Source organism: Miniopterus natalensis, chromosome 13 (assembly GCF_054644295.1).
Source record: "Miniopterus natalensis isolate mMinNat1 chromosome 13, mMinNat1.hap1, whole genome shotgun sequence".
NCBI classification, from domain to species: Eukaryota; Metazoa; Chordata; class Mammalia; order Chiroptera; family Miniopteridae; genus Miniopterus; species Miniopterus natalensis.
In genome coordinates, this window is record NC_142093.1 from 55,956,556 (window position 1) to 56,011,441 (window position 54,886).

General features: G+C 51.2%; 2 protein-coding genes across 2 annotated transcripts; one reads left to right on the top strand and one right to left on the bottom strand.

Moving 5' to 3' along the window:
- The first annotated feature begins 4,657 nt into the window (after window positions 1-4,657).
- On the top strand, window positions 4,658-33,088 carry FHL2 (four and a half LIM domains 2). Its single transcript, XM_016199472.2, has 5 exons — window positions 4,658-4,828; window positions 15,733-15,907; window positions 22,803-22,972; window positions 27,154-27,340; window positions 32,531-33,088. The coding sequence occupies exons 1-5, from the start codon at window positions 4,673-4,675 to the stop codon at window positions 32,680-32,682; spliced, it is 840 nt and encodes a 279-aa protein (XP_016054958.1). The 5' UTR covers window positions 4,658-4,672; the 3' UTR covers window positions 32,683-33,088.
- A 5,920-nt stretch (window positions 33,089-39,008) lies between these two features.
- On the bottom strand, window positions 39,009-49,507 carry TSLIG2 (tRNA splicing ligase complex subunit 2). Its single transcript, XM_016199473.2, has 4 exons — window positions 49,408-49,507; window positions 47,589-47,755; window positions 44,304-44,679; window positions 39,009-42,152 (listed from the first exon to the last, which is right to left on the bottom strand). The coding sequence occupies exons 1-4, from the start codon at window positions 49,504-49,506 to the stop codon at window positions 42,096-42,098; spliced, it is 699 nt and encodes a 232-aa protein (XP_016054959.2). The 5' UTR covers window position 49,507; the 3' UTR covers window positions 39,009-42,095.
- Window positions 49,508-54,886: the final 5,379 nt, after the last annotated feature.

Consider the following 54,886-nt stretch of genomic DNA (forward strand, 5'->3'; position numbering starts at 1 on the left):
CGCCCTGGCTCTCCATGTCCTTGCCTCTTCCTTCTTCCCTGGCTCTCTCCTTCCCTTTTTGTCTTTTTAAGTCCCTTCTCCCTTCTCTTCATGTTTCTCCTCTCTCTTCCTAACCCTGACACTCCCTCTCAAACTTGGTTTTACAGTTTTTGAATCTGAGAAGATAAAAACTGCCCCCTTTTATATAGAAGTTATTCCTCAGGAGGTGAGCGCAGTGTGTCTTGGCCCCGGTGCTCTCTGAACCTTGATTCTTGCATCTGCCTGAGCGCTGGGCTGGCAAGACTCGGAGATCAAAGCACTCGCTCCCCAGGCCCTGGGCCCTGCCAGCTGCACCTGGGACGTGCCTCCCGGAGCCACTGCAGTTTAGCTTGGCCAGGAGCCAAGCCTGTTTCCTAAGATCCAACTTTTTCAAAAACCCTGGCTGTAGAGCCCAAGGGGGAGTGACGCCAGAGAATGATTTAACGTGTAACTGATGAGGACTCCAGGACACTGTAATTTGGACATGAGTCAATGAAATAACCAGTCAGCAGTCACACCGTATGTGTGGGGGCTCCTTGCTTGCTGTTGCTTACTCCTGCCGGCACTGCTGTGTGCGAGGTCAGGAGCAACAGACGTATAACTTGTCAAGGGGGTCCTGAGGTTCAGAGAGGGTCAGCGATTGTACACAGCTCGGTTAAAACAGCCCTTGCAGAGCCAAGCTGTCTTGTTTTATTTGAAGAAACAATTCAGAAGTGGACTCGGACACCCTGGAAACATTTGTAAAGTCTTTGCCCCTCAGCTTTGTCTCCCCCAACCCTGCATAGCAGTGTGGGGCTTCCACACAGTGGCGCTTTCCTGTGTCCCCTCCACACTCACTGCAGGCTTTTGGGAGCTAACATGCTAAACCCCATTACCCTCAGCACGACCTTGTTCATGATCAAGGCCACAGGCCCTCCCTTCCCTATCTTTTCAGCTTCATCTTTGCCGTTCCTGAAGCAGTCCCACTCACTCCCATCTTCCTGGAGTGTCCCCCTACCCTTCCCAGTTTCTCAGCTCCATGCCTCTGCTCACTCTGCCCCTTGGCCTGCAGTATCAGCTGGCTAACCTTTCCCAGCACAGGTGCTGTCCCCCACAGGAGGCCTGCCCTGCCTTCCCAGGAAGGGTGGCTCAGGACTCCACCCCTGGGTGTGCACTGTCCCGAGCAGGGAGCCTTAGGGCTGACGTGTGTCTGTTTCCTTCGCTAGACTGCAGGCTCCTTCCGGGAGGGCCTGTATCTCACTCATCTGTGTATTGCCAGCACTTTGCATAACTTCTGACACCCAGTTCCAGCTCAACCGATGCTTCTTGAATGAATGAGCAGGTGCTTTACGGGATTTAGAAGTGGAAAGTTACAGGGGGCTTCTCCTGTAGGGCTGTAGATAAATTATTCCTATTCACAAGAAGCTTAAGATTGATAGTGTAACTTCAAATATACAAAAGAATATTTGATTCGGTAGCATTTGATTAAGGGAGAACTGGTTTTAAACACTTTTGTGATAGAAGGGAAGCTTGTAGTTTTCTCATTAGCTTATGAGCTGCTTACTTTTGACTCTCAGGGTTTGTGCCTCGTAGAGTTCTTTGGAAATCTGTAAGAAGACCTTCTCAGATAAGGTGTATCCTGCTCTGTTCCTAATTAGTGATGGGTGCTCACCTTACACCTCACTGGTTGGTTTAAACAGAAGGGTTCTTCTAATCATTGAAATCATAGTAACTGTTTAGAGAAGGTAATGAGCCAGGAGGGAGAGAGACCCACCTTCATCAGAAAAAAAAACCTACAGAAAGGGGACCTGAACCACTGGGCCAAGTGCCTCATCCCAGCTGGACCTTCTGGGCAGGTTGCAGCCCCACTGTTCCTGCGGGAGTCAGCGTCAGTGGTGACAGCGTGGTCTCGGGATAGCCTGTCACACTTTGAGCAGACATGGAGCCCCTCCTGTGCTCAGAGTTGACTCCCTTCGGTTATTTCTGACCCAGTCTTGTGCAGTGGGAGGAGGTAATGCGCGGATACTGGGTGCATGAGCATCACGGCCGTTACCTTAGGGAAGGACGGCTCAGCCTTCACTGGCTTGAGAGCATAAACTTGGTTCTCTAGAGAGATGGTTGGTGCCTACTGTAGACCATTTCTTTTCCCCAGCAGGGCCCATGCTTGTCCACACCCACATGGAACCACCTTGCGATTGAGATTGGGAGTTTGTTTTTTCAAATTTAGATGGCTAACTCATGTGAAAATTCACGTGAATCCTCTTTTTTCATTAGATTCCTGGGCTTCAACCCTGGCCGGTGTGGGCTAAGTGGTTAAGAGTGTCAGTCCCCACACCCAAGGGTCAGGGGCTTGATTCCCAGTCAAGGGCGTGTACCTAGGTTGCAGGTTCAATCCCTGGCCCCGGTCAAGGCGTGTTCAGGAGGCAACCAATCGATGCCTCTCTCTCACATCAATGTTTCTTTCTTACTCTTGCTCTCCCCCCCCTTCCACTCTCTGTAAAAATCAATGGAAAAATAGCCTTGGGGGAGGATTAACAACAACCGAAAAAAAAAAAAGTTTCTGGGCTCCAGTTTTTCCTCCATAAAATGAAACTAGAAAATCTTGGGAGTTGTTTACAGCTTTTAAAATTCCATGATTTATTGTTCTGTCTCCTTTTGTTGTTTTTATTTCAGATTCTCAAGTCATTATTCTTATATTTGTGTGAACAAAATGGGCCATGAACCTCTGGTTGCACAGATGAAGGGCAGCCTTTATTGGAAATATATGTATGTTGGAAGGTTCAATTGTGATGAAATAAACGATAGCCACTTTCAAGGCCAGTAACTGAAAACTGAAGAATTACAGGAAAACATCAGGTTTTCTGCGAGCATAGCTGCTGCAACCCATGATGGCTTTTAGCACCTCTGTCTCTCTCTCTCTTTTTCTCTCTCTCCTCCCCCCCTGCGTGGGCGCGCACAGACACACACCCCTGCGCCTTTCCCCACCCCCTTCTTTCCCCAGGCACCTTGCCTCTGCTTTCCTTCTCCTGAGCTCCAAGGGCCCTTCTTTTGCTTCTGTAACTTGTTTCTTGGGCCCATGCAGCCCAACTGGCTCACTTCTTCCAGGGCTTACTTCTACCTCGGTGTCTTTCTAAATAAACTTTTGCTAGTAAAAATAAAACCAAAGCATATTTATATGTTGGGTCTCAGAATAACAATTCAAATACTTAGGGGCCTCATTTTGTGATGTTCTCACAGGAGTGTCCACACAGTGTTTCCTGTAACTCCAGGAAGAAAGACTCAGAGGCTGGATCTTGCCACATGTGTCCAGCTGCATGTTTAATACTCCTGGAAAAAATTGTTCTGTAAACGTGGAAATAACCAAGTCTGGATGCTTAAACGATGTTCTTTTCTTTGCTTACAGTTGTCAAGACCTTGTATACACAAGAGCACAAAATTAATAAACACTGTCATATTTGCTGTTGTTATAAACCAGGCAGCAATATTTTATTTGCATCATAGGGGATTATTCTGGAATTTCACCCTTAAACGGTTTGAAATGACGGAAAACTGAACCAAGTTTAATTAGAATTCACAAAACATTGCTCAGAGTTACACAGCCAGTCAACATATTTAACAATTTATAAAACTTTTTACTTTTCATAAATTAAATATTGCCCTTGAGAGTATATTCCTGCACAATACCGACTCTGTGTTTTGATGCCCTGGGGGTGATCCTCCATACCTAGCGTTTCCACAGCAGGCTCTCTTTCTGGAAGGGTTCTGATGCGTATGTGGGAACCACACATGAGGATGAGGCGAGGCGAAAACCTGTCCCCCTCTCCGCCCCCATCCCCTTCTGCTCATGCACATGCCGTGCTCACCCTGGAAAAATGCAGAGTGACTGGCATGGAGACGCATTCCTGTTCTCTTTGGAAAGCTGGGGGCACTGCCCGGAGTGGCTTTGCCTGCAGTCTGTGTGCTAATCCCTGTTTCTGGAAGCCGTCCTCTCCCTGGGTCCCGCTCTGGAGACCCGGGCAGCAGAAGGGTGATCTTTTCATTTGGGAACGATGACTCGCCCGAGGAACGTAAAGCTCTTTTCTTGTGCAAGGGCTGGTTGTGCTTCCCAGTGCAATGTCAAGGTCATGGGTAATGTTCTCTAGTTGGCATCTAACCTTAGGGTTACCAACTCCAAACCCCTCCCTGTGCCACTGCGGTTCTTTGCCACGCACAGTGAGGAGTCCCTAAAGGGGAGCTCATGGAAACTTTTTCTGTAGAAATGAGCGCGTTGGTGGTATCCCTGCCTTTCTGTTCTGGGGGCAGGGAGATGGAAGATGCAAGGCCTGGTCACACATTTGAAGCCCATGCACAAGGGCTGTAATGCAAACTCTTTCTCCAAAACTGAGGTGGCTTTTTCTGACCCAGTCAACAGCAGCCGGCACTTTTTAAGCTGTGGAATGCATTCAAACACGAGACTGCCTCCAACTAATTTTTTTTTTTAAGTGTTGAAAATAATGACCCTTTTGAGGGTGAGTTTCAGTTACTCACCCAGAGGAGAAGGCCACCCCCTGTTTGGAGGGGACACTGATGGCAGCGGGACGGTTAAGGCTGCAGCAGGCAGGGCATTTGCAGGGTGCTTACGGAAACACCTGTGTTCTCTCCTCCTTGACAGGTCATTGAAGAGCCAGGTGTCAAAATGACCGAGCGCTTTGACTGCCACCATTGTGAAGAATCTCTCTATGGCAAGAAGTACATCCTGAGGGAGGAGAGCCCCTACTGCGTGGCCTGCTTCGAGGAGCTCTATGCCAGCACGTGCGAGGAGTGCAGGAAGCCCATCGGCTGCGACTGCAAGGTACCCCCGGCCCCCTGGGCAGTGCCCCGTCACTCCTGAACCCCACCCCCACTCTTCAGGAACCATGGGCCTCTCTGTGTGGCTGTGCTAAAGTCCTGATCCGCACCCCCGTTGAAATTTCATCTTTTGGAGCCCCTGCCCCCCCCACACACTCTGATGGTCTTGGGACCTTCCAGTAGCCTTCTCAAGCCTCTTCCCTGCCCTGGTTGGTCTCTGCCCACTCCGGCTTTCCCAGGACGTTTGTGCCGAGCGTCCCAAGTACATTGCAGGTATCCGTGACCTTATCTCACAGCCAGCCCAGCGCCCAGCCCTGCAGCTTCAGGGTTCTTACTCCTGTTTGCTCGGTGCTGACTCATGGGAGCAGGTGCTGCTCAGTAAATATTTGAGGGATGACTGTGTGCGTGAGCGAGCGGAGCTGATGGCCGGATGGATGGGCTGTAAATGCAGGAAGTCCACTGGAATATGAGGGGCTCTTCTCTAGTGGCAGAAGGTTAGGGTTTGCGTTGTTCCGTTTTCAAGGGGCAAGTCGCACACGTGGGAATGCCCAGCTCCCCTGTGGTGATGGTGCAGCCGGTCCAGCCGAGGCCCTGGTCCTTCGTGCCGACGGCTGGGGTCCGATGTTGGGAACCCTGCCTGTACGTCTCAGCATGTCTTTGGTCCACACTGGAGCACTGAAGGATGCCCTGGGGTCTGTCTGTGTCTCTGAGACCGCTGCCATCTTCCCTGCAGGACAGCCCGCTGACACCCGGGGCAGCTCTGTACGTGATTGTCATCCGAGAGCCACAGATTGGGTACAGAGTGGGGTCGGTGGGATCTCTAAAGGAATTCCCATGTTTTAAGGCAGTTGGTGGCATTTCACCGTTTTCTGCTCTCGTTCCTTTGTACTCTTTTAGGATTTAGTCACTCGGCTCCGTTGTTATAAACAGCAATACGTAACTGCCGACTGGCAGGCACGCTGTGTGCAGATGGACAGTCCTGACACACCTGATGCACGCTGCTTACGTTCTTTATCACGTCCTTCCTAGGACAGGCCGTAAGCTGCCGGCTGCACCCTCAGTTTCTGCTGCTGGAATTTAGTGGCACTTGAGGAGTGATTCCCATCTTGTGCAGAAAGGGGCTCATTGTCCGTGCACTGGGCCACTGCAGGCCACACCGGGCCGTGTAGCTTTGGCTTCAGAACACGAGTGGCGTGCAGGTGTCACAGAAATGTAACTCAGGTCGTCCTGTGGAAACTGGAGAAGGTTAGCAGTCCGGCCACCGTGAGCAACACGGAGCTGATCTTGCGAGTCTAGAAGTTGAATACCTGTATCTCCAGCTTGTCCTGAGGATGTGTCCCTGACCCTCATGGCGTTCTCAGTCCCTCTCCATTCATTGACTGGGCCGAGCACAGACCTCAGATGCTGGGCTGCCCGGTTCTGGTCCTGGCTGTGGCTCACTGACCATGTGAACGTGGGCTGAACTTGACCGCTGTACCCTCTTCACATTTCCCAGATGGAGGTGAGACAAGGTGCCCTCTTTACAGGGCAATTATATGGGGACATGAAGCCCTGGGCACCAGAAATGAAGCCGTGGTGTCACCGTAAACTCCAAACTGCCACTCTCTTGCCCGCTACTTCCCTGTTCTTTCCATGATGTGTCCCTCCACACACCTCTCGGAAGCTTTGCCCTCTCTCTTTACCAGTTTGCATTATAAAAACCTCAATAAAAACGTCTGGTTTGAGGAAGAACTAATAGGCAGGGAAAACATTATTATTTTATAAAAGCTTTACCTGGGAAAGAGTTCAGTGGGTGGAGGTTCGGCCGTTATTCCGACAAGGAACAACTGTAGTTTAAAGGAAATATTGTGGATGTTTGGGGCTAGTCATCCTTGACCGGTGACTAATGTAAAAACAAAACAAACACCACATATCATTTCTCCAATACGACTTAGTAGAAAGACCCTTAAACCTCGCAGTCCTTTAGCACAAACTTTACGAGCAAACACCGGATCTTCCAGATGGGGCCAAAGTCAACATGACCGCTGCGAAGTCGAGAGCTAATCACGCTGAACTCTTCAACCCAGATTAACGGTCTGCTGTGCGTGGAGTTGCGCCCTGGGATTTTCCACATTTTGGAAGAAAGAGAGATGTTGACCTGAAGTTAGATTTTGCCACTGGGTGCTTTTGAATATTTGGAACGGCTCTCTCGACTCAGAAGTAATGATGTGGTTGCCTTTGTGGAGGAAGCAGTGGTGGAAAATGTTTGCTAGGTGGGAAGTGAAGTCAAGGGAGCAGCTGAGCGGCAGGCCTGGGCCCTCCTAGACGAGCGACTGGCACAGGCACCGAGAGCCGCACGCGACTCCCCTCGGAAGGACGTGGGGGTGGGCGTCGGTTCAAAATATCGGTAAGCCTGTGGGAGTCAGGCTAATCTTATGGGTACTGACTGCCTGTTAAATGAGATAGATAAGACTTCAGGCCCTATTACTGTAGTTGGATTACATGTTTGAATATCATTTCGATGCAGTCACTCAATTATGTCTTTTCTATTTAGTTACTCTGAGGAAATGCTGTGATCTCAAAGGGTAAAAGCCACTTGTTTTTGTGGCTAGTGGAATAGTTGAGAACAGGTGACACAAACTGTAGACATGATCCTTTGCCTTGGCTGGTGTGGCTCAGTGGTTGGAGCACCAGTCTGTGTACCAAAGGGTCGCAGGTTCGATTCCGGGTCAGGGGCACGTGCCTGGGTTGCCGGCTCCCTCCCCGCCCCAGGTCGGGGCGTGTGCAGGGGGTGACCAGTTGTTGTGTCTCTTTCACATCGATGTTTTTCTCTCTTTCTCTCGCTTGCCCTCCTTCCCTTCTACTCTCTCAGAAAAACAGTGGAAAAAGTATCCTCATGTGAGGATTAACAAGAAGAAATTGTCCCTGAAAGTAGTGTTAAGAGAGAACAGGTAACACAAATAAAATTTCTTAATCCTCTCACATTACGCTGTTCCTGTGGACACTAGTAAAAGGCAGTTTTTTAGCCTGACTACAGGTTTTTTTGTGAGTGGATTTATCTCCCTAAGATCTGGGCTTCAAAAATTCTAGAAAGTAAAGAAGAGATGGGCTGGCCAGGAGCTCCAGAGACGGCTGTAAATATCATGCATGTATCAAACCAGTGACTTTAGCAAACTCCAGGCCACATGCCCAGCTCAGACTTTGATTTTCCATGTCTCTGTGAGCAGGGTCATGAAGTCAGATAGGCTACCGGACCCTCACATGTGCCCTAGAAGGTTCTGGGAAGAAGACATAGCAATGAATGAAAATCCACCTGTGGGTCTAAGACTAGCATTCGGGGATAGCTTGCAATAGTTGTCCTAAAAGTGCCACGCACTGAGTGATTTCTTTGCTCCGGACACTGGGAAAATGCGTTAATTGCACCATCTCAACTTCTCATAACAGCCCATACGGAAGGGCTTTTTCATTCCATTTTATAGAGAAGCAGCCACTGAGGCTGAGAGGCGGGGGTCTTGCTGGGTTACAGGGTTGAGAGGCACTTGAGTGAGAATTAAAGCCCAGGTGGGGTGGTTCCTGACCCAAGTGCTGCCACCAGCCTTGGGCAACCTCAGGCGGGATGCTGTCTGTGGGACTCGGGTCTGTCCTGTGGGTCAGAGCCGCCACCCTCTGTCAGGGACCTCAGCAAAGGGCTCCTGCCTTCTGCTGGCCCTTCAGGTGGCAGTGACTGTGCTGCAGAAGTGATACTCAACTCGTTTCTAGAACGCTCTTTCCCGTTTCCTAATTAATTAAATGGGAAACATTGAATGGATGATCACAGTGGCCCGAGTCTACCCATCAAGCTATAAAAGTTTCTCATTTAACGTTTGGAAAGTTCTGAAAGGACAGAAGATGTCTGAGGCCTTTGGGCAGAAAGTCCCCAAGGGAATGAAACAGGAGACTGAGGTGCTTGCACGTCCAGGTTAAATCTCGAGGTCCCCGGTACGCTCTCAGAGGATTCCTGACCCAAGCTGGGGACAGAAGCACAGGCTTCGACCCCTTCCTCTTGCCTCCGGGGGGACACAGGCTGCCTGCCCTCGGGCCGTTCTCCGAGAGGAGCAACTGTTCAGACACGTTCACAGTCCAGCTCGCCACCCTGACTCCTTTTATTTGTTGCAGTGATTTTTAACTGCTTAATGAGCAAATCACCTTTCTAGAGTTTCCATGTAATTTACCCACAGAGTTTGCGACGAGCACTAAAAATATCTTTATGTATTTAACATCTTCCTGTAAGGGAAACATCTGAAGGGAGCTGAGTAAAGCAGGAGTCTCAGAATTGGGAACAAAGATGACCTGATGGGTAACGTAAGGACCTCTCAGTCCTTGAAAACCAAAGGGTCACCTACAAGGCACACCCGCCGTTCAGCAGGACATTGTGCCCACCGAGGCGGGACTTGAGCCAGACTTGAGCCTTGGTTCTCAGGTCTGGACACAGGGCTGCCCAGCCCAGGGGAGGTAACTGCGCTGACACAGACGGACAGTGCGCCACAGAGGAGGGGCCCTCACCTCTGCCCTCACCTGCCCTTCCCGACCTTTGTTTCAGGACCTGGAAGAACATGCCTTTGAAAACCCATAACCTGACCATCAAAAGCACAGATCATCTTTGCAGAGGCTGAGCACGGCCGACGCTGGGAATCCACTTACAGAGCGGGACCCTGTGTGTGTGAGGAGGGTCGCTTTGGGAGACAGCAGCTGAGCCCCCGTCAGCCCAGGGGGCACACGTGCGAAGGGCGAGCGGTGTCAGTGCCCAGCCAGCTTCAGCCTGCAGCCCATGCCACCTGCAGTGAGCTGGGGTCTGGGGGGTGCGGGGGGTCCCTCCAGGACACTTGCTCCACCCCATGGCTCAGCTAAAGTCTCCAGAGGGCACATTCAAGGCCAAGCAGAACCATATTAGGAATGGTTCTCGGATGGAAAAATAGAAAATCTAACAGGAAGCGTTAGGCCTAATCTCACATTGTTTATCAACGTTTTACTGCGATTTATGACATTTCTGTGAGCACAAGATTACTGCTGCTGCTTTTCCTGGGCTGTACAAAAGGCCCTTTCCTCTTTTTTTTTCCTTCCTCCCTCTCTCTCCAGAAGACTTTAGTACCAGGGTGTTTAGGACATTTTAAAGTTCTCGAAGGTCCGTCAGGGAACCTGTGCGGCGCCTCTGGCCCCTGAGAGCGTCCCTGACACTCACCTCCCCGCACGGTGTGTGCCGTATGTCACGGGGCTGACAGGGCTGGGCAGGGTTCTTGCCACAGAGGACCGGAAGTAACCTGTGTGGAGTGGGGACACTGGAGGGGAAGGGCCACCGCGTCTTCACAGGGACGCATTCAGAGTGTGGCCTGGAGGCCCGCCCAGGCACGAGTCCACTGCTGCCACCTGGCTTCTCGGCCCGCCTGTGGCATTTTCTGTCACGTCTCTGCTCCTGGGAGTCGTGCACCTGAAATCCTGCCTCACACTGAGTCTCCGAGGAGGATACTGTGTTGGCCAGAAGCCCCACCTTCCCTAAAAGCCAAAGCCAGCAGCCCCTACTTCCTCCCTCTGGCCATAAAGTCTCTTCTCACTTCCCACGTATTGTGGGCTTTCTTGAGGAGTGGGTCCAGGGGGAAGCTGTGACATGAATTTCTTACCTTAACTGAGACTTTCTAAATAAAGCACAAGCTGAGAGCCCAAGGAAGAGTCACGGAGAAAGCTGGTAGTGTCACTGGTCAGGTGGTTTCCATGTATGATCTGAAGGAGGCCGGTGGCATTGCTCTTCCCAGTGCTGTGGTGGCCGGGGCCTGTGTGGCTTCCCTGGGCCGGCAGCCTCATGGGCAGTCACGGGCAGTGCCTTTTCAGCTGGGCTCACGGCTGGGGAGGGTGCCTGTTGGAGGAGAGGAGGGGAAGGGCCTTCGAAGGCCAGGGCCAGCCTGGGCAGGGCGTTGGGGCTGCAGGGGGACAGGAGCAGAGCGCCAGGCTGGGCAGGCATGCTGGGACCAGCGTGCAAAGATTCCTCGTTGCCAGCAACGACCGTGAGAAAAAACATGCCCGGTTCTGTCCGACCATTGCCGGCCAGTGCCGTAGAAAACGTGGTTCACGGGCCTTTAGCATCGTCACAAGTTTGCTCATGTACAAAATAAGAATAAAACCTTCTATCACAGGGTACTGCATGGCTCAAAACAGATAAGAAGGAATTCAGAAAAGGAATGTTAGATTTAAAAGGACTGAGGAAATCAAAAGCATCTGCGAAAGCGGTGTTAGTTACTAGCGTGGGAGGGCCGGGTGAGGAAGTCGGGGTCCAGGTGGTTATCTTTGAGTACCTGTAATTCAGCCAGTGATGCTTCCAGGCACCTGTTTTCATTAGCTGTGATCTGAACAAAAGCTAATGCTAACATTAATCGAGCAGTTACAGTAAACCAAGCTATATGTGCTTGGTGTGTCTGCTTAACTTAAAACTCGTGTGTTAAAATGCTTTACATGCAGTAACTCATTAACTTGTTCAGTCTTTGCAGCCGGGGGTAGCTGCTGTTCCTGCTACTTCACAGGTGAGAAATCGGAGGCAGAGGGAGGTTAAATGTCTTGCCCATCGCCATGTTAGGTAGGATCTGAATCCAGAGCCTGGAGTTCTAGCAGTAGGATGAAATACATCGGGTGTTTCAAATACCTGCCCTGGTGTCCAGAGGGCACTGGGGCTGCCGCAGGCGTGGGGGGAGGGACTCGGGCCGCCCACCTGCCTGTGTGCAGCGGCGCTCAGATGTTGTTGGCCAGAAAGCTGACCACTGTCTCTGAAGCTGGAATGGTGCAAGGGGGAGGATTATATTCCCAGAGGACCCGCTATCAACAGGGACACAAGCTCGTTTAAAGAGTGTATTTATTGCAAACCATGAAACTTAAGAGCATGGTCATAGGTCGATATTTATTTTCAGGGAAAATATTTTGTCGGAAGGTTTGAAAATGAGCAAACATCCTTGAATGAACAATTCAGGAACTCGTTTGTGTTAATGCAGAAAGATGTGTGTGTGCACGTGGCAGAGAGAGGGGTAGATGAGGAGAGGAATTGTGCGAGTGTGTTATGACGCCCAGGAAGGGAGTTCCCGGAGAGCTCAACCCTGGGCAACTGGGAGGAGGAGGCACCAGGGGGAGGTGGGGGGATGAGAGGCGCCCAGGCAGCCTCCCCACCGGCCTGGAGGGCAGGGCAGGCTCTCAGCGGAGCCCAAGTGGAATGGATGCACCACGCTTGGACTTCAGTAAGTCAGGCATGTGGAGGAAGGCCCCTTGGCCTGCATTCCAGGAGCGGGGGTGGCCGCAGGAAGCAGAGCCTTTCAGTCTGGACGGCTTGTGTTGATGCTTAAGGTCAAGTAAAGACTTGTCAATAGATGTTTAGAGGGACACTTCCTAGTGCCAAAGGTCACATCAGTAAATCAGCCGTAAACAGTAGCTGTTGTGTTTTTATGCCGGACACGTTGGCCGTAGGAAAAATGCGTTTCTTGGTGCTTCTGAAGTACGTGAGCGTTTTATAGCTGCTCTTTCCTGCTCCGGGGACTTGCTTACCAGGGTGGAGACGGTGATGACGGTGATGACGTCTCCCAGCTCTGCTCCCACGTGGCAGCCCCAGCAGGCAAATGTCCTCAACCTCGCACTTCCTTTCCTTTCTCTTTTCACTAACAGCCTGTAACCCCGACTGTGTGGTGCTTACTCCTGGGGCAGCGCTGGAAAGTCTCTGGGAAGCCATTGTCATCCTCCGGCCTCTGGCCTTGGCTCCTGCCCTCGCCCTGCTCCTCTGGGCTCCTCCCGAAGGCAGGCGAGGTTCACGAACACGGAGATGCAGCTTTTCCACAACGGCAGGCCTTCACGGGGTGACCGGTCGGCGGGGAGGGGACCCGGCTTACTTCTGAAAAAGTGTTTTTCTCCTGCTATGCAACAATCAAAAGTTAATTAATTTTTCAAGTTGTGGGAGAATACGCCTAGTATAAAACGTGCCTTCCTAACCCTGGTGCCGTGCAGCGCGGTGCAGTGCCGTGCTGGGCCGCAGGTCTCCAGACCGCTCGTTAACTGTACCCGTTAAACGCCCGCTCTCAGTCCTGCCCCCAGCCCTTGGCAGCCACCGCCCTGCCTCCTGCGCTCAGTGGCTCTCTAGGGGTCGCGTGAGAGCGGAATCATAGTGTCTGTCTTCGTGTCTGGCTCAGGGTTCGCCCGTGTTGCAGCGTGTGTCAGGATTCCCTTCCTTTCCTGCAGTGTTCATACATGTGCTCATCCGTCGGTGGACAGGACAGCGTCTCCCTCTTGGTTGGTGTGACTGATGCTGCTGTGAACAGGTCCCCGCTTTCATTCTCGCAGGCCCCCGTCCAGATGGGGAATTGCCGGATCCTGTGGCAATCCTATTTTTAATTTTTGAGGAACTGCCATACTGTTTTCCGTCCCCCCAAAAATTGTAAATGCCCTTATTCCAGTCAGCTGGACAGCAGTGACAGCTTGATCTGAACCTGTAGCTCCCCTTCCATCGGGCGGTTACTGCTCCTACTAGACGGGCCTGAAGGGTTTAGTTCGCCTTGTTGAAAATCTAAACCGAGGTGATGAGAAACTGCGTTCATTTGGTTAAAAATACAGTCCTGTTTCTGACTTTTTCAGTGCATACACACAGCTCTTATTAGGGGTGCAGTTTTTGAAAGCGAAGAGCGACACAGAGCCTACCAGGTTTCACCTGCTGTGTCCACTGGAAACAGCTTTGCATCAGGAGGACCCGAGCTTGAACCCTGGCCCGGCAACATGCCGCTGGTATGGCTGCGGGCGGGTGGCTGAGCCTCTCTGGGCTTCAGTGATATTTCCCATGCAGGGCTGCACGGCCCTGACCTCACAGCATGGCCGTCGTTACGGTCCCTGGTGTCCCAGAAAGAGAACACTGACCATGTCTTCGGAGGGAGGGATGGACGCAGAGTTTGGGCTGTGCCGCTTGTAATGAGCTTGCGTGTACTGTTACTAACACAAAGTAACGCAGTTTCTGCCTTCTTCATTTGTCAAAATAACCAGTAAAAAAGTGCAGATGGTGGTCTTTCCCCAATTTTCCAAAAGTACTTGAGGTTAGAAATTCAAGAGATAGGACAGCCCCTGCCCCCAGGCCGTAGGCCCTAGGTCGGGTTCACAGATGATGACGAGGGTGGGCATCTCAGTGTGCCATCCCCTGGTCCGGAGGGGCAGTGTGCCCAGCTCGGAGGATCCTGATCCCCAGGGCTGCTGGGGCTCAGGGGAGAGCCAGCCTCACAGAAACAAGCCCAGGAAGTCCCGCACGGAGGAAATCCTATGCTGCCTCACCTCCATTCCTTATGGTCCCGCATCAGCCGGGATTCTGCCTCCGGAGGTCCTGAAAGGCAGCTGCTGGCAGGATGGACCCGAGGGAGCTGCACCGGGCACACCCCTTCACAGTTACTCAGCTGTGTCCGTAGGCATGCAACAATGATATGTTTTTAATTCCCTGAATTAAAACAGCGTGCAAAGAGATCACCAAATCAGATGGCTGTAGTTTGGGTCCAGGTTCTGGGGAAACTTGAACACAGCGGTATTTCCGCAAAAGAGAACTGTTTGTCTGGTTTGGGTTCGAGTGAGCTGGTGTTTTATTTAGGTCCTTCTAATCAAGTCCAGGATGCGTGTTTTCACATCCTACATTCGGCATCGCTCCAGCTTAGACTCGGGTTTCGGTAACATAGCGGGGAGGATGCTCTTGGCCCGGCCAGTGCGAGCAGCCCCGGCTTGCAGGGCACCTGAGAGCTGGAAGCCGGCCCAGGAGACCCTGCAGACGCCTCAGATTCAGTTTCTGCCTCATTAATAAATGGATGACGGTTCTGGGTCAGAGCTGGGAATACCAGGAACAGTAGAAAAATAATCCCATTTTAAGATAAAACTGGATGTAAGCAGGTTATTTTAATTTCGTATCGGTACTTTCAAAGTGCCAAAAGCCATTTTAACGACACACGGATGAGAAGATTTCTTATTCTTCAGGCAAGTCCAAGGGTGGGGTAGAGTCTGCACAGTTTTCTCTCCTGGGTTCATTTCTCTTTCGCCCTTTGCTGAAAAGCATGGGTCCCGTCTTCTCAGTGCCTGTCCCATCTGTTCCCTGTTCACTCTTTCCACAGACCAGACCACCAGCCCCTGCTTCCCTGCAGGGACCTTCTGCGGGTTTCCACCTCCACTCTCTCCTCCCCCACTTTCCCTGTTCTCATCTACCGTGTCACACACAATCTTAGCATGTCACCCTCCACTGCCCCCAGGATAAACTTAAACGGCATGCACCTTAAAGGGTCTTCCTGGTCCAGCCTGGCCCGGAAGGCCCCCCCATCGTGCCCCGGCCTGTCCTTGGAGCCCAGCACCCAGATCCTCCCTCTGTGGGGCTTCCACACTCTGAGATGTCTCCTGATACTTTCCACCAGTTAAACCAGGCCCTGTGTTGGGGGCTCCTTCCTGAAATTCCCGCCACCGCAGCTTCCTTCTGCCAGTCATCACAGTGATCCCGCTGTCGTGGCTGCTTCTGCTGAGCTCCCTCTGGATCTGGGAACTCCTGCAGCTCCAGAGGCTGTGTCCAGTGAGAAGCGTTGACTTTCATGTTTTCTGTCTCTTTCTTATAGATGATACCTAAGGGAAACCCATTCGTTTGTCAAAGCCTCTCTCTCTCTCTCTCTCTCTCACACACACACACACACACACACACACACACACATCTAAACGGTTGCTCCAAAATGCAGCAAGAGGAAAGCAGCCTTAACCTTACTCATTTGAGCACTAGGTGAAGGTCATGGTCCAGGAACGCCCCCGCCCTCGGCCCCCTTTACTCCGTTTGCCTCACAGATTTGCACCAGGCCCCCTCGACAGTGGGCAGATCGTGCAGCTCTGGGCCCCTCCTGCCCTCTGACTTTCTCGTGTGCTCTGGGTCTGCAGGACTTGTCCTACAAGGACCGACACTGGCACGAGGCCTGTTTCCACTGCTCGCGTTGCAAGGGCTCACTGGTGGACAAGCCCTTCGCCGCCAAGGAGGACCAGCTGCTCTGCACGGACTGCTACTCCCATGAGTACTCGTCCAAGTGCCAGGAGTGCAAGAGGACCATCATGCCAGGTCAGATGCCCCCTTCACCCTGTGGCACCCAGAGCGCGCCTTCCCTCTGCCCTTCTGCTTGCTGAGTCTGTACTCCGGTCATTGCAGCACATATGCCTTGTGTCCTCCGAACGCCAGAGGTGTTCATAGATTAGTGAGTGGAGAGGTGTCCTGTCCTCCACCCGCGTGGAGCTTACATTCTGGACAGACGGACACTACCTTCTAGAGCAGGGGTGGGGAATGTCTGGCTCTCGAAATCATTTGGTCTGGCCCTGCCAAGGCTTCACCAAAGAGAAGCAGTTCCAGCCATCCCATCAAGGGTGAGTTAATTAAATGTTTGACCAAATACAGGAGGCTAATTTTTTAAAAATATATTTTATTGATTTCAGAGAGAGGAAGGAAGATGGAAAGAGAGAGAGAAACATCAATGATGAGAGAGTCATTGATCGGCTGCCTCCTGCACGCCCCCTGCTGGGGATTGAGCCCGAAACCTGGGCATGTGGCCTGAAGGGGAATCGAACCTGGATCTCCTGGGTCCCACCTAGGTCGATACTCAACCATTGAGCACACTGGCCAGGCCAGGATAATTTTTAAGTTTATAATTTTGTATGGCCCAATAATTTTGTTATAAATATCCAAATGGCCCTTGGCAGAAAAAAATGTTCCCCACCCCTGCTCTAGAGCAACCCAGACTTGACTGCAGCCAAGTCAGAGGCCGAGGGCTTGCCTGTGGAAGGTTTTAGGAGGAAGGTGGTTTATTTTGGTTGGTTTTTTAGCAAGAGAGAGGAATGTTTCATTTTTAGAACTAAAGTGAACAAATACATTTGACATTTTAAAAATAAACCTTGTGAGACACAGAAATGAGGGCAAGGAGAGTGACCCCTGTGAAGGGCAGACCCTAGATGACCAAGAGAAAGTTACAGACGTGGCATGGGCCATGCACAGCCAGGGACACCCTCCACACGACCCGTAAAGTGTGACCAGAAGGCAGACTTGGCAGGCTTAGCCAATGAGAACACAGAACTCCCAGTTAAGTCCGAATTTCAACTAACTTTCTAGTGTCTGTCCCATTGGGACCTTTAATCTGGCGTCCCTGCCAGAGACCTGCATAAACCAGAGAACTCTGTCCGGTGAATGTCGCCAGGACGTGTGGCCTTACGCAGCAGAAGAGGGCGGGGCAGTAATGAGGCCTGGAGCCCAGTCTCATGGACAGCATGCTGAGTGCCACGAGGGTGCCACAAGGAGTGTAGGACTTGGGACTGTAATTTGGTCCCAGGGTCCCAGGGCTCTGAGGCCAGTCAGGAGGGTGGACAGAGCGACTGTGGAACCAGGCTCGGGCAGACAGCGGGCCCTCCGACGGCTGGGGCTGGGACCGGGGTCATCCCCCGGGCTGCTGGTGTAGGAGGTACCCATCCTGTAGCCCTAGGAAGGTTCAGAACCAAGGATAGGCACATTAAGAGGATCTAACCCAGAGCAATAATGTTGTGTGAAATAATCTGATAAAGTATGTGTGGAGTTAAAAAGGTTAGTCTAAAGAGTAAATTAAGCTCAAGATTCTGACTTAAAGTACACTGAATAAGCGATTTAGGCTTGTGATTTTAAATTGAAAATTTCTTCATTGATGAACATCTGGACATTTGAGATATGATCCCCATGTTCAGAAGCTTAATTCGTTTCAACAATAATTACTTAAGAGCTTGAGGCTCAGCTTGTTAGTTGAGGAACTTTAAAGTTAAACATGTTGAATTTTCAAGAGTAGTTTAAAGGCGTTCAGTTCACCACATTTACAAGCAGAACCAAACTCAAGGCCCCTTAAAAATAAGTTTTGAAATTTGTATTCATGAATGCAGTAACAGGTGCGTCATATGAACTTGAGCTGAGATTTTGAGTTTGTTACCTCAATAGATTGAGCGCTAATTTTTAAAATCTAAGGCGGTCAGCTGAGTAATGCGGCCTCATACAGTAGCTGGGGTCACAGCGATGTGAAGCGACCAAGGCTACAGAGATGATTCAGAGTTAGACTCGGACTCCTTGGTGGGACTGACTGCCAAGCTCTGGAGTTTGTTTTATTTTTGGTTTGCTCCGTTTTTTGGCAATGGAGATGCTAAAGAGTCCTGAGCAAGAGGCCGGCGTGCGGGAAGTGTTATTTTAGGAAGATATATGGGCCTAAGAAATCATAACTTTAAAGAAGGCAGGGACATAATTAGGTCTTCAGTCGGATGGTTCCTACTGCTGTTACGTTTCCCTGGTCAATGCATCTTACGGATAACTGGGACAGCTATCGCCAGGAACAAAAGCCGAGTGACAGCTATCACCAGGAACAAAAGCCAGGCAACGTCCCCACAGCCCCGGTGGACCTGCCGTGGCAGCTCCCCGTGGGAAAGTATGGGAGGGAAGACTGCTACAAAATTATGTTAACACTGCACATGTTGGCACCTAAGGGCCCAGATGTGGAGACAGTGGGAATGCAAACGGAAGCCCACACCCTCCCAGCAGGTGACCCACTGTCCCATCCTGTCCCATGGGAGTCATGGGCAGAGACCACAGTCCTGCCGCAGTGAGGACCACTGAGTAATTGAAACACAAGTTAAATCTTTACTAGGTTTCCACACCAGAGCCCAGGGGAGGCTCCATGGGTGTCAGCAGACTGCTTTAAATCCTGTTTCCATCTCTCTTCACAGCTCTGGCCTTCACCCCTCCCTGGAGTCCTCTCCCTGCCCACCACCCACCTGGGCCACCCGCTGGTCTTGTCCCTGCATCCCCTCTGTTCCCCTCTGGATTTGTGGGTTTGATTGTTTGCACTTGCTCAGCAGTGTTCTGCCCTTTTGCAAGTAAACCCTGTGGGCCCCTCTGCTTCTCCAGTTGCTCCCCCTTCATCACCCTGCCTGGACCAGGTCAGGATGGGAGTCTTTCTAGGGGGAGGGGGAGACCCAAAGGAGGAAGTCCCAGGCCTTGTAGGTCACGCCAGGCGCTCCTGGGACCAGTGGGAGGCATACAGTCGTGCGTCACATCTGCAGAGGTTGCCCTGAGCCCATGGGAACAGCCGAGCTCTCCCAGGAGGGAGTTCGTGGTGCACTGGCGACAGGGTGCTGGCAGCTATTAGAGAATGCCCCAGCTCGGGCACGTTGAGTGAGAACTATGCTAAATCACAGACACGAAATTGTGAAAGCATTGACGATTTTCAGCTTAAATGACCTTCAGGTTCGCCTTTCTCAGCTCACCAGTGAAGAAACCAGAGATAAGTGAGCACCCCAGGCTACAGTTGGTGGCCGAGCCAGGGTCGGTCCGGCCAGGCTGCACTGCGCCACCTTCTGGAGCGGGCAGGGAACTCACGGTGTGGATATTGCTGACTTCTGAAGGTGGAGAAACAGAGGACACACAGGTGACCTTCGATGTGGCACGCACAGCCCGGCTGACAGGAGTACAGAGCAGCAGTGGGGACACCCCCAGTGACACAGCTCGGCATTCCTGCGGCTGCACTGGACGCGCACACGTCAGGAGGCTGTGCTCCTCAGTAGCTGTGTGACGTCCCCAGGCCCCACCACCAGTCCGAGCTACTTAAATTCAAAACAGCCTGGCCGATGCCACACGATGGAGCTGATCTCCTCTGTGCCGCCTGCAAGAGCCCTTCTGTCAGTGCCAGCCTGCGCCTCCACCGGCTCCTAGCGCCTCTCCAGCTTTGTCCCGTCTTTGTCGAGTGGTAAACAGGCCCCAGGAGGTTTGGGCTGGGCTGGTTTTGTTCCCACCACAGTGTCCATCCTGGCCTCTCCCTCCCCTCGGTGCTCCTTCCCTGTGCTCTGTCCTCAGGAAAGGTTACGAACCAGCAGAGTTCATCTCTGGTCTCCTGCTTCATGGTTCTGAGGCAACATCCCTTTCTGACAAGGTGTGGGGAGAAGACCCAAGTCTCAGAAGTTTGTCTACAGTGATTCCTAGAAGTTATTTTATAGCCTCAGTCCAGGGGCCATTCAAGACATTAGCACCAACCCTGACAAAAACAAACATGTTTCCTGGGTATTTGAATTTCTCTCTAGAGAAACAGAGAGAGACATTTACAGTAAGGAATACAATTGGGGGGCTGGCAGATCCGAGGCCCCCAGGACAGACTGGAGACTCGGGTCTGAGTTGACATTCGGCCTTGAGTCTGAACCTCTCGGAGCAGCGGGCTGGACTCAGGCGGGGCTTTTCTCTTGCATCTTGAGAGGAATTTTCTACTCAAGGAAACCTCAGGCTTTGCTCTTAAGGCCTTCAACTGATAAGACAAGGCCCACCCACGTTTGGAGAAGAGTCATCTGCTTTATTCAAAGCCTACCGATTGAAGAGTTAATCACATCTGTAAAGTACCTTCACAGCAACATCAGACTGGTGCACAACCAAACAGCTGGGCCTCACGGCTCAGACAAGTTGACCATCACACTTTCCATCGGTGCACAGGCCCTGCTGTTAGGGAATGGGGAAGCTGTGGCGCAGCCTTCTAGATTCCAGGCTCCGTGGTGGAAAATGCTGTGCGGTGATCACAACACAAGCACAGGCCCGCCGACTGAGCAGATGCAGGGCACGGCCTCAACTGCTCACAGGGCCCTGTCAGCCTGCACATGGCCCTTCAGATGGACAGCTTCACCCTCATGCCACAGACGCCAACACTGAGGCCAAGAGAGGCCAGGGCATAGTGCGCCCCAGGTGGGACAAGGGCCCCTGTGAAGGGGACAGCAGCGAAGGCGGACGCACTTCCCTGAAGGGTGCAGGCAAAGAGAGGTGAAGGTGTCCAGTTGCTGGTTCTCCCTGTGCTGAGGACACCTCACTTGCTGTTGTCTGGGGTTCAGAAAACAATGAAGCCGAACATTGGCTCCACCTCTGCAGCCTGGCAGATGTTTGCTCTGTGCCCAGTGGGAGCACACAGCCCAGGGCCCGGTTCCCGCTGCTCTCGCCAAGTGAGGCCAGCTCCAGGAGCAAGGTGGGAGAGGGGAAAGGACAGAGGACACTTGGGCTGCCCTGGGGAGCGGGGACAGTCCAGGGGATGACACTTAAGCTTGATCCGAGTGAGCAGAAGGTGCCGTCTGTGTGAAGACACGGCAGTCAGCTGACAGCGTGGAACTGGGAGCAAGACTTGGGCCCTGCCCTGCAGGAGTGAGTCCTTGGGGAGACTGGCCTGCAGGCCACAGGGATGTCTAGCTGTTGTTCTCAGACAGAAGCGACAGAGTCTATGGGAAAAACTACAACTTCTCAGAATCTTGGCGTGATTCCGAGATCAGGAAGCAAAACGTTAAATAACTGGCATTTAAGTGAAGACAAACATAAGTATATCTTAGAATAGTCTGTGAAATCTTCCTAACATTTTTGAGATTTCCAAGACGTTCATGATTGTGGTAGGCTGGAGCAGGGGGTGCTCAGACCACTCTCTAAGAGTACCCCCTTCCCCACGCTCAGGGGCATGCATCTCCCTGTGGCCTGTCATTAAGGATTTTTAGGTGGAAATGTTGGAGAAGCCTGGCTGAAACCTGCTGTGATGGAGGAACGTGCCAAGAGCAGGGAGTCAGGAAAGGGACACCTGGGGATGTCACATTTGAGCAGGCTTGAAGGATGTGGATTTCAACAAGTAGGAAAGTCAGAAAGGTCACTGCTGGACACAGGCTGGGCACCACGGGCAGGGTGGGGCAAGCCTGGTGTCTGCAAAAGCAAGGAAGAAACGGGCAAACGCAGGGTCATCACAGCACTTGCTTCCTTGCTTTGGTTTGATTTTTTAAAAGTGCTACAGCCACGGCAATGTGCATAGCAGCACAGAACATCGGTGAGCTTTGGGATGTAGACAGCTGGGACAAGAGGCCTGTTCTAAATGAAAAGTCACCCTCTGGGCCCACGCCCCCTGGAAGTCAGTTTCGTGCCATTTTCCGGGCTTGTGTGACACCCCACAGTGCGAGGGCTCACCAGCTCGTCTAAGGGACGCTGAGGCCGTGTGCAGAAGCACCGCAGCCTCGGAACAGGCTCGTGGGTCACTCACCCTTTGCCAGGCTTCTGGGTCCTCACTTGCTTATTTGAATCGGAGAAAGACGCTCCCTTCTGGAGAACTGGTGTAACGTGCAGATTGTTAGAAGGGACTTTGCTGCCCCCTGCTGGCAATGTTTTTCAGTGCTTTTGCAGGCCTGTGTAAGTGGCGCCTCTCAGATGTGCCCCCCCCCTCCCACCCGCTCTGGGCTGGAAGTGTCCACTGGATCCCCTGCTAGGGACAGGACCCTTTCCCGAGCACTGGTGTTGATATGAGACTTAGCTCAGAAGACACCAAGAACGAAGTTACATGGTCTTGCTTGGGATCCCTGTATTCATTGACATCCTAGGCTGCTTGATCAGAGGGAAGGTCAGAGGTTAAAAGAGTAAGTGGTTGCCCTGGCTGGTGTGGCTCAGTGGTTAGAGTGTCGGCCCACGGACTGAAGGGTTCCAGGTTCGACTGCAGCCAAGGGCTTATACCTCAGTTGCAGGCTCAATCCCCAGCCCTGGCCAGTGAGCGTGCGGGAGGCAACCAGTTGATGTGTCTCTCACATCGATGTTTCTCTCTTTCGCTTCCACTCCCTCTGAAAAAGCAACGGAGAAATACCCTCTGCTCCAGAATTCACATTCCATAGGGTTAGTCTGCACTGTGCAGATTTCTCTTCGTAGTTTGTGATGCCGGGAGAGACAAGAATGTTATTTCATGTCACGTGCGCACAAACATACTGAGTGCATACAGCTGTTGTTCCAGGAGCTGGGTGTACAAGGGGCCACCTCCCTGCCACACAGAAATTACCCCCATTTAGAGGCAAGCCTTTGAGGGCAGAAGCCACTCGCTGTGGTCACAAGATGAGATGGGAGCAGGTTCTCAGGGCAGACGGCTGGGACCCCCAGCCGGTCACGTCACCACATGCTCTGTTCTTGACTGTCACCACAGGTACCCGCAAGATGGAATACAAGGGCAGCAGCTGGCATGAGACCTGCTTCATCTGCCATCGCTGTCAGCAGCCCATCGGCACCAAGAGCTTCATCCCCAAGGACGAGCAGAACTTCTGTGTGCCCTGCTACGAGAAGCAACACGCCCTGCAGTGTGTGCAGTGCAAAAAGGTACCCAATTCTGAGTCGGCCTGGGCCACGGCCCCGTCAGCTCGCCCTCCCTGAAGGACATGACACGCGAAGGGCATGAGTTATGCCTCTCTCACCCTGTTCGCACACCTGGCCCGTTGGGCCTGTGTTCTAGCCTTTGCAGACGTGAGTACTGCTGTGGTCGGACATAACAAATTCTTTATTCCTTCCTTCTTCCGGGACCTTCCCAAACATTTGCTCACTTAGGACGTGACGTTAAAGAGAAAGGATTTACTCTCCCAGAGCTGTCTCTGCCATACTGCGCTCCTTGAAGAAACAAGCAGCCAGAAGCCAATGGCTAAACTTAGTGGGAGGGAGGGGGGTAAGGGGAAGGCCTGCCCCGTGGGCAGGGGCAGGTCATCAAGTGCACTTGCCAGTCGAGCACGTGCTGTCGGTTGTGGCTCCTTTAGGTTAAACAAGGAAAAGAACCTGCAGCTGTAGGAAGCCATCTCCTTCCCCCTATCCTGTCACCCCAACATCTGTGCCCTTCGGGGTGCGGTCTAGTTTGCTGCGGTGTCCCTGCTTACGCAGACCCAGGCCCCGACCCCGCTAGGACTGCGCCAGCCTGCGGGGCTGTGCCTGTCCACCGCCACCATTGCCCTGGCAGTGCCAGCTGTGGGACTTCGTGCAGACTGGCTCCTGTCCCGTTACCATCTATGCTGTGTCACCGTTTCCCCAGCCGGTGCCCGGCTGCCTGCACGTTTCAAAGGGCAGATGTTACTGGCTTTCTTTGGTCTCTCCCCCCCCCCCATTTCCATTTTTTCTTGACGATTATTTTGAAGGCCTTTTCTCCCTGCTCCCCCCATGCTGCTGCTGCTTACTCCGTCCTAGGGGGGACCCTCTTCTCTGCTCACTCCCGTTTGGTTTCATTTTTCTCACCTCCACCCGAGGGAAGTTCATCCTAGTTGCTCCCTGCCCTGGGCCTCCTTCCCCAGCTCACTGTCCCCTTCACGTGGGGAAATGCAGGCGCGCGGCCTGGGCTGCACGCCTGTGTTCGCGTGTGTGCACGTGCGTGTGCATGTGTGCTGTTTGACACGTGCCAGCCTTCATGCCAGCAGCAGCCCTTCCTGCCACCGTGATAGGCACCCTGGGCACGGGGGACCGAGGGTGGAGGGGACGGACACAGACTGGGCGGAAGTGTTCTCTGATGTCAGACGTTCAAGGCTGTTGACAAGTGGGCTTTGGGAAAGTGCAGTCGCAATAGCGTGTATGCCGGGGGCTCCCCGAGTAAGCTGAGGAGTGGGGGCCAGGGTGGTGTTCAGGGGACATTCTCTCAGAGGGCCAGCCTGTGCTGGGGAGGGCGAGGGAGTGTACTCGGGACGGAGGAAGCCTCACACATAGCGCCTTCTGTAGTCCCATAGGTACCTTGCCGTCCAACATATTTTGCGTAAGTTCTGTGCCTTAGAGGAGCACGTAGAGGATAATTATTACCGGTTTATGGTTTAATGGAGAGAACACAGGATAGAAGGAAGCCCTGAACTCTAGTACTGCCTTTGCCATGAACGAGCCATGAATTCTCAGGCAACTCATTTAATTTCTCTGGGTCTCAGTTTACTCATCTGCGAAATGGGTATAATACCTGTAGGGCCTAGAGGAGGAACTGGGTGATACAGTGTTCAGAGAGGCACCACCGCAGTGCCACGAGAGGCATTTCACCGTCTTCACGGCCATTGCTCTGCCACCGGAGACCCAGCGGACGCCGCTGATACCTCCCTCAGCCCTGTCCTTCATCCCTCTGTTAACTGGATATGAAAAGCAACAATAAAAAAGGGAAATAGATCAAGTTGAGGTATTGGTGACCCGTTCTGGTCTATCTGGCTTCTCGCACGAGTTCTAGAACCACAAGAGGAGGAGGCTTTGGGCTTGTTTTCCCCTCCTCCCCTGGAGCCCTTCCTCCCCTGCCGCCCCCCCCTTCCCTGCAGCCCCTCCTCCCCTGCAGCCCCCTCCTTCCCTGCAGCCCCTCCTTCCCTGCAGCCCCTCCTCCCCTGCAGCCCCTCCTCCCCTGCAGCCCCTCCTCCCCTGCAGCCCCTCCTCCCCTGCAGCCCCTCCTCCCCTGGAGCCCCTCCTCCCCTGCAGCCCCTCCTTCCCTGCAGCCCCTCCTTCCCTGCAGCCCCTCCTCCCCTGCAGCCCCCCTCCCCTGCAGCCCCTCCTTCCCTGCAGCCCCTCCTCTCCCGCAGCCCCTCCTTCCCTGCAGCCCCTCCTCTCCCGCAGCCCCTCCTTCCCTGCAGCCCCTCACCCTGCAACCCCCTCATTCCCTGCAGCCCCTCCTCTCCTGCTGCCCCCCTTCCCTGCTGCCCCCTCCTTCCCTGCAGCCCCTCCTCCCCTGCAGCCCCTCCTCCCCTGCAGCCCCTCCTCCCCTGCAGCCCCTCCTCTCCTGCAGCCCCCCCTTCCCTGCAGCCCCTCCTCTCCTGCAGCCCCCCCTTCCCTGCAGCCCCCTCCTTCCCTGCAGCCCCTCCTTCCCTGCAGCCCCTCCTTCCCTGCAGCCCCTCCTCTCCTGCAGCCCCCCCTTCCCTGCAGCCCCTCCTCTCCTGCAGCCCCCCCTTCCCTGCAGCCCCTCCTTCCCTGCTGCCCCCCCTTCCCTGCTGCCCCCCCTTCCCTGCAGCCCTTCCTCCCCTGCAGCCCCTCCTCCCCTGCAGCCCCTCCTCCCCTGCAGCCCCCCTCCCCTGCAGCCCCTCCTCCCCTGCAGCCCCCCCTCCCCTGCAGCCCCCCCTCCCCTGCAGCCCCTCCTCCCCTGCAGCCCCTCCTTCCCTGCTGCCCCCCCTTCCCTGCTGCCCCCCCTTCCCTGCAGCCCCCCCTTCCCTGCAGCCCCTCCTCCCCTGCAGCCCCTCACCCTGCAGCCCCTCCTTCCCTGCAGCCTCTCCTCCCCTGCAGCCCCTCCTCCCCTGCAGCTCCTCCTCTCCTGCAGCCCCCCTTCCCTGCAGCCCCTCCTCTCCTGCAGCCCCCCCTTCCCTGCTGCCCCCTCCTTCCCTGCAGCCCCTCCTTCCCTGCAGCCCCCTCCTTCCCTGCAGCCCCTCCTTCCCTGCAGCCCCTCCTTCCCTGCAGCCCCCCCCTCCCTGCAGCCCCTCCTTCCCTGCAGCCCCTCCTTCCCTGGAGCCCCTCCTCCCCTGCAGCCCCTCCTCCCCTGCAGCCCCTCCTCCCCTGCAGCCCCGCCTTCCCTGCAGCCCCTCCTTCCCTGCAGCCCCACCTCCCCTGCCGCCCCCTCCTTCCCTGCAGCCCCTCCTCTCCCGCAGCCCCCTCCTCCCCTGCAGCCCCTCCTCTCCCGCAGCCCCCTCCTCCCCTGCAGCCCCTCCTCCCCTGCAGCCCCTCCTCCCCTGCAGCCCCTCCTCCCCTGCAGCCCCCTCCTCCCCTGCAGCCCCCTCCTCCCCTGCAGCCCCTCACCCTGCAGCCCCTCATTCCCTGCAGCCCCCTCCTCCCCTGCAGCCCCTCATTCCCTGCAGCCCCTCCTCCCCTGCAGCCCCTCCTCCCCTGCCGCCCCTCACCCTGCAGCCCCCCCTCCCCTGCAGCCCCCTCCTCCCCTGCAGCCCCTCATTCCCTGCAGCCCCCTCCTCCCCTGCAGCCCCTCCTCCCCTGCAGCCCCCCCTCCCCTGCAGCCCCGCCTTCCCTGCAGCCCCCCCTCCCCTGCAGCCCCTCCTCCCCTGCAGCCCCTCCTTCCCTGCTGCCCCCTCCTTCCCTGGAGCCCCCCCTCCCCTGCAGCCCCTCACCCTGCAGCCCCCTCCTTCCCTGCAGCCCCCCCTTCCCTGCAGCCCCCTCCTTCCCTGCAGCCCCGCAGAGCCAATCCCGAGGTGTCTAACCTCCTCCACAGCAATGACTAGACCGAGTGGGACAGGGGTCATTACAGACAACCAGCCACGGGCCCAGGGCTGTGAGGAGTAGGATTAGGATTCAGGCCTGCCTCCTCCATGCAGGCTCCTGGCTTCACACTCCAGCAGCACCTCCTGCCCGACACCTGCACTGTCATAAGAGTCCGGTATCCTCTGAGGGGTGGAGGGCAGAGATCCACGGGCTTGTGTCACTACCAGGAAGCTAGGTCCGCAGCAGTGGACTGTGAGGTCGAGGAGCAGTTTCTCAGGGACCTTCAACCACACTGGACGCTTCCCGGAGGCAGTGGGCTAAGAGCAGGCCCCTCTGCCTGGGAACTGACCCTTGCCTTCCTGCCCCCGCAGCCCATCACCGCCGGAGGGGTCACCTACCGGGAGCAGCCCTGGCACAGGGAGTGCTTTGTGTGCACGGCCTGCAAGAAGCCGCTGTCCGGGCAGCGCTTCACGTCCCGGGACGAGTTTGCCTACTGCCTGGACTGCTTCTGCGACCTGTATGCCAAGAAGTGCGCTGGGTGCACCAACCCCATCAGCGGTGAGTGTCTCCGTCCGCTCTGGTGGCGGCCCTCTGCCCCTCTCCACGTAGCCTCTGAAGGCTGACCAGGTATGAAGGTCCGCAGGTGAACTGTTTACAAGGGGAGACCTTGGAGATACTGTGGATTGGGTCCCAGACCCCGCGCGGTAGAGTGAGTCATACTCTGCTGGTGGGGGGTCTTGCCTTCGATTTGTAAAAAAAAAAACCCAGTGAGTGTGAAGTGCAGTAAGGAGTCTTCGTAAAGTGGCGTCCGCCTGTGCTCCCAGACTCCAGGCCTCAGGAGGGTCTGAGTCCGCCTTTCTGCCTCCTCTCCTCTCCTCTCCTCTCCTCTCCTCTCCTCTCCTCTCCTCTCCTCTCCTCTCCTCTCCTCTCCTCTCCTCTCCTCTCCTCTCCTCTCCTCTCCTCTCCTCTCCTCTCCTCTCCTCTCCTCTCCTCTCCTCTCCTCTCCTCTCCTCTCCTCTCCTCTCCTCTCCTCTCCTCTCCTCTCCTCTCCTCTCCTCTCCTCTCCTCTCCTCTCCTCTCCTCTCCTCTCCTCTCCTCTCCTCTCCTCTCCTCTCCTCTCCTCTCCTCTCCTCTCCTCTCCTCTCCTCTCCTCTCCTCTCCTCTCCTCTCCTCTCCTCTCCTCTCCTCTCCTCTCCTCTCCTCTCCTCTCCTCTCCTCTCCTCTCCTCTCCTCTCCTCTCCTCTCCTCTCCTCTCCTCTCCTCTCCTCTCCTCTCCTCTCCTCTCCTCTCCTCTCCTCTCCTCTCCTCTCCTCTCCTCTCCTCTCCTCTCCTCTCCTCTCCTCTCCTCTCCTCTCCTCTCCTCTCCTCTCCTCTCCTCTCCTCTCCTCTCCTCTCCTCTCCTCTCCTCTCCTCTCCTCTCCTCTCCTCTCCTCTCCTCTCCTCTCCTCTCCTCTCCTCTCCTCTCCTCTCCTCTCCTCTCCTCTCCTCTCCTCTCCTCTCCTCTCCTCTCCTCTCCTCTCCTCTCCTCTCCTCTCCTCTCCTCTCCTCTCCTCTCCTCTCCTCTCCTCTCCTCTCCTCTCCTCTCCTCTCCTCTCCTCTCCTCTCCTCTCCTCTCCTCTCCTCTCCTCTCCTCTCCTCTCCTCTCCTCTCCTCTCCTCTCCTCTCCTCTCCTCTCCTCTCCTCTCCTCTCCTCTCCTCTCCTCTCCTCTCCTCTCCTCTCCTCTCCCCTCCCCTCCCCTCCCCTCCCCTCCCCTCCCCTCCCCTCCCCTCCCCTCCCCTCCCCTCCCCTCCCCTCCCCTCCCCTCCCCTCCCCTCCCCTCCCCTCCCCTCCCCTCCCCTCCCCTCCCCTCCCCTCCCCTCCCCTCCCCTCCCCTCCCCTCCCCTCCCCTCCCCTCCCCTCCCCTCCCCTCCCCCCCCTCCCCCCCCTCCCCCCCCTCCCCTCCGCTCCTCCTTACCCTGGACACTACCACAGCTAAAACGTCCCCTCTAACTCACCCAGTCACTGAAAACCTATGAATGGCCTGTTCTCAAGAGGTGGTTTATTTCTGCTGCGGTTGAATTACCTCCAAAACTGCAGCCTGTGAGTGTACGACAGCCTTAGAAGCACAGGGACATGGGGAGTTGCACCTTAGCAGCTGTGCTGGTTCCCGAAGCTGCTCCACAGAGCCTTGGAGAGACTGTCCCACCTCATCCAGGGCCCTGGCCCAGTGAAGGGCGCGGACAACCTTCTCGGTAGTTCTTTCATATCCCCCAAAGGGCTGGGCAAGGTGAGAGTCCACAGCTGGTGGCTGGCAGACCAGGCACTGGCCTCCACTAGGAAACACGAGAACTTCAGTGTGGGGAGCAGACGGCTGGTGAGACTAGTCTTGTCAGTGCTCACGTGTTGCCACCCAAATCGGTGACGAGGCTGGAATGGGGGAGTGGGAGACTCTACACAGCGCAGGAGAAGTCACACAACGTAGGGCTCCCGCTCTGTGGCAGGCCCCTGATCCGAGTCAAGGGAAGGTGGCAGGTGGCGGACACATGCAGCACACGGGCCTGGCCAGCGCCCCCGGGGAGCTGCACACCTCACCCCCTGCACTGTTCGACGTTCCTTTTCCCGGGCCTAGAACCAAGGTCTCCTGACTCGGCTGACTCGCCTGATATGCACTGATTCTCTGGTCTCGTGTAATCCAGAGATATCTCCAAGGGAAGTTATAAAGAAGAGAAGCATAGCGTTTAAATGTTTCTGTGTTAAGACGTCGGATGACCGCCGGTTACGTACCGGGTTTCCCTCGGCAGCCTTTCGAGGGGAAAGAAGTCTGCTGCCCTAGTGTGTTCCCCTTTAATGCCGTTTTGAGTAACGTCTGTGGAAGTAAATGTTACAAAGCCTTATAAAGCCACATAATCCACGTAAAAGCCCTTCCAGCGTGAAGTGGGAGGCGTGTGTGTTCATTGTAGTTACTACGGATGTAGCGCTGAGAAGAGCCACTGGAAAAGCAGAATGAACACTTGGCTCCAGAGGAGGAGAGTTACTTGTCTGAAGTGCAGAGACCGATGCTCAGAAATCTTCCCAACTGCAGCTAAAATGTACCTGTAGCCAGAGCCCCTAACATCTGCGCGAGATTGAGAGTTAGGTTAAGTGTCTAATAGAGCCTTCCTGAGTACTTTTTTCTTTAACAAAACTTAAATGATTTTTGTAAGTAAATTTGAATCAATATTTTCCAGCTTCTTCTGAGCAGCGGTGCTGACTTCAGTCACTCATTATTTAGAGCTCACATTTGCACACTCGCCCGCTCACCCACTATTACTTGTCACTCCGCCCCGTTCAGAGCTCATGTTTGCACACTTGCCTGCTCACCCAGTTACCTGTCCCTCCAGAACCAGAGCTCACACCACCCTCAGCACGCACAGGTGTGGTGACCATGCAGGTCACCTGACGTGGACATTTCCCCGTTCAGGGGGAGCAGGCGACGCTCTGCCTTCTTGTTGCGACTCATTGGAAATCAGGGTCCTTTTCGTGGTGTGTTTAGTAACGTTTTCTGCAGTTTTGTGCTTTTGGTTGGCGCTTGCCCTGTCCAGCGTGGCCCGAGGACAGTGCCGAGTGCTGGGGTTGCTGAGCCAGGCAGCTGTGAGGTGCCTCGCGAGTTAACTGAGCTTCCTTCGGGCTTGAGTTACCGCGTCGTTGGCCACACACTCAATGCAATTCGTCAGCACCCTCCTATTAAATAAGGTCTTGAGACAGAGAGACAGAGCGAGGCTAGGCACTGATGGCGAGGCCTGGCCAGAGGCTCGCAGGGACCTAACCTGTGCTGCTCTGAGGAGCAGGGGCTCAGTGTTCACGTGGCTTTTATACGAATCGTGAGAACTCCCTGCGCAGCCGCCTGCCCTGAGGACTCGGCCCCTGGGCTGCCTTCTGATCTCGCATGTATCACTTGTCCCCTCTGCTGTCATTCCGAGGACATGGAGGAACTTCTGAAGGAGGCTTCCAGCCTGGAATGGCTGCCAGCACAGCTCCTGTCACTACCACCCTTGTCCCCCTGCCAGCCGCCTCCTGGCCCCGATCTACAATCTCCTGCGGAGCAGGACTGAGGAGGGAAAGGAGACATGTGGGTGGTGAACCCGCTGGGGCTGCCTCGCTGCTCCCGGCTTCCCGCTGGGCAGAGCCCCGGGAGGGGAACAAGTGCAGCCCGGGCCCCGCGGCTTGGTTGGTTGAGCGTCATCTATACGCTGAAAGGTCTTGGGTTCGATTCCTGATCAGGGCACATACGCAGGTCTCAGGTTCCATCCCCGGTCGGGGTGCACACAGGAGGCAGCAGATCGATCTCTCTCTCTCTCTCTCTCTCCCCCTCTTTCTCCCTCTTTCTTTCTCTCTCTAAAAAAAAAAAAAAAAAAAAGGAAAGGAAAACAACTATAGGCAAACCTTGGAGCCCTTGCGGGTTCAGTCTAGACCACCGTAAAGCTAGTGTCACAATGAAGTGAGTTGTAATCTTTTTGCTGCTGGAGGGTCTTGCCTCTGATTTATAAGGAACGCAGCCCTGGGAAGCGCAGGGAAGGAGGCGAGCCTGGGTCTTCCCGCTCGCCCGCAGCGCCTGTCCCTAAGCGTTGCCCTAACCACTGTTTTTCAAACTTGGCAGCACGTTCAGAACACGTGGGGAGCTTTAAAAGTCACTGCCCTCTGGGTCGTGACTTACTTGGCCATGACCTGCAAGCTTTAGAAGCTTCCAGATGATTCAGGTGTGCAGAAGAGTTTGAGGCCGCTGGCCTCCATCACTGGTGTGTTCTGCCTCGGGGCTAGGTCCTGTGGTCTGTAGGCCTTTCATAGTGCTTACGTGGGATTAGAGAAAATCAGTATTCTAGTGACAATGGTTATTTATTGTAACTCTCTTTTAAAGCTGAAGATACTTGGGAGAAGCGGGTTGGAAGCGTTGCTAGTGTAGCAGGGCTGGCTGGTCTAGAAAGAGCACTAGCACTTGTGTTACAGGAGGCGTCCAAGGCCCAGCCCTGCCACTGTCCAGCTGAGGGAGGATGGGCTCCAAGGCCTCACAGGGAAAGAGATTAATGCCTAACGTGAGCCTTGCCAGTTGAGTTACAAAAGCAACTAACTGACGTTCGATAAATTACAGACTTCTGGTAGGCTGAGACCTCAGAGTGTTACCAATGGAGAAGTCAGGGTGGTGGTTCTGTTTTTAACATGACAGGCTGACCCATTATTTCAGGAAGAACTAACTCTTGGTAATTGGAATTCATGATCTAAATTCCATCCGAATCAATCCCAGCTCTAAGAAAATCATGGACTTGGTTTCACTTTATTTACGAGGGCTCAGAGCCAGTCCAAACCACAGCTCTGTTGTGATAAGCAGCCAGTGTACCTTAAACATCTGATAGGAATTAGTCATCAAACCAGAGTCAAACACCCAAATTGAAATGGGTTCCTACTTTTTTGTTTAAAAGAGGAGACAGTTTTCTCCGCAGTCCCTGCATCTTCGTGGGCGGCTCCCGGCTCCTCTCAGCCCCGGCTCCCACCAGCCTCAGGAGACCTGCCTTACCCAGCTCCTGCCCCCTCCCTTCACGCTTCTGTCACTCGTCCCACGATCGGCCCTCTGCCGAAAAAGTCCATCCCCTCCTGTCACGCCCACAGAGCACTTTCTCTGTGAGGTCTTTCCTGGCCATTCCGGAGAAAATCAACCTTTTCCTCCTCACCGTCCCTCAGGGCTGACTACGACCGTCCCTCCTCCGCTCCTCACCGTGTCGCTTCTCCTCTAACAGGACTCGGCGGCACAAAGTACATCTCCTTCGAGGAGCGGCAGTGGCACAACGACTGCTTCAACTGCAAGAAGTGCTCCCTGTCTCTGGTGGGCCGGGGCTTCCTCACCGAGAGGGATGACATCCTGTGCCCTGACTGTGGGAAGGACATCTGAGTCGCCGGGTGACGCTGGCCACGCAGATCTGCGTTTCCTTCCTCTGGCTCCCCGGCCGCGCCAAGGCTCCCTCTGTGCTTCTCAGTGATGCTCACGTCTGTGTAAACCTTTCCATCCTTTGTACTAGTCAGTCCCAGGGCGGGAGAAAAACCCTATGGAAACCCTAGCGGGGAAGATGGTTTTGAATTTTTATAATCGAGCAAGGCAAATCCACGAGCAGACTTCCTGTTGAATGTCTTTGGACGTGTATCTTTCTTTCACCGCCTATTTAATTTTTAAGTGCAATTAACATATCACGAACTTGAAAGCAATGGCGAGCTGGTACCCACGGCTGCGGCTGTAGCTTCCTTTGTGTAGGGCCCGCAGCGAGGTTGTATGACTTGCAATAAAGTGACCCGGCACAGTGTGTGGAGCAGTGAGTGCCTGTCGAGGTTCTGAGCGTGAGCGACACTTTCTGCATGCTCCCCGATGGCCGTCTGAAGTGCCGTCCTGGTGGGCTGGCTTGTGAACTAAACTGTCTCACACCTCATTGAAAAGCCTCGGTCAGCACCACACCCTCTCCCCCCCTCCCTCGCTGCTTTCTCTTTATTCCCCTCTCCCAACTTTCTTTCTCTTGGAATTTAATGCTCTGCCTTTGATGTAGTTACGTGAGCTCCTGATGTAGTTACGTGAGCCCCTGATACAGCTGATGAGACTGAAGGTAGTCTTGGGGGCCACCTGACAGCTCAGAGCTTCCCCATCGTCATGGATCCTGCTCCGACGGGTGAGGGGCTGCAAGACACAGCACCTCGAGGCCAGAGATGGCGTCTCGTTCTGTGTATTCTCAGCGCCTGAGCAATTTAGGGCACACTGGAAGCCTGTCAGTAAGTGTTTCTGCAAAGAAGAGAGAAAAAGGCAGCATCGCTGGTCTACAGACAACACTGAGCTGCTAGTTGGGCGTCTGTAAGTCACCTTGGAAAGCAGGCTGCACACCTGAAAGCGCCAGCCAGCCTGTGAGCTAGGACAGTGCATGCTTCCCTTTCCAGAGCAGTAGCAATGTCACCCTTTGGTCCTCAGTTTTCCAAGACGATGCCTTATGGTATAATGATACCGTGAGACAGAAAAGCCCGGTGGGGATCCAGTCCGGGCCGTGCTGAGCATATGCCAGTCAGTTCCTTGGTCTGCGTGCTGTCACTGTGAGGGGTGTGTGACCACGTCTGAGCCAGGCCTTCCAGATCTAAGTTAGCTGGAGGTTTAAAAAGAATCAATCCACCTTTGTTAGTTGTTTTGCCATCTTCTACTTCATAGTATAAAAGTAAAAGCATTCCTGCAAATGTGCTTTTGAAAATAAAAATAGCAGAATTCCAAAAAAAAAACAAAAAAGGAATAGCTTTCCAAATTTCATTATGCAACATCTTACCTGTTCCTTATTTAAACCACAGATACACTACACGTATCCAACCTTAAATTACCTAGCTGGTCAAGAACAATAAAGATCTTGGTGGCGAGCAGTTACAAGGGGGCTGGTAACGCTGTGATGCTAGTAGCAAAAAGCAAGTGGCAGACCAGCCAGAAGTTTAACAGAAAAGCCAGGGAAGAAGAGCCCTCATGGGGTCCCACTTGTCCCTGGGGGGTCGAGGAGGCTGGGTATGGACTAGGCTGCACCCGCTGAGGAGCAGACTGAGGGCATTCTCCAAGCTTAGCAGTCGTTAGTGCTAAGGACCTCTGGCCTGGCTGAGCACATACTGTGCACATGTTCAAAGGCCTGCAGGAAACCATGTTGGAAGAATGAAAGGAACATATATAATAATGATTATCAGAGTAATAATACCAATAAAGAGTAAGCATTAAAAGAAGAGCCAAATGGAAATTCTGGAGCCTAAAAAAAGTACAATAACCAAAGTGAGAAATTTACTAGAGGAGCTTGAGCTAGGAAGAGAAATCAATGAACTTGTAGATAGATCAATAAAGATCATAAAATTCGAAAAACAGGAAAAAAGAATGAAAAGTGGAGCCTCAGAGAAATGTGAACCACCATTAAGTTCACCACCGTGCAAAACAGGAATACAAGAGGGGAGAGAAAAGGGACAGAAAAAATATTTTAAGAATTAATAGCTGAAAACTTACCCAGGTTTGATGAAAAACATTAACCTAAAAATTATCTAAGAAGCTGGAAAAACTCAAAGCAGGAAAGATGCAGAGACATCCGTACCCAGACACATCATAGTAAAAATGTTGAAAACCAAAGATAAAGGGGAAATTCCTGAAAGTAGTGAACTAAGATTGGAGCCCCCAGTTAGACGTACAGAGCCCGCAGGGCCTCCACCCCAGCACCACCCAGCCCCTGTCAGCTGGGAAGCACCACCTTGGACAGTACTTCCGACTGGCTCCAAAATAATGCAGTTCTGTGATAAGCCACTTTATGAACAAGACTTTTTATTAAGCTGAAATAAAACACACAAAATTGCATAATACAGATGTTAGCAGGTAAGACTCAGTGATGGAGACAGAAGTCAGAACAGTGGCTACCTCTGCCGGGGAAGGGACAGGAGGGGGCTCTGGGAAGCTGAGGATGCTCTGTGTTGTGGTTGGCGAGCTGTCACCCTGCCAGGTCCTGCACGTGGTCTGCTTTCTCTTACTAAGTTGAATTGGAAACAGCATGCCCATCCATCTGCAAGCGGGGTGGTCCACTATCTGGCCTTTACAGGACGTTTGCCGACCCTTGCACTGTATCTTGATCTGGGGAGTGGTCACTCACACACACACACACACACATGTAAATTCACTAAGCTGTACATTTTAAACTTTACAATATTTTATGATATCTCAAGACAAAAAATATGTTATACTTTTTATAGTTTCCTATACTGGACAGTTAATCTACAGCTTGTCTTCTTCCCTTAAACATAGCAGGCAAACTTGCTTGATTTTTACTTGATTAGTCTAATACCTGAAAACTCTGGGGTCGGTGTCTCCCACCTGATGTTTCTGCTGCATCTCACAGTTGGCACAGGGTTTCCCTGTGCACCGGGGTAGCTCTGGCCTGCACCAGTCACCTCTATAAAAACTACCTGCAGTGTTTCCTGAGGCTCAGAGGTGTGTCTTCCTGCAGAGAGCTGCGCTGCCCCCAGCTGGAGCTCCGCTGGGCTGGAGCTTCTTCCCAATGTCACGTTCTGGGTCCCATTCACCATCCGGGCTGTCAAATTTGGCTGCAAATCTGTGTGAAACCTGCTTGCTTGCTTCCAGCCCCCACCTCGCGTTGCCCCTTCTGCCTCTCCCTTTCCTGTTCTTTCTTTATATTTCCCTGTTCATTCTTTCTTTCGCACCCCCCTCCCTCCCTCAGCAGGGCAGGTTGACTCTAATCCACCTGTGTCACGCGGGACAGCTGCTCTGCGGGCTCCTAGCTGCTAGGTTTCCTGTCGTGTGGGCGCAGGGCTGTCTTCTCTCCTTTAAGCACATTGGTTGATAGTGCACCAGACAAGCAGCCTACTTAGCCGGGTCCTTGTGGTCTCTCAGATTTTTGCCTGTCAACTCTTTGGGGTTTTGGGTTTTTCGTTCACTGGGGGGGATGTGTTTTATTGAGATACGTTGTAAGAGCACAGAGGAAGGGCATCTTCATATGGCAGGGAACTTCCAGGAAAGGGTGACAGAATGCCCTCTGGGATCCCACACTAACAGCAACAGCCCCACCTCTCCCCACCCGAGAGCCCCTGAGCCACAGCACAGAGTAGGCTTGCAGGGGGTGTTCCATGAATGCTGACATTAAGGAGGGCCCAGGCAGTGCTGCTTCCCGGGGCAGCGGAGAACTCAGGGCTGAGCTCTGCTCCTCAAGGCAGAGCAGCCAGTGGGGAAGTTTGGCTTGTTGGCTCCATTACAAGAGGCTTCGCGCAGAAGGGGCAGGAACGTTGCTGAAGCAGGGGGCTGCAGCTTAGAGGGCCCGGATGAAAAGGGGGTTGGGAGGCAGGTAAGGGGGCCAGTAAGGCATTTGGGGGCGGGGAGTGAAAAGAAGGAAAAAGAAGACAGATGGTTCTAAGGGTGCAGGGATGTCCAGATGTTCTCCAGGGCCCTGGGTGCTCCTGACTCCCAGGTGCTGGCTGTGCAGGCCCGGCTTGGTGTCTTCCCCACACAGTGATCTTTGGAAATGGCCTGGGAGGAAGGGGCTGGACTCCACGTCAACAGAGATCTCCAGGCCCTCAGAGTGGACCACGACGTCTTTCAGGGTCGAGGTGCATCTGGGCACTTGGGCTCGAACATACGCAGCAGGTCCAGGATGTCACGCACCAGGACAGCCACAGGGGTGAGCGTGTCCCCTGCACACCAAGACCTCTTCGGAAGCTGCAAGAAGAGCTTCGTCTCCTCGGGGAGCGCCTTCAAGTACCCAGGCTTCGGTTTCTCAGTCAGGGCCAGAGCAGGCCCTGGCCGGGCACATGGGTGTCCATAACCTCATCCTCCAAATGTCCTTGCGCCGTCCCCTCTCCCATCTCCCCAGAGCTGTGCTTGTGGGCAATGCAGCCAAGGGTGGTGCTGCTCTGCGTGAGCCTGTGAGCCCCACGATTCAGTGGGCTGTTTGGGGAAGTCCAGGCGAGCTTGAATTCTCCACTCAGCGTCTGGCTCCCTCTGTGATCTTCCTGAAACTCTTAACCCATCTTAAAATCAGGCAAAAAACATGCAACAAATCAAATTGAGGGGCATTCTACAAAACACCTACCCACTATGCTCCCAAACTGTCAAGGCCACCAGAAATTTGAGGAGTCTGAGAAACTGTCACAGCCCAGGCGAGTCTGAGTTATTATGAAGACTAAAGGTAAGGCGAGACCCTGGGACAGGACATTAGCTAACAATGTATCGATATTTACTCACACCAACGCACATTAGTGCCAGAAGCTCAACACTGCCTCAGCCATATTTCTATACACCTCAAACTCTACAAGGCTTATGTTTTAAAAGTTTATTTTAAAAAATCATGTAACAGGGAAGAATAGACGTAACAGAAAGTTTAGCTTGGTGTTTTTATATTTATAAAACTACCTTTAATCATAACTCACGTTTTACAGCCTTCTAAGGTTTAATTATTAGTCAAAGAAATATATTTTGGTTCAAACTATTTACCCAAAGGCTAAAAAACAAGGCACCTGATTAATTTTACTAGAGATAAAAAAATGTTCAGTACTATTATACACTTTAGTAACCAGTCGTTTGTTCTGATTGAACTGAACGCTTGGTTAAGTCTGAACACTAACAGCTTCCAGTTTCTCTTAGAATCAAATACAAAGTCCTTGGCAGCCTACCAAGAGTCTCCAGAACCGGGCTTCTGCCCTTCTTCTTGGACTTCACTTTGTACTATCTTCCCCACCAGTCATTTTGGTCTAAAAACCCATGAAGACTCCGGCGTTCATGTCACCATGGAGTCTGATGTCTGTTTCTAGTGCTGGGTAGCAAACCATCACCAAAACTTAGTGGCTTAATACAACTCATCCTATTTCCTCGTGATCCTGCGAGGCAGCTATCTGGGCTGGTCTGCCCTGGGACATTCACGCAGTCAGTCACTGGGCGGTGGGACAGGGGAATGGGTGACTATCAGCAGGACATGTTTTGCCAGCGGGCTTCTCCCCATCACGCTGCAGCAGGGGTCCAGGGGTGACAGTAGAAGCATTTTCTTGATCACAATCTCCCATTAGTAGGATGCGTTTCCTAAGAGCTTCCCATAGCTTTCACCTCCTAAAATACCATCTTTTCCAAGAGGCCTTTCCCAACCACTAGATTTGTAGTTTCTCACCCTACCTCCCCCATCGCCGTTCCATGATTAGGCTTGGCTTTTCCCATTAGAATCATCCATTGTTCCTTGCTCACTGGCCCATCTCCTCTTCAGGAGCAGGAACTTAATTCACATATTTCTTCTGCCACAACAGGGAAGACAACCAACTCCAAAAACAACTGCCAGCAGAGCACTAGTTAGGGAAGGGTACCTGAGGCTATTCCAAGGTAGTTAACTTAGAGCTTCACTATCAACCCTAAGACACCAGTTTAGAAGTTAGCTTTGTTAAGATCACCCAAACACAAATAAGCTCTCAATGAATCTCTGGTTTGTCCCAGTTAAGTGTACAAGGAATGAGGGTCGGAACTTGTCTCCATCCCCCCAAGCATAGTGGTGGCGAGTGTGTCAGCCCGTCACATGGGGTGTCCTGAACATCCGGCCACTCTAGCCACGCTCCCTCCACAGCAGGGGCCTCAAGATGGTTGGACTATCAGAATCATGCCTGAGCGCAATCAGTCCAGGTACAGAAGGTTTTACTATAAAAAATGACACCTTTCAATAGAATTTACTCAAATAAAAAGAGATCAAGTCATTACAGAATATTTTTCCACTTTATTTTTTTATGAATGGCAGACCTACTCAATAATTTTATTCAGTTTATTTAAATAAGGATAAGGCTACTTAAAAGACTTTTTACATACAAAAAATGTACATTACAAGGTTAAACTTTCTGTACTGAATTACAAAACCTGCACAAGCATTGAATAAAAGAGCACACTTAGAAACATTTGAAGTCCCACAGTAGTGAACAGAGGAAGCTCTTACATACATGTGATTTAATCTACTGGCAGTTTTACTTAATGTAAGTTTTTAAAAGGTCATTGCTACTGAATGAACCTCTAGATCACTTTTAAAATCATCTCTGAAAACTGAAGTCAACCAAAAAATTATTTCAAATAATAATTACCATTCTGAAGAATTTTAATACTAGCAAAAACATTATGGCCTCATAGTAGTAGTTGAACCAGCTTTTCAAAGGGCCCGGATCTGCCTACTGGAAAATGGTACAGCCTACAGCCACTGGAAGGCCGCGTTGAGCCCAGGGCCGCATGGCCTGGGGACGCTCCCGAGCCCACAGAGCAGTCCGGGATCCCTCATGTGGATGAGGGTTGGGGTCAGCCTAGCCTCACCCCGCAGCGAGTGAGCAGGGCCAAGCAACATGACTTGTAAACCTAAGCCTGAAGCTTAGGATCTACAAGAAGGAGAAAGGCGATGAAAGCAACGAGTGTGAAAATATGGGAAAGAGGACGAGAAAGGAAAACAGGGAACAAAAAGGGGGAGGAAGGAAACAAGACCACCTGCCAATGGCAGGAAGTGATCAAGTGCCATAACTACACCTTAGAAGCCACTCACTGACACAGTGCATTCACTTCCTACCCATAATGAGAAAACCTGGCTTTACTGAACTATAGAATCAAGAGCAACAACAGTAAGCCATGTTAGCAAGTAAAGAGGATTCCGAAGTTGTTAGCCATTCAAATCTAGTCCTTCTCAACGTCAAAGCTCACCAAAGCCACACTTCAAAATGTCAGACTCCTCGCACTACTGCCCAATTCCCGTCCCTCGGCAGGCCTCACATGTGGAGAAAGACACTGAAGACCAGTGCTCCAGGATGCTGGTGTATGTAACACATTTCAAACTCAAAATAGCTCAAGAACATGCTGCTACATGAGCACTGATTCTGAATTTCATAATATAAACTTCAATTTGAAGCAACAATGTTACACAGTTCAGCTGTTATTACCAACCTACTTTGTAAGTTAAATATACAAATTAAAAATTAATTTTGAGTAACTAAAAATAAGTTTCTACTGACTTAAAACTGTCAAATGGCTAACTCTCTCTTAACAAAGAGAGAAATGCAGATGAAAGCAGACCAAACTGAATAGAAAATAGAATCTGTCATTCTACCCTAAAATCTGCACTTTTCAAAATCTCCCTTAACATAGTTATGTGTAGGAATACACTTGTCCTTCAACAGTACTACATACATCAGCCCTGCAGATAACTGTGTTTAACAATTTGCCATAACATTAACAATTTAGGCAACACCTAGTATGTATCTGCTCTGCCTTATGTGTACAGACGTGTAGTCCGGGTCAAAGTGGGATGACTGAGGACTGCAGGTTGAAGTTTCAGTACAGTATTCCCCTGCAAGGTGGAATTAGTTCTGTGTAAGGCTACTCAATAGCTGATCTAAAATGCTTGTTTTAACAAATCGCAAGAGGAATGAGACTGCTCTAAAAAGTACTGAAAAGACAAACCCCAATTCAAAGATCAGTCATACAAGGGAAAGTATCAATTTTTCTTGTACTTGCTTAAAAACACAGCAGGAAAGAGGACACTAGAGCTTACCAATATGAGGTATAACCCTATTTTCTCACTGACTTCAACTATATAGTTGGAACAATACCACACACAAAACCTCAGTAGACACGCCTATGTGACAGCCCTGGGAGAGCATCCATTTTGCGCCAGCAGGGACCCAGCCAACTGGGACACCTCCATGCTGTCACTGTACTGACTTCTGACTTCAGTACCTCCTCTCCTGGCCTATCCGTATCACACCGAATGTCCCCCTTCAATGCCTTACTCCCTGGACTCTCTTAAATTCTACGATTCTACTCCCTCTTCCTGTTCACTAAACTTTCTGCCAACAGGTACCACCTCTAACATGATTACTGAATATTCACCTGAAGATTTTTAAAGTCAGCCTCATTAAGCTCCTGGAGGGAGAGATACCTGAGCTCAGAGTGAGATCACAGACTGCTCGTGAAAAAAGTAGGTAGGACAGCTGCATGACAAGAACATCCTGAATGGTGGGCCTGGGACGACACAGACCAGTCAACTCCTGAGAAATCCATTCTGTTATGACATCAAGAGAAGGAGCAACAGCGAGCACTTGAAGAACAGCAATTTTATCTGTATGTTCTGAGCACAGCAAATATCCTTTTCTTGGTGAACCTCAAGGGTGAACTGGCAGTATTTACTATAATACTGTGATGAACTATTATATTCTTTTGCTTGGGAAAAGAAATAAAAATTTTGAACTTCTAAAATATTTGAGTCTTTAAAAAACTCTGGAACAGACTAATGAGAATAATTCCTAAAATTTATCAGATGCTTTATACCAGACTTGTAGCTTACTGATTTGACTAGGGTCAAAATAAATGACTTATCCTAAGCCAATCATTTAAAAAGAAATTCTTTTCACTCTGGCTGGTGTGACTCAGCTGCCTGGGCATCATCCTGTGCATCGAAAGGTTGCTGGTTCAATTCCAGGTCAGGGCACATGCCCCAGCTGCGGGCCTGATCCCCAGTAGGGGGTGGGCAGAGGAGGCGGCCAATCGATGTTTCTCTCTCTCTCCCTTCTTCTAAAATCAATAAAAACATATTTTAAAATAAGAAATTCTTTTCTAATCAGGGAATAAAAGGCAATTTTTTTTTCCTTTTAAAGGAAGGGAGGAAGGCAGGTGGGGAGGGAAAGACTTCGTTTTCTTGAACCTAATTTTAAATCTCTTAGGAAATTTCAAAATAATCAAGCTCTCTGTAAATACTGTCAATATATGTGAACTTGTTTGAAAACTACAGTTATATTTACATTTTTGGAAACTTTCCTTCATGGCCATGTAACGTGTTGTATTTTCCTCTTTGCTTCGGGGGGCTTCAGGTTATTCTAAAAAGACATGAACAGAAATCAGTTTATACTTACAAACACATCAGAGAAGAACTGAAATGAACATTTTTAAACCATGGAGGTTTACTACCAACATACAAATGGCAGATCCTTGCTGCCATCTGCTGGAAAATATTTTAGGAGACTAGGAAAAAGAGCAAGACTCCCTGGCTCCCATTTCTCTAGCTGTGGTTCTCAAACGGCTGCACCTCAGAATCACCCTGGGCACTTACAAACATGTCCAGACCTGGGCGTTTTCCCAGACCAATTAGACTGGAACCCACAGATGGCAGGGATAAGGCTCTGACCTTTGATTTCTGAAGTTCTTTCAGGTGTCCCTAAGGTACACTCAGGGTTGAGACCACTGACTGCTCCTGGGCTGCTTCCTCCCTGCCGAGCCCATGTCCTCCCTCAATCTCACAATCCAGTATCTTTCACAGAACAGATTTTAAAAAACAGAATAAAAACCCACACCTCTGAGCCTGGCTGGTGTAGCTCAGTTGGTTGGAGCCTCTTTCCATACACCAAAGGATGGCTGATTTGATTTCCAGACAGGGCACACACCTAGGTTGTGGGTTCAATCCCCAGTCGGGACATGTATGGGAGGCAACCGATCGGTATTTCGTTCTCTCTCCCCCCTTCCTCTCTCTAAAATTAACAGAAAACATATCCTCACATGAGGATTAAAAATAAATAAAAATTCTAAAAATCATGCCTCTAGAAGAGTAAAAATTTTCTGAGTAGAAAAATGTTTTCTCAGAAACTGAAGAAAAATCCTTGACACTCACTGCTTGTTGTAATGAGGGCGGATTCTTCTCCCCATTCCTACCTGCCACCCTCTTCCTCTTTCCCACAACGGTGACTGAGTGAAGTGTTAAGGAAACATGGTATCAAAAGTGCACATTCTGGGGCCTAACAGACCTGAATTCTAACTGCAGTCTGGCCACATATTAACTCTGGAACCCTGGACAAGCTTACTTAAATTACCCAAGCTTCTGTTTTCTCATCTGTGAAATGGGAACCACCACTGTGTCTATATCACAGGACTGCTAAAAGGATTCAAGCAACTAATATAAGAGCTTAGGGCTGGTCAGATACACAGTAGCTTTCTTTTTCCAGGGTCTACTATTTTAGACTGTCTGAACTACTCCAAGTTTTGATCCCTTTGACATACAATTTGAAGATAGTAAAGCCAAAGTATCTACTATAGGAATGTGCTACAGACTGAGTGTCTGTGTCCCCTCAAAAGTCATGTGCTGAAACCTAACCCCCAATGTGATATTTGAAGGTGGGGCCTGTGGAGTGATTAGGTAATAGAAGTGAAGCCCCTCATAAATGGGACTAGTGTTCTTATAAGAGACCCCAGAAGGCTCCCCTGCCCCTCTGCCATATGAGGACACAGGGAAAGGCAGCTGTGAGCCAGGAAGTGGGCTTTCCCCAGAAAAAGAATCTGCCAGTGCTTTGATTCTGGACTCCCAGACTCCAGGACTATAAGAAGTAAATGTTTACTGCGTGAGCCATCGTCAATGTGTTTTTTGTTACAGCAGTCTGAAAGGACTAAGACAAGGAATAAAGACTATAAAACTGCTGGATGTGTACATAATCTCATAAATTAAACTCTAAATAAACTGTGTAACTATCAAATTTGCCAGCATATAAAATGCTTAAGTATAGAACACAACCTAGTGGATTCCCCAAATGTCCTCTATCCCTCCCCAAGGATAGGGAAATTTGAGGGGCAGGGGAGTCAAATGATAAATCCTAAAGACTCTAGTGTGGTTTTAAGGTCAGTGCCACCGGAACGTGCGACCCTGCACAAATTACTTAACACACTGAGCCTTGCTACAGAAGAGTATGTCTTTTAGTTGCAAGCTAATTAAAGGATCTAAATGAGAAAAATGCAGGGTAACTGCCTAAGAGATTCTTTCTCTCTTTATACATTTTAAGCAAAAAACAAAACAAAACCCTATGAGTGTACTTTTGCAAAAAGCATTAGTTTATCATCATGGATTTTAAAATTCCAGGGTTCAAACACATGAGAAATGAGAGGTACAAATAAGAGATCATGCAAGGGTTAAGAAACAGCTTGCAGCACAGCTGCCTGACAGAGCCCTTGTTTCCCCTCAGGAGCAGGGACCCACCGGCACTCACCGCGGCCTCAGTTTCCTCTTTAGGAGCAGCTCGCTTTAGCTTCACTGGAGTAGTTCCCACGGGGGACAGAGGCGGCAACTTCACGGGGCCCAAAGGACCTTTCCCATGTGCTAAGTCATGGTTCTGTTTAGTGTCATTATTACTGTGTTCCATTTTATTGTTCATAGGCAAATTGGAAGACAAAATTAGGGGCGAAACGCTGGAAGAAGAATCTGCTAACTTTCGAAAGGCATTACTGGTAAAGCCTGCCTGGGGGGGATGCCTGAGTCGGTCATTATCCCCATTCTCCGTCTTCTTCACTTTTATGCTTGTGCTTGTTGAACTTCCATCAAACACAATGAGGGGTCTTTTCTTTGACACATCTACAGTGCTACTCCTGAAATTGAAGAGACGCATTCATGAAAAATACCTCTGGAATGGCAAAGCAGTTACTGGACTGGAAACTTCTAACAATGACCAAAAAAAAGGACTGGTAAGACAAGAATCTACTGTAAGTAAGACCACTGGAAATGAAATTTTCTGTTATATTCTAAATGAAATAACAATTTTTTGGTGCTTTAAAGTTTCAATATTTATTGACGTGAAATTTAAAGATAGCTTTATTGTATACACAAGAGTTATTTTTAAAATATCAGTCAACCAACTACCCCAGAACTTAAAACAGAATTTCCTAGTGACTAAAATTTTTTTTTAATTTTGAAAAATCACCATCTTATTAATGGGGTTATCTTGACCTTGTATTATTATTTAGAAAGGATAATAAACTATAAAACTATGCCAAGACTACCATAGCGACAGTCTACATACAATGATACAGAGCATTCTATTTCATTCATTAAGGTCTCTTTAAAGACAAAGCATTTTCTAAACCAACTGTAACATTTGTATGACTTTAATTTTAAAATTTAGGAAGTCTTCATATTTAGCTTCTGAAAACCTAATTTCCACTTTAATCATGAAAATAATAAAAGCACTCATTTGATCATTATTCTTTATACTTCAAACAGCAGATTTATGATAAAGAAAACTTTTTAATTAAACATGTTAAAAGAATGTGAGCAGGAAGAAGCCTTCAGCCTTGCTACTCGACCTTGCTACTTCAGCCTTACTGTTCCAGGGCATCTTCGGAGCTTGGAAGAAATTCAGAATCTGCCTTTTAACCAGATCCCAGGTGATAGGCCATGCTCATCAATTCCTGGGTCACCAATGACAACCATTTAGTAGAAGATGAAAAATAAGCTCACTGTAACCCACTGCCACTGCAGGAGGGAAACTAAAGGACTCAGAGTAGGTGCATCAGCTGTGAGAGTTCAGTCTAAGAGTCGAGGCACTTCAAGTGTGCACTGCAATAAAGCCCTGGCCCTGGCTCTGTGTGACCTGGGTATGTCATAGCACTTCTCTAGAGCTCAGCTCCTCCAGAGATGATTTAATAGGCGATTCAGTAACACCTGATCTTTCAGATTATCCAGCTTTAATGCTCAGATACAGGAGTGAAATTGTGATTTTTAAAAATAGAGCGAAAGATCCGTTCCAAAATGACACTGAGGGACTAAAAAGGACTGTCATGTGAAGTGTATATAACAGGATCGAAAGCTTTGCTTAGGACAATGTGCCTGAATGTGAAGACAAAGAAAATACTTTCGTAGTAAGAGTCAGCAGAAGTAAATTAAAGACATGCACAGCATAATCCATAAATTTATGAAAGATGACACTAATATACAGCCTGTATCAACATGCAACCATTAAGCTAAAAAGATGCTCAATCTGAATTGAATGCGAGGCTGCACATTTATTTACTTTCCAAAAGACTCTGAGCATACATGAGCATTCTTCCAACTATTCTACTCCTTGGGGAATAATCTTTGGGGAATAATCTCCCAATCGGTCATGACGGTTCTTCATTCGTCGTTACTAGAGATTGAAACCAGGAATCAACGTAGAATGGCATTCTCCCTCACCCCACCTTCCCGTCACTACTGCATTGCCCATGACAGAACTTTACAAACAGAAGGCTCTAAAAGGAAATTCAGTAATGAATCAGTAACATGCACTTGCAATAATAGAGACATAGGAAAAGAAATAACTAGCCCCCTTAAGGATCTTTGGGTACTTTGTCCTAATTAACTAACCAACTATACTGATTAATCACATGTACCTTTAAAAGGGAAATTCAGCCCGGTCGGGCGTGGCTCAGCGGTTGAGCATTGACCTAGGATCCAGGAGATTGTGGTTCGATTCCTGCCCGGGTTGTGGGTTCAATCCCCAGTCGGGGGCGTGCAGGAGGCAGCCGATCAATGACAACTCTATCATCATTGATGTTTCTATCTCTCTCCCTCTCTCTTCCTCTCTCTGAAATCAATAAAGATATATTTAAAAAAATAAAAGGGAAATTCACTTGCTTGTCGTTCTATAAACAATTCTCTGAAATTTAAAAATTTTAAATAGTGTCCTTGAAACTACAAGAGTCTCTTCATTTCTATATTATTCAAATATCTTAGAGTCTTGACTCTATTTTTTATCACAATTCAGCATATGTTGTTGACTCTACCTCTAACATACATCCAGGCTCCAACTACTTCTTATCAAGTCCACTACTACCTCAGCCGGTCACCATCAGCTATTGCCTGGATTACTGCAATCTCCTAATTGGCTTCCCTGTTCCCCTCCCTGACCTTAAATCACTTCTCACTACAGCAGCCACCATTACCCTGTTAAAAGATACATCAGATGGTATTATCACTCTGTTGAAAACCCTCCAGTGCCCTTTCAACAGTAAAACCACAGTTCTCACAATGACTTACAAAGTTTTCGTGATCTGACCATCTCCACTCACCCCCAATTAACCTGTCCCTACCCTCCCTTTGAGTCTCTCCACCCCAGCCCTGGTGGCCTTTGTTGTTCATAGGCGCACTCCTGACCCCGATTCTTGTATTCTGCCTGGAATGTTAGCTTGCTCTCTGCTCTCTAGATCTCTATTGGAACAGCATTTCTCAGTGAGGTTGTTCCTGGCCACTTTAACTAAGACTGTAATCCCTCTCACTGCTTTTTCTTCTTACCATCCATCATAGTGTAACACACCATATATTTTACTTAACTTTTTAATTATGTTTCTTCCTATTAAAATGTGAGCAGGGAATTTTGTTAGTTTTAGTCATGCACAATGCCTGGTGCTCAATAAATAGTTGTTGAGTAAACAAAAAAATTTTAACCTAAGTTTACCTGGGGAAAAAAGACAAGCAAAATTGTTTAGTCATATAAGATAAAACCAGAACCACTGAAAAGTACCTTTTAGTCTCATTTTTTAGCTCATGTTGTTCTCTTTTCTTTTCCATCATCTTCCCCCATCTATTCTTTGGCAAATCTCTCTGAGGCAATGGTATTGCATGCTGAACATAAAGATCAGTAAGATTGTCTTTGTTTATTCTTACGTCATTTTCAACAGTTATGTTCTTCTGTGGAAAAGGAAACAAGAGCAATATTATAAATAGGTTAAGCTCTGTAAATATTAGGTTCAGCCTCATTCTAAAGGCAATGGTCACAGGTCCTCAGTGTGACGACTGCTGTCCACAAGTGTTCAGCCAACACACGAGGCAGCAAGAGCATTTCCAATAACATAGTCCCAGTCTATGAAAGGAACTGAAGATGGATGACTGCCTGGGGTCAAAACCAGACAAAAGGAAAGTAACGAGGGAAGGAAACGAGGATGGCAATGAGATCATGGGCTCTTTAACTGCAACTCTGAAGGGCCTGGAAACGTGTATTCAGCAGAAATAACGAAACAAATCCAATCCATGTCTTGTGTTCACTTCCCCCAATCTCTTTTTTCCCTTCAAAACTTAAAAGCACAAATTTTACTCCCTTTCTCTCTTGTACTAGATGATCCTTTATTATCAATTTTCACCTTGTACTCACTGAGAGATATGTGGAAACCCTGGGGGTTCTCTTAGACAACAGGCCCAGAGAATTCACTGGCAGGTTAGTTTGGGAAGCACTGCTTAAGGGCAGAGGTGCTCAAACTGCGGTTCCTGAACTAGCAGCAAGAACTTGTTAAAAACGCAGACTTTCAGGCCATACCCCAGAACTACTGACTCTGACACTCTGTGGATGAAGCCCAGCAATAAATGTGTTTTAACAGGCCCTGGGAGACTCTGATGTACCTAGGAAGTTTGAAACGCAGGCAAAGGTAACTGACATCACTAAAATAATCCACTTGGCAGAGGGGCTTGATGAAATTATAGTGCTGAAGGTTTAGAAAACACCAAAAAACAAAATATGCTACATAAAACGCCAAGGAAACGGTCAATAATTCTCTACCACTTTAAACAAAATTTATCACTTTTTGCTTCTTTTTCAACTACTATCAGAGGCCATATTAGCTGAAAAAGAGCAAAGGCTACACTGAGAACTCTGAACCCCGAATTCTCCTCCTAGCTGCATTATTTACCGCAGTTAAATAATGGTGTGACTTTAAATCAGGTAGTTCACCTCTCTGGGACTCAGTTTCCTCATCTTTAATCGAGGTGAGAGTGTGGAGAATGCCTCCCAGCCCCGACGGTTTCTGATCACTACCCTTATTTCGGTTCTTGCCCATCCTTCCCCCGCCCCTCGTCCTCGCTTACACACAGGCCGCGGGGGTCGCCTAGGATTCCTTTGCGAGTCATCAAGAACCCAAAAAGGTAAGTCCTAATCCCCAGGAATTCCTGTTATGCTAAGGGCGTCTCTTTTCCGGAGGGGGCGTGGGGAGACCTGATCGGTCAGTACGGAGAGTCGCACAAACCGGGCGGGAGGAGCGAAGGCAGCGGGTGTGTCCGCCGCCAGAGGATACTTGGGGCGGGCGCGGGTCTGAGCATTTCTGCCCCCGGGCCTCTCGAATACCACCCCCACGCCCGGCCGGCCCGAGCCCCTCCCCCCGGGCCGGCCCCAACCCCTCTCCCCGCAGGGCCCGCCCGAGCCCCTCTCCCCGCCGGGACCCCGGAGCACCTCTCACCCCCGGTCCGGCCCGAGCCTCTCTACTCGCCAGGCCCCCCGAGAACCTCTTCCCCGGGACCCCCGGAGCAGCTCTCGCGCCGGGTCCCCGCGCCCAGGCCCCCGCCCAGGCGCCCACCTGCTCCAGCGTGAGGAGGAGGAACTCCTGCGACAGCAACTCAGGGTGCAGCAGCAGCTCCGAGTCCGCGCAGGGGCGGCCGCCCACATCCCCCGCCATCGTCGTCGCCAGGAGACCCCGGCCGGCTACCCACAAGGCCCCGCGCAGGACGCGTCCCGGAAGTGACGTGCCGGTGCTCGGGGGTGTCGTCACTCCGGCGCGCCGCGGCGTCCTCCCCGCGCGGCTGCGGGCTGGAGCTGGCCGCCGCGGGGGGTCCTCCCGGGGAGACATGGAAGCGGTGGCTGCCGAGGACGCGGCGGCATTTCTAGTCCGGCGAGAGGATGGCGAAGCGAAGGTCGCGCCTCCTGTGATGCCGACTGCGGAGGCCGCAGGGACCCCCGGGGTCGCCTCGCGCGGGGCCGGATGGCCCCAGACATTCACCTCAATGGGGCGCTTTGTCGCTTCTGAGATTGTCCACGTTTTCTTTCTTAAACATGCTTATCGCTTGTTTCCTAATCCTGCTTTTATCTGCTGTAGGGCCAGGGACTTTAGTTCCCGGTGCCCAGCACACAGTAGGCACTTAAGTATTGGTTTCCTGAAGTAATAGTCCAGTTAACCTGCTCGCCGGTGAGAACGACTGACTGAGCGCCGGTGACCACGTCCACACGTTTCTAGACGTTGACTGTGGGTCAGGCGCTGCGTTCTCTATAGATGCCCTCATTCCCCAGGACAGCCCCACGGGATGCACACGAGATGCTGGAGTGCTTATTTTTTCAGACGAGGAAACAGACATGGGATAACTTGCTCAAGATCAGAGAATGAAGAAATAGCAAGACTAACATTCAAGTACATTTTCTCTGCGCTTGTAACTACAATGGAGTAACAGTTGTTTGTTTTTTAAACAAAATCTGGTAGTGCTGATTAACCTCTAGTAATTTACTGAAAAATCTTTTCTATTTCCCTTTCATCTTTTATGGCGGGGATATACATCCCAAAGTATTTTGCACATTAAAACTTAAACTTGCAGACAGTTCCCAAGGCTTGTGGTTTGCATCTTCTATGATGTATTGTTTTATTGGAAGTTACTGCATTGTCTACAAAAATGAACATCCGAGGATGCCAAAAGATAAACCTTGAAAGAGAATTGTAAAATAAGTGAGATGCTAAATCAAAAAGATAAAGTTGAGCGGTGTTTTGCAGTTTACCGTCGTTTATGTATGTGATGCTTTATCTGGAAACTGAATTTCAGAGCTGGGCAGAATTACAAGTTACTCAGCTCAGTTCTTTCATTTTAGTGCTGAGGAAGTGGATCTGAAGGAGATTAAATAACTTGCCAAAATTCAACAGAGTTTTAGAACTGAGCTGAGGCAAGTATTTGGATGTCCCAATTTGGAGCTATGTGTATTAACTTCATGGTATTAGCATCATGGCATTCCATGTCCAAAATCTGATTTCATTTTCATGACAGCAGTGAAACTAGTGTGACTGGTATTATCTCCATTTCCTCCACCAAAAGGCAAATACATTGTTTTAGTGGCAAAAGCAGCTGCCTTGAAAGGAGCCTTGGAAGCCAGACCTCAGTTCAGATTTTGTCCGGCTGCACCAAGATTTGAGTGAGTCCCTCAAGTCTCTCAGCTTCAGTCTTTTTAAATTTTATTTTATTTTTATCATTATTGTTGAAATTATTACAGGTGTCCTCTTTTTTTAAAAAAAAACTACTACTGGCTTTCTTGTAAAACCCATCTCAGGACGCCTGATAATGAGCTCCTTCAGTGTCTCTTATATCTCTGTTCTCAGCACCTAGCACAGTGCTGTACACAGTATATGAGCAGTGTGTGCTGAATGAATGTCAGTAAACCTTTCCAGCTCCTCCAGACCATCTTAACTGACCTCCCCTCACCAAACCTCCAGAGCACATTCTGTTTTACCTTAGGATATGGTTAGGAGGGTATATCTTCCACATATCCCACTAAATCAGTGGTTCTCAAAACTGAGTGAGCATTAGAGTCACCTGGAGAGCTTGTCACCCCCAAGCTTCTGACTTAGGAGGTTTGGATAGGGCACAGGAATTTGCATTTATAACAACTTCCAAGGTGATGCTGGGACTGCTGATTACTCATCATGCTTTAGAAACCACTGAACTAAATTAAGCTGCTTGAGGGCAGGGACTATGTCCTCATTTCAGTGTCGCCAGCCGCCTCTGCCATGGTAGTACCTGGCACATGGGAGCTGCTCAAGCGATAGTTGATTGGAATAACAGTCCAAAAACTTTATTTCTTACTGAATCTAGACTACAAGTATATGAATATGTGTATACAGTGTATCATTAAATGAGCTAGAACATGTAAAATCTCTTGAAACATGTTTGCTAAAAGAAATCATTGCCCCGTTTGGGGTCCCTTAGTTGGTTGGGTGTCCTCCCTTGCACCAAAAGGTTGCCTGTTCGATTCCTAGTCAGGGCACATGCCCAGGTTTCGGGCTCAATCCCCAGTGGGGCGTTTGCAGGAGGGAGCAGATCAATGTCCCACTCGCACATTGGTGTTTCTCTCTCCCTGCCTCTCTAAAAATTAATAAAAATATTTCTTAAAAATCATAAATTTAACCTTTCTTTGATTAACCTCATTATTCTAAACTGATATCCAAATTAGTTGTGTACTTTTAACAAGAAAGCTTATAAATTAGAGTAACAGAGTTTTAGCATTAAAAGCCTCTTTTAACGATATTGTCAGGAATTCTAAGTATTGGTTGAGTGCATCCTACATGGAAATAGACACAGCAAAAACTCAATAGACACACTGTACAGCCAGTGAAGAACCTTAGGTGTATGGGTGAGTGTGAGGGTGTTACGTTGTGAGAGTAGATGGCAACTATTAAAAGCATTCAGTTGTGTTCAACTCTTCATCATCATCTATGAGAACACATCTTTTTCACATGCTATAAATATTTGTAACTAGTATGGACCCAAGGGATATTGAATAAATATTAATAAATGAAGTTAATTAATAATTTCTTTGAAAAACATGACTGATATTTCTTCTTAAATGTAATCCAAACAACATGAGGAATTTAGAATTAGCCCTGGTGCAGGTATTTCCACGGTTATGGAATAATTATTTTCATATAGGCTCCTGTCATGTGTGAAATAGACTTCTCAGAGTTCCAGGAGGAACCAATGTTTCCAGATGGAGTAACGCGCATATGTGTATGCCATTTTAAGAATCCTATGGGAAATCCTTTCATAACGGAAGTAATTATTTCTGAATTCTTTTCCCCCTTTTTTGTTAATATACATTTTTACTCCTATATTATTTAAAGCAGGACACAAATGTTCTGTTGTTACTACAGCGGAATTTGGGGTAAGTCATACAGTTGTTTTTGCCTCCATCAACTCATCTGTAAAATGGAGAGATTAATAGCACTTACTTCGTAGGGACATGGGGAGGCTAAAGTGAGATCATTGCTGCAAGGCCCTTAGCCCAGCGTCGGGCAGTCAGGAGGTGTCCCCTCTGCGCCTGGTTCCTTGCAGCTGGGCACCGTGCAAATGTGGGGTTCTCGGCCGGCCTCAGCGATCGGCGGTGGGGAGCACCGCCAGCAAGTCCGCGCCCCAGGCCGACTCTGCAGTCAGATGGCGGAGTGGTTACGCTCTCCCCAGGATTGGCTGGCTGGCTGGCTGGCTGGCTGGCTGGCTGGGCGATTCATTCATTCAGCCAGCGTTTCCCGGGCGTTAGAAACGAGAGTGGAGCAGATCAGACCAGGCCAGCGCCTTCCCCGCGCGGCGCGCCGCGGGCGGGGAGGGGAGCGCGCGCAGACAGCCTCGCCGGCACTGCGGGAGCGCCCACCCTGTGCCAGGCGCTGTCTGGTGCTTTACAGGAATTATCTCACTTCCCCCCGGCCGCCCCGCGACGCAGGAGCTGTGTGGCCCCGCGGAAAGGAGGCGACGGGCCCGGGGGGTGCCCCCTCGGCCGCTGCGCCGGGGGAGGGATTCCTACCGCCCCGGCGTCCCGGCGGCCGCGGAGGGGCGATGGCGCAGGGACACCGGCTCCCGCCTCCCGCGCAGGGCGGCCGCCCCACGTGACGGGAAGCGGCGGCTGAGCGGCCGGACCAGCCCGGGAGCCGCGGCCGGGAGCGGGCGGCGGGCGGCGGGCGGCGGGGCCCAGGCCTCGGGGCCGGCGGGACGCGGAGGCCGGGGCGGCGCGCCGGTGAGTGCGGAGGGCCGCGGGCTGCGGGGCTGCGGCGCAACCCAGAGGGCGCGGAGCGGGCGGCCGGGGGGCGGGGACCCGCGGGGAAGCGAGTGGGTGCCTGGGGGTCGGAGCGGGCAGGTGTGCGCGGGGCGGTGCGCGGGGGACAGGTGCCCGTCGGACCCTGGGCAGGCGTGCGAGTGTGGGGCCGGGGTGCACGTGCGCGCGGGCCGGGCAGGCGCGCCGGAGGTGGGGTCCGCGCTGTGGGTGTTGGGGCGCGTGAGGAGGGAGTGGGTGCGGAGTGGCTGTGCGTCTGGGGAAGGGCTGAGCCCTGGTCCTTGACTTGGGGCGGCTGTTGGTTTTCTGGAGGCCGGAGCCGGGGATCACTGTGGCCCTGCGCCCCTGGCCCCTCCGCCCCGGGTGTGGACGGCTGTTATCGCTGTACTTGATGTTTCCTGAAGCTCTTGGGATTTCGGAACTCAGTTCCGGGTCACACGGGGCCCGACTTGTTGCCCTGAACCCCGAGACTGGGCAGAGTGTGTCGGGGAGGAGGGCGGAGACCTCGCCCCTGCTCCTCGCCCAGGGGCGGAAAGCCGCCACCCCCCCGCGATTCGCCCCCTCCCTGGCCCTCCTGGGGTGCAGGTGAAGCTGGGTTTTCAGCTACCGCCCTGTGCGTAAAGTGGGGACGACTAGAGACAGAAGCTGCCCTCTGTCTCCAGTTGTCCGCTGCTGTCATTGTTTCTGCTCTGGGACTGTTGGGTAACCCTCACAAAGTCCCCAGGCCGCTCTGGGGCCCAACTGGCTGCAGGAAATGGGGGTTTGAAGTGCTTCTTAATGCAAATGACTATTGGGTGCTGGGGTTTAATCTCTGATGAAATGCTAGTGGGCCGGCGCCTGGCCGTCCCAGGGAAGGAAGCTGCCCAAGTGATTGTAGTGACAGGTTGAGGCCCTGCAGTGAGCTGGCTTACCTGGAGCCAGAGCTCAGGAGTAGATGGCAGTGAGTGCCCACTGCACCCTCCTCCTGGACTTGCTGCTTTCTGTTGGTCAGCACCATGGTCACATAGGAAGGAACATCTGGCCAGCTGCTTCCTTTTCCTTCCAGATCTGCCAGCCAAGCAGCCTTAGCAGCCACTAGAGCTGCCTCTTTCTTTTTCTTTTTTTCATTTTGATTTTTTTTTTATCATGGTATTAACGGGGTAATTCTTAAAAATTTTATCTTTATTGTTGTCCCCCCCAATTGATCTCCTCCACCCTGCATCTGCCCCCACCCTCAGGCCTTCACCACACTATTGTCCGTGTCCATGGGTTATGCACATAAACAT

What these genes read in the sequence shown, in the direction of transcription:
- TSLIG2 (XM_016199473.2), bottom strand. Translation starts at nt 49,506, where the DNA reads ATGGCGGGGGATGTGGGCGGCCGCCCCTGCGCGGACTCGGAGCTGCTG. An exon ending in CTAAAAAATGAGACTAAAAG is followed by an intron (nt 44,680 to 47,588) that starts GTACTTTTCAGT and finishes CTTCAATTTCAG; the next exon opens with GAGTAGCACTGTAGATGTGT. An exon ending in AAGAGGAAACTGAGGCCGCG is followed by an intron (nt 42,153 to 44,303) that starts GTGAGTGCCGGT and finishes ATGTCTTTTTAG; the next exon opens with AATAACCTGAAGCCCCCCGA.
- FHL2 (XM_016199472.2), top strand. Translation starts at nt 4,673, where the DNA reads ATGACCGAGCGCTTTGACTGCCACCATTGTGAAGAATCTCTCTATGGC. An exon ending in CCATCGGCTGCGACTGCAAG is followed by an intron (nt 4,829 to 15,732) that starts GTACCCCCGGCC and finishes CTGGGTCTGCAG; the next exon opens with GACTTGTCCTACAAGGACCG. An exon ending in GTGCACCAACCCCATCAGCG is followed by an intron (nt 27,341 to 32,530) that starts GTGAGTGTCTCC and finishes CTCCTCTAACAG; the next exon opens with GACTCGGCGGCACAAAGTAC.